At 50.6% G+C, this 59,268-nt stretch overlaps 1 protein-coding gene across 2 annotated transcripts; it reads right to left on the reverse strand.

The window, feature by feature from the left end:
• Positions 1 to 11,180: 11,180 nt before the first annotated feature.
• NKAIN1 (sodium/potassium transporting ATPase interacting 1) lies at positions 11,181 to 53,229 on the reverse strand. 2 transcript variants are annotated; one of them, XM_059896452.1, is made up of 7 exons: positions 52,776 to 53,229; positions 15,777 to 15,914; positions 14,277 to 14,357; positions 13,052 to 13,249; positions 12,634 to 12,694; positions 11,514 to 11,595; positions 11,269 to 11,357 (listed from the first exon to the last, which is right to left on the reverse strand). In XM_059896452.1, exons 1-7 carry the CDS (start codon positions 52,827 to 52,829, stop codon positions 11,348 to 11,350), a joined length of 624 nt encoding a protein of 207 aa, XP_059752435.1. In that variant the 5' UTR covers positions 52,830 to 53,229; the 3' UTR covers positions 11,269 to 11,347. The 2 variants fall into 2 exon arrangements, with proteins under 2 accessions (XP_059752425.1, XP_059752435.1); XM_059896442.1 differs by lacking the exon at positions 12,634 to 12,694 and having other exon boundaries at positions 11,181 to 11,357.
• Between the last annotated feature and the right edge of the window lie 6,039 nt (positions 53,230 to 59,268).

Genomic DNA, 59,268 nt, shown 5'->3' on the forward strand with positions numbered 1-59,268 from the left:
AACGATATCATTTATGAAGAGTGCCCAGCCAGGCGCTCAACAAACAGGCGTCTTCCCCCTTCACCACCTGTGAAATCTTAATTTCTCTATGCCTCAGTTTCCTCATCCATAAAATGGGAATTACGGCAGCTGCTTCACAGGGTCTCTGTGAGGATTAAGGGAGTTAATGTAAGTCTGGAACGTTGAAAGGACTCTGTGAGTATTTAATATCGATTATTTTCCTCCTGTCAGTAGCATCCTACCCTGTTGGGCCCCAGGCCTTTAGTTCCCACCACCCTCACAAACCCCACCAGTCACACTGAGGACCCTCCCTAGACACAAAAGCAGGAGGCCAAGGATGTGGACAGAAATGCATATAGGGTGTGTTCACCTGGAGGGTGAGAAAGTTTGGAAGTCAGTGTCCTTGGCAGGTGACATGACATGATACTATATATAGAAAACCCTAAAGACTCCACACAAAAACTACTAGAACTGATAAATGAGTTCAGCAAGGTAGCAGGATAATTGTTGCATTTCTTTACAATAAAAATGAAATATCAAAAAGGGAAAGTAAAAAAAAAATCCCTTTTAAAATCACATTAAAAAACAAAAAAACTTCAGAATAAACCTGACCAAGGAGATGAAAGACTTATATGCTGAGAACTATGGGACATTGATAAAGGAAACTGACAATGATTCAAAGAAAAGGAAAGATATCCCATGTTCTTAAACTGGTAGAATTAATGTTGTTAAAATGGCCATAGTACCCAAAGCAATCTACCAGTTTAATGCAATTCTTATCAGTGTCCTTATCTATGAAATGGCCACGATATCACTGAATGAGGCAGCGGCGCAAGTGAAACCCCAAGCCCCGTGCCTGGCACAGTAGCTGCAGGACTTGGTGTTGGTGCTGGGGGCTTGGGAGCCCCTGCTCTCATATAATCATCAACCGATCTGTGATTCTTAATCTGCTATTCGGGAGTCTCTGGTGACGGAATGGGGTCCTTGTGCTCTCGTGGTATTTCTGAATCCAGAGAACCATCCCATATTGATGTGGGAAGAGGTTGTCAAGCCAACAGGGGAATCTGTTCTGGGCTGGGATCACCGACTCTCCAGGAAGTCATGTGGTGAGTCCTGCCTCACAGAGCTGGGACAGCTGCCTTGGGCAATTGGGAAATAATTATTAATCAATGCTCTCTTTTTAAAAATGGGACCAGGATGAGGATGGTAATTTAAAAAGTTGGGAGCCATTGATCTAGCTTCATTCCTCTCTTCACCCCAGTGCCATTGTGTGGGCAGAGACACCGAGGCCCCAGTTTGGAGCCTAAGGATCGCAGTCTCAGATGCAGCCCGTGGTTTGATGAGACTGGGGTCAGGGGTTGTCATTTTTGTCTTACAATGGAAAGGAACTAACATTTTTGGGGGGCCGTCTATGTGTCAAGTGCTTTACAGGTATTCTCATTAGTTATCACAATAACCCTTTCAAATATTGTCCCATTTTACAGATGAGAAAAAGGAGGCTCAAGTTAAGTGTTTTACCCAAAGTCTCACTCACCCCTCCTTGATGACTTAACTCACTTTATTTCCTCTGTAGAGAGGTAATTCTCCACCAGGGGCAATATTGCCCCTCAGAGATATTTGGCAGTGTCCGGAGACACTTTTGGTTGTCACTGCTGAGGGTGGGGTTACATCTTGTGGGCAGGGCACAGGGGTGCTGCTCACCATCCTCCAGCGTGCGGGACAGCTTCCCGCAGCAAGGAATCATATGGCCCCAGATGGGAATAACGCTGAGCTGGAGAAACTCTGATCTAGAGAAATCCATGCGCTTCCCTCTGGGTCCCTCCAGGAGGCCCGCCCTGAGTCCCCCGGGAGAGGTTGCCCCTCCTTGTAGCCCCTGCAGCCATCATCTCCCCTAATAGGTGCTGATCATGCTGCCTCGAACCAGAGCTCTTTGGGTAAATGGAATTGGATTGATAATCAGTAAATGCTTGCTGCCTTGACACACAAGGTACTGCCTGTCTTTCTTTTTTTTTTTTTTAATTAATTTATTTAATTTATTTATTTTTGGCTGCGTTGGGTCTTTGCTGCTGCACGTGGGCTTTCTCTAGTTGTGGTGAGCGGGGGCTCCTCTTCGTTGTGGTGTGTGGGCTTCTCATTGAGGTGGCTTCTCTTGTTGCAGAGCACGGGCTCTAGGTGCGCAGGCTTCAGTAGTTGTGGCATGCGGGCTCAGTAGTTGTGGCTCGCGGGCTCTAGAGCGCAGGCTCAGTTGTTGTGGCGCACGGGCTTAGTTGCTCCGCAGCATGTGGGATCTTCCTGGACGAGGGCTCGAACCCGTGTCCCCTGAGTTGTCAGGTGGATTCTTAACCACTGCGCCACCGGGGAAGCCGGTGCCTGTCTTTCTATTAAGCCCTTGCTTCAATTAGGCTGGTGATTCCTAGCATTTCAGGACTGGAATGAAAGACCTCCACGGCCTCTTTGTCCTGGCCGGAGAGATGGTGAGCTTCCCGTCACTCCAAGTGTGCAAGTTGAGGCTACGAGACCACTTAACAATGCAGACGTAGTGCAATGCAGAGATTAAAAACACAGGCTTGTATGTCAGAAAGATCCTGATTCAAGTCCCAGCTCTGCAACTTACTCACTGTGCAGCCCTGGCCATGGTACTTAACCTCTCTGAGTCTCGGTTTCCTCATTTATGAACTGGAGATAATCATAATAGGCACCTTATAGGGTTGTTGTGAGGTTCAAATCAGACAATCCGTCCACAGTGCTTAGCACAGTGCCTGGCAGGTGGCAGTCATCTGAGAATGCTGGCTATTACTATTATGAGGAGAGGCAAGCAGCACCGGGGTTTCCGCTAAATAATACCAAGATTCCTTCTAACTCTGAAACTCCCCAAACATGCTAGGTTCTCTCACACCTCTACGTCTTTGAAGAAGCTGTTCTTTTGGCCTGAAATGCCATTTCTCTCCACACAAGTCTTCCAAACTCACTCTGCCTCATTCTTCAAGTCTCGGTTCAAAGTGCCACCTCTTCTATGAAGCCTCCCTCGATTGCCCTCTTCTGTGCTTCCACCATGATTCTCCACTGCATCCCCGGATCATACTGCCACTTATAGCATCTATTTTGTTTTTTGTTTTTTGTATTAAATTTTCCCCCTCTCCAGTCTGAGGGCTCCCTCTGGGGACAGGGACTAGGTCAGATCTATCTTTGCACCTTAGCACCAGAACAGACATGTGGAGGCAGTTTATGAACCTGTGGATTCGTATACCCATGGAATGAACCCATATGTCTGATTATAGGAGGTCCTCCAGCAGGTGTCTTCCATAAATATTTATCAAGTGTCTACCATGTCCCAGGCACCATGCACTCTCCACCAATGAATAGATCAGATCCCCTTTTCCCTACTGCTCAAAGTTTTGAGTTTTTGAATCCAGAAGGTCACAGGGAAGAGTGGAGGAAAGGAGACTGACAGCCCATTTCTTCTATGCACCTGTTTGGTTTCTTAAAAATATTGGGTTGGCCAAAAATTCGTTTGGGTTTTCCCATAAGATGTGACGGAAAAACCCAAATGAACTTTTTGGCCAACCCAATAATGTAAGTGTATTATAACAACAATCAGAGTCGCTCTAGGGCTTTTAAAGTATGTCTACAAACTCTTTGACAATCTTTCCCTCAAAAGGTGAAGACTAATTGCTTACTCATTCATGTGGATTGGACTTAGTGAGTCACTTCCAACCAACAGAATGTGGTGGCAGTGATGGTGTGCGACTTCTGAGACTAGGTCTTCCTAGCCTCCTTGCTCTCTCTTTCTCTCAGATCACTTGTTCTGGATCCACTTTTTATGTGGCTCACTTCCTCCATGTGAAAGGGAACTGAAGCCTTCTATCAACAGCCACGTGATTATGCAATCTTGGAGGTGGACCCTCCAGCCCAGCCAAGCCTTCACACATCTGCAGCCCTGACCTAACTCTAAACTGCAAGTTCATGAGAGACCCTGGTCAGCACCACCCAGCTAAGCTGCTCCCAAATTTCTGACCCATAAACTTTAAGACAGTGTTTGTTGACTTAATCTGCTAAGTTCTGGGGTAATTTTCTATACAGCAGTAGAAAGCTAAGAGTATCCTAGAGCAGTGGTTCTCAGCCCTGCCTGGGCACTGGAATTCCCCATGAGGCAGTGTGTGTTCAGTGGTTAGATAATGAGTCAGGGGTCAGAGTGGCTGGATTTAAATGCTGATTCTGCCACTTACTAGCTGTGTAACTTTGAATAGGTGACAATCTCTCCCAGCTTTAGTGACTCCATCTATAAGATGGTGGTAATGGAACTTCTTAGGATTGTTAGGAAGACTAAACAAGAAAATATATGTCAATTCTGCCTAGAAGCTAAGTTGTAAGAGAGAAAGCTAAAGCGTTGTCTGCCTTGTTCATTGCTGTAGCCTCGGTGTCTCGAACAGTGCCTGGAATATAAGAGGTGCTCAGTAAATATTTCTTGACAGAGAGTGAAATCAGTAAACTGAGTGAACTCAAAATGCTAGTTCGTATCAGCTCCCTGGTTTGCCTACCTCAGCCTTCTCTGCTGGTTCCTCCTAATGTTCTCCAGCTCCCAGGACTGTCTTCAACCCTCTTCCCTGTCTACATTCACTCTCTTGGTGATTTTATCTATTGTCATGACTTGAAACACCATCTCAACATCAATGATTCCAAACTTCCTATCTTCAGCCCAGAACTCTCCTCTTTTATACCCAACTGCCTCCTTGACATCTCCACTTGAATGTCCAACAGGCATCTCAAACTTTAGGTGTCCAAAACCAGAACACGGGAGTCTGTCCCCAAACTTTCTCCTCCTGATGTCATCCCATCGCAAGGGCAACTCACTCAGGCTGAAAACCTTGGGGTCCTGTGTGACTCTGCTCTTTCATTCACATCCCACAGCCAACCCCCCAGCAAATCTTCTTGGTCCTACACTCAAAATATATTGGTATCCAGCCATGTCTCACCTCCTCCACTGCTGCCACTCTGACCGAGCACCACCATCCCACACCTGGATTATCTTGATAGTATCTGACCTGGTCTCTGTGTTTCAGCCCTTGACCCCTTACAGTGTGTTCTCCACACAGTATCCAAAGGGATTCTTCCCAGCTCTGTGGTTTCCCATCTCAGATTAAAAACTGAAGCCCTTATGGTGTTCTTCAAGCCAATACAGCATCTGACACTCCCCCCACCCCTTTATCTCTCTGACTTCATCTCTTACCACTCTCCCATTTCCTTGCTTTGAACCACCCTGGCCTCCTTGCTTCCCTCCAGTATTCAGGCTCCGACTCAGACCCTTTGCACTTGCTGTTCCCTTTGTCTTCTTCTTCAGGTATTTTATCAAAACTTTTTCTCAGTGAGACCTTCCTGACTAACTTGATGTCCAATTTAAAACCAGAATCAATCCCTATCCTGTGTTCCCTTCCCTGCCCTCTTTTGCTCCATGACACTTATCTGACACATCATATATTTTACTGGTTTACCTATGTATGTCTCCTCCCATAGATATCCCCCACTAGAGCGGGCATTACGTTCTGTTTTGTTCACTGCTGTATCCTCAGTGCCTGGCACATAGTAAGTTCTTAATAAATATTTGAAGGATGAATTCAGATGCTCTGGGTCCAATGAATTAGAATCTGGTACAGGAGTGGAGCCCAGAAATCTGTATTTTAAAAAGACATCCCAAGTACAGTTAGGATGGAGAAGCCCTGTTCCAGAATGTCAGCAGTAAAGAAGCCCAGGAATATTCTGCAAAGTCCAGCCCTCTCATTTCACTGATGAAGTCACCAAGACCGGAGGTGGGAGGAGTGGCCCCAGGTCCCAGGATGAGAAGGGGGCAGAGGAAGAACTCAAACTTCAGTTCTGGAGTATTTCAGTATTGGATGCCCAGCCCAGGGCTCTCTCTGCAGCCCCAGTCGGCCTGGGCCTGATCAGTCTGGTTGAATCGCTGAATCCCTGGAAGCAAGGCTCAGGGTGGGGGTGTGGTCCCCAGCACAGGTGGTGGCAGGCAAACTCAGACCTGCCTTTGCTCAAACTAACCGAGTGGTAAAGTTGTCAATGTTTAAGTTCAAGAGTTGATCCTAGACTTTGAAATTATTAACCCATTTTTTAAAAATTTAAGACTGTAACAATCATTAACAAATGCAATTAAACTTGGGGGAGAGAGTCTTAGAGTCGAGTTCTGATATAAGGGAGCTGGCAGGCATAATTTGGTAGGCCGTCCATGACACTGGGGGAGGGGAAGTTTCAAAAATGTTTGAATGCCTCTTTACCTGGGTCTAGGATTTCCCAAACCTGGATCACCTGGGGCACTAGTGAAAAACACAAGTTCCTTCCACTGCCCAGATGTTGGGTTCAGTGTGGCTCAGATCAGGCTCAGGAATTTGGATTTTTAAGGGCTGCTTATGCTCTGCAAGTTTGAGAAACCCTGTCCAGGGCCATGCCTGTGGAGTACTGAATCTTATAAGGCAATAAGGTCTTGGTGTCAGGCCCTCCCTCATGCCTAGTCTGTGTAGAAACAGCAAGACCCAATTCCAACGCATTCAAGCAAACACTAGTCTGTCTACAAATCCCAGGTGACTCTTATGCTTGTCAAATGCACCTTGGGGAATTTGTATTCTAGTGCTTCAAAGAATGGCTTGGGGGGACTTCCCTGGTGGTCCAGTGGTTAAGACTTTGCCTTCCAAAGCAGGGGGTGTGGGTTCGATCCCTAGTCAGGAGCTAAGATCCCCACATGCCTCGGGGCCAAAAAAACAAAAACATATAACAGACCAATATTGTAACAAATTCAATAAAGACTTTAAAAATGGTCCACATCAAAAAAAAAAAGAATGGCTTGGGCACCGTTATGACCCAGCAGTTATTGGAAGGTATGTCCTACCTGGATTATTCGAATGTGCAGAGGTTGCCGGAGATGGGCCCAGGATGGCAGGAGCTGCACGGGGCTTTGTGGGAAGGCCAGCTTGACTGGTTCCAGAGTGATGAACGGGGACCCAGGGATGTCTGACTCCTGAAGTTCATGCTGATCTTTACCTCCCAAGTTTACACACATACCCCCAAGAACACACATTTACACAGGGAAGTAAGAAACCCTAGGCCTCTTCCAGACAAAACACTGCTTCCTGCTTCCTTCCTCCAACCCACCCTTCCAGCCCTGCCAGTTCTCTCTACAGGACAGTTGTAATTGAGTAGCTTCTGCTCAAAATCCTTCAATAGTTCCCCCTGCCATCACACCAGGCCGATGCACTCTGGTTTGACATTCAGGGCTTCTGGATACGACTCCTTCCCTGGGAAGGCAGAATAATGGCCCCACAAAGAGGTTCACATTCTAATTCCTGGAACCTGTGAATGCGTTACATGGCAAAAGGGACTTTGCAGATGGAATTAAGGACTTTGAGAGGAAGAAATTATCCTGGAGTATTCGAGTGGGCCCAATCCAATGACACGAATCCTTATAAGTGGAGAACCTTTCCTGGCTGTGGTTAGAGAGATGTGATGATGCAAAAAGGGTCAGAGATTGGGACTTCCCTAGTGGTCCAATGGTTAAGACTCCACGCTTCCACTGCAAGGGGGCGCGGGTTCGATCCCTGGTCAGGGAACTAGGATCCCACATGCTGCGCGGCCAGGGGCAAAAAAAAAGTCAGAGGGCTGTGATGTTGCTGACTTCCAAGATGGAGGAAGGGGGCCACGAGCCAAGAAATGCACGTAGCCTCTAGAAGCTAGAAAAGGAAATGGATTCTCCCCTAGAGACTCCAGAAAGAAATGCAACCCTCCAGACATCTTGATTTTACCCCAGTGAGACCCATGTTGGACTTCTACTGAACTGTAAGATAACAAATGTATACTGCTTTAAGATACTGAAGTTGTGATAACTTATGACAGCGATAGAAAACTAATACATTCCCCACCGAGGCTCCCTCCAGCTAGTTCGTCTCTGGGCATTTTTACCCCAGACACTACGGGTTTTCCTCCCTCCACACCTCTGCTCAGGCTGTTGGTCCATCCAGGATGTTCAGATCACCTCTCTCCCGAGCTCCTATGAACAACCACCTTTCACGCTAAACTGTCCTCAGCATCGACCACCTGCTATTAGCATCAACTTCTGCCTGCTCACCCTGTGGGCTCCCCACTAGACCATAAACTCCTTATTTCCCTCTGACTCCACGACCAGGAGTGGTCCACAGAGGTTTGAATAGTGGACCTGGGCATCCTTATGTAGAACCTCTGGTTCTTGGCCCCTAACTGCATCAAGGTCACCTGGGGATCTTAAAAACCTCAATTCTACCAAATCATTGTGGAAGAACGGGAGGCAGCTCCACATGTGTTACTGAGAGAAGATTTCCAAGATTCAGAGTTAGGTGAAAGAAGCAGGGAGTTGAAGAGTGAGTAAAATATGTTACCATTTGTGTGAAAAAGGAAAAAAAAAATTTATATAATTAAAAAATTTTTGACTATCTTCGGAAAGATATGAAAAATAAGTAAGAGTACATAGCCCCCTGGAACTTTCTGAATCCTGTACCACATATACTTATTACCTATTCACACACAAAAGTAAAATTTTAAAATTCAAAATACTGATTCTTCTTGTACGGTCAGAAAAGGAGCCAGGATGTCCCAGTTGGGATGCAGGAATCTGTGTCTAAAGCACTGTCTGCCAGCTTATTCCAAGTCAGGAACTGAATTTTTAGGAAGAGGGCAGAGCCAGGATGCAAAGGATATTTGAAAGCATAACCTTAAAATGCACTTAATCAGAAAAATAGAAAGCTCTCCAAGGGATTGCAAAGCCAGGTTTGGGAACCCACTGATTTAATCCCCTCTCTGCATTTTATGGATGAGGAAAGAGAGGGAGTGTGACTTGCCCAAAGCTACACAGCCAGCCAGACGGACAGGCCAGTGCCCCAGGAATGTCTGATAATGACAATGACATAGATTCCCAACCTCTGCCCACCCTCCATGCAAAGACTTCTCCCTTAGAAGACCCTGCCGACTCACAGGGCAGGAGGACAGGAAGATACAGAAGAAAACACCATCTTTTTTTTTTTAAATTAATTAATTAATTTTTTTGGCTGTGTTGGGTCTTCGTTGCTGCGTGCAGGCTTTCTCCAGTTGCGGCAAGCGAGGGCTACTCTTTGTTGCAGTGCATGGGCTTCTCATTGTGGTGGCTTCTCTTTGTTGCAGAGCACAGGCTCTAGGCACGAGGGCTGCAGTAGTTGTGGCACGCGGGCTCCGTAGTTGTGGCTCACGGGCTCTAGAGTGCAGGCTCAGTAGTTGCAGCACACGGGCTTAGTTGCTCCGTGGCACGTGGGATCTTCCCGGACCAGGGCTTGAACCCGTGTCCCCTGCACTGGCAGGTGGATTCTTAACCACTGCGCCACCAGGGAAGTCAGAAAACACCATCTTTAATCAACCCACCTGCACAGAAACCAGGGCAACACTCCCTGCCTTGCAAGGTCCCAGTGAGAAGAAAACTCAGTCTCCTTGAAAAAACCATCTTATAAAAACAAAAGGCTTCAAAGCACCAGTGGCTCAAGTCGTTGAGTAGAAAGGGGGTTGGGGGTCGGGGGTGAGATGACAGCTGGCTGGGGTGGCTCTGAGAAGAGAGGGCTGGAGGCAGGACTTGGTCCAGGAGCAGAGCAGCAGCCAGGCCTGAAGGGAACTGTTGCCCTCCTGAGCTGTACCCATAGCTAACCAGGCTCACCATTTGGGACCTTGGGCCCTGTAGTGACCAGAAGAACTCCTGGGTTTGGCTCTTTGGCACAGACCTGCAGATGGGATGGTGGGGTGGGGTCCAAGTTCAGGATATTTTGGCCTTAGATGAGAGGGAATGCTAGATCAGAGAGTGGAGAGCAAGGAATGGTCACCATGGATGGGCTCAGGTGTGCAACCGTCTGTATTTCCATCTGGTTCCCCCATGCCTCCCACCCTCCTTCCTAAGCCAGGACCACTCCTATGTCACAAACTGGAAGCTGAGGCCTGATCCTCCTGCCCTCAGATTTACCAGCCAGCGCACAGGACGCAGGGTTCTCAGAGGGGTCTGTGGAGGGAGGTGAGGAGAATGAGCCCTCATCTCTACTTGCTCTTAAGGAAAGGTGCTGGCCCTCCAGACCCCCCACTATGACCCACACCCCCATTCTGCCTCTTCAGAACAACTTCTGGATTTGTTAGAGGTTGCTTCTGGACACCGGCGTGATCATGAACACTGTTGATCTTTGAACACTGTTGACCAGGCAGCACAGATGAGCCCTTTTCCACTCTGGAACCACACGTCTTCCAACTGGTGAGGTGGATGGAGCCATCAGGGGTTGGCAGAGTTGCTGAAGGGGTGCGGGATCATGGGTGCAGCAGGCTCAGGGACATGGAAGGGGGTGGGGCGACTGAGTCGTGTCCCCCTTCTGCTAGAGAGAGATTGAAAGCTTTGCCAAGGGTGGACAGAGGCCGAGTCTAAGAAGGCTTCCCTGTGGGTCAGGCTGAATTCAGGGCTCTGGGATCCGTCCATCCTGTTCCCAACAAGAGAACGAATATATTGCTTTAAGAGAGGAGTTGGCAAGTGGTGGCGGTGGTATGTGAGTGTGGTGTATATCACGTGGGTTCTAGAGTGTCCAAGCTGGAAGGGGGCTTGGAAATGGGTTTTGGAGTCTGAAACTACAGATCATATACTGTGTTCAAGGCCTGCCGCCACCAAAAGCCCAGCTGTGTGGCCTCAAGCAAATTGCTTTACATCTCTGGGCCTCAGTTTCCATATCTGCAAAATGGGGATTACGTAAAATCCCAGTATAGTCCAGGGAATTGAGAGTCAAATGAAAAGGCTAGAAAGAGCTCCATTTACAGAGGGATTATTTTAATTATTTGAGGTGGGAAACTGAGGCCCAGAGAGGGCAAGGGCTTTGCCAGATGTCACACAGAGAGCTAGTGATGGAGCTGTGATTAGAACCCAGAACTCCTGCTTCTAGTTCAGGGTAACTTTCCCCAGGGCTGGTGAATGAGTGTGGTGAGATGGGGGTGAGTCTGTCTGTCCTGTCCTTTCTCTCTGGACAGGGGACAGGATGCTGGGTGAAGAAGGGTGAAAGGGAGAGGCTGGAGAAGGGCGGGAGGTTCCAGCACACGCCAAGGTGGAGATAAAAAAATACAAACCCCGAGAACCCCCTCCCCCGCCCCTCCCCCGCCCCACCCCTTAAGTCCAGGCTGCTAAGCGCCAAGTCCAAGTCCGCTTCGGACCCATATCAAGCCGACCCAGGCTGCAGTCCGGTCAGCGAGCCGCCAGGGGGCACGCCTGCCATCTTGGCCGGAGCTCGTGGCTGCGGCGGTCAGTCTAGCCGCGGGGGTGGTCGTGGGGCAGAAGCTACTACCCCGCCCTGCAGGAAACAAAGGCAGGTTAGGGAAGTGGACCCCTAAGTAGGGTGGCGGAGAGATCCGGCTGCCCTCTCCGCTCCTCCCTCCTCTTCTTTCTCCTACACTAACGGCCCGCGCCTGGGTCCCTCTACCCCACCCTGCTCCACGCCATGACCCACGTGTACAGAGGCTGCAGTTGTAAATGCGACGTCTTCTGGGGCGCCTGGTATCCATAGGAGTCAAAACCGCCGATGAAATCAACTGTGGAAGGGCAGATGGCACGTGGTTAGAGATGGGCCTGTGACAGGGATAAGTTATGGGAGGCTGGGTCCTGAAAGGGAGGAATCTGAGGCCAGACCCTGTACAGGGCCTTAGGGGTTGGGCTTTGCTGCAGTGTCCTGATGGATAGGCCAAGGCCCAAGAGGATAGAGAGCTGGGGGGTGGATGGGGAGGGCGGCCCTTTAAGGGAGAAGGCTGGGGGAAGGCAAGACCTGTTGGGGGTGGGAGTGGGAAGAACTGGGAATGGGCGGTGCTTGACAGGAATGGGGCTGTGGAGCCCCTCAGAGCGACAGGAAGGGGCCTAAGAGGGGCAGGTAGGGGGGCAGTGCTGGAGCCTTGGATTGGGCACCTGGACGTCTGGGCCTCAGCCCAGAATGGGCTGGCTATGCAGATCCCCACTCACCCTGCTGCCTCTTCTTCCCCAGCCCCCAGAAGGGCCCCTTAAATCAGGGGTCCCCAACCCCCAGGCCACAGACCGGTACTGGTGTTAGGAACTGGGCCGCACAGCAGGTAAGCGGCAGGCAAGCGAGCGAAGCTTCATCTGTATTTACAGCCGCTCCCCATTGCTCACATTACCGCCTGAGCTCCACCTCCTGTCAGATCAGCAACGGCATTAGATTCTCATAGGAGCAAGAACCCTACTGTGAACTGCACATGTGAGGGATCTAGGTTGCACGCTCCTTATGAGAATCTAATGCCTGATGATCTGAGGTGAAGCTGAGGCCATGATGCTAGTGCTGGGGAGCGGCTGCAAATACAGATTATCATTAGCAGAGAGGTCTGACTGCACAGAGACCATAATAAATCAGTGCACTTGAATCATCCCGAAAGCACCCCTCCATCCCCCCATCCATGGAAAACTTGTCTTCCACGAAACCGGTCCCTGGTGCCAAAAAGGTTGGGGACCGCTGCCTTAAACGACCCAGGGCTCCCTCCTGCTCTGGCCCCTGTCCAGGGTGCTGACTGCGTGGGGTGGCACGCGGCCAGGTTTCCCCAATTCCCTAGGGGCTCCACACTCACAGCTGTCCTCCTCCTCCAGGAATACTTTGCTCACGTAGCAGGCGAACACGAAGCCGAACAGCTGGGGGAGGACACAGCACGTCAGGGAGGGAGGGAGGGAGGAGAGGGAAGCTCTTCCTTCACCCCCTGCCTGGCCCTGCCCACCCCTGCTGGGGGGGGGGCCATGTGTGCTAAGAGGAAGGCAAACCCATAACAACTTCAAGTCAAATGACTGCGCCTTAAACTTAATATACCTGGTTCTATTCTCCGTTCTGGGAGTGTGATTTTGGACAATTATCTTACCTCTTTGAGCCTCAGTTTCCCCAGTTGGACCTGGGCAATACCTTACTGGCTTGTTAAGAGGAAAGAGGATTATGTAACTGTGTGTGTAAAGTGCCTAGGGCAGGGCTGGGACAGGCAGGGAGACAGGAGAACTCACAGCCAGGAAGATCTGCAGGGCACTGCTGAGTGCTTCAATGTAGGGATAGTCAAGCAGGCAGCCGGTGACCGAGATGACGTGATGGTCCTCCAGGGCTAGGCGGGAGTTCAGGACAGGTGTCACCAGGCAGCCTGGCCCGTTCTCCATCCACCAGGAGCGGTGCAGGGATGTGTTGAAGGTCATGATGAAGTCCCGGTCCTAGGGGCAGAGGGGCCTAGGATACTGAGCTTGGGCCGGAGGCGGGGTGGGGGTGGGGGGCGGAAATCCTCCCCAGGCTCCAGGAGACTTTTTTTTTTTGGCAGCACCGCACTTCTTGTGGGATCCTAGTTCCCTGACCAGGGATTGAACCCGGGCCCCGGCAGTGAAAGTGCCGAGTCCTAACCACTGGACCGCCAGAGAATTCCCTCCAGAAGACTTTATATAAGGTCTGCTTCACACCTGGGTTGTTGTAACAGCTTCCTTTCCTGGCTTGATTTGTGAAAGGTATGGAGGAAGTCTGTATCTGCAAGTCTACATTTGGCCAGTAGGTGGCGCTTGATGACCATGCAGGCCTCACTGTATCACAGATGGAAGGGGCTGGTTCAAACCCACAGGAGTCTCAGAATTTCAGGGCTGGAAGGGACATTAATGGTGACCGGGTCCAATTATCCAGCTGTTGGTGAAATCCTCAATACAGACCCCTTCACAGCCCATTCAGCCTCTCCACTGCTCCCTGTGTGTGACCCTGGGCAAACCTCTCCTCTTTAGACCTTGGTCTCCCCTTTTGAAATGGAGAAGCGGCTGGCCTACATCAGAAGTTCTTACCCATGTGTGCATCTATGTTTTCCTCAATCCATTCATTCAGGCAGTCCATTAACAAATATTCACTGCATGCTGACTTGGTGCCAAGCACTGAGATGTTCGATCTCCTTTCATCCCCTCAGCAACCACATGAAATTTGGGTTTCTATTAACTATACTTACTAGATGAGGAAACTGAAGCTCAGAGAGGGTAAGCCACCCTCTGGACTGCGAGGGAATTCCCCATCATTTGTTTTCAAGAAGTACGGAGGATGCCAGAAATGAAAACGTAGGGATGGGGGATGGGGAGCACAGATTACTCGAATGTGTAGAGGGCGGTCTCTTCAAGAGATGATGCCCCTGAGACCCACACCACAGGGGCCCTTGGGGCAGGGGATGGGAAAGGTCAGGCTCTGCCCTCTGGCACTGCCAGGCCTGAGGCTTACCTGGGACAGCTGTCCAACCTCCAAGTAGAAGCAGATGATAAACGCATTCCAGCCAACCCAAAGCACCAGCCAAGCTGCATACTGGGGAAAGCAGAGGTGGGATCAGGGTGGGGCCTGGAGGAGTGGGGATGGGGCGGGTCAATGGACTGAGGAGACCTTTGCAGGGGAAACTATGACAATGCCTCACTCAGAGAGCAATATAGTTTACAGATCATTTTACATCCATCCAGTCCTTACGAGAGCCTTGCAGGGAAGGCACTGTCTTTCTCTTTAAAGATAACCAAGTTAAGGCTCAGAGAGGTTTACAGTTTCCAAGATCACACAGCTAGGAAGAGGTAGGGCTGGCATGCAAACCTAAGTCCTCTGGTAGCTAATCCTATCCACTCTGCAGAGAACCACAGACACCAGAGGGCATCCTACCCATGGCAAAGAACTAGAGAGGAGCTGGATATTTCCACCCAAATCCTATGCCTAAGCCAGTGGCAGCCGTCTGGCAGACAGTGCCGTTTACAGTGGTGCCTGGGGCTTTCCTGAGAACTGGAGAGAAGGGTCCTCTTATCTCAGGTGAGGGAGAGCTTTGGAAGGGCCCTGTTCACCTGGCTTCTGGAACTGAGCCTGTGGGAGGTGTGGAGAAGCCCTAGAATGAGCGCGAGTGGGCTCTGGGGGGTGCCTGACATTACATGGCATTGTTACTTTGGGTGTCAAGCATTTATGTAGTAAATCTACCGAAAAGCCTTTTCCCTCAAGAGAGGTGTATAAATGAGTCACTGAGGAAGAGCAAGGGACAAGGGATGAGACTAGGTGAAAACAGGAGTTTGATAATCAAGGACCAGAGCTTGGAAAGAGGAGGTAGGAGGGGGGAGCCAGGGACATAATGCACTCCTGGGATTGGGGCACAGGAGGCATTGGCCTCAAGGCCACACTAGCCACTCTAGATCACATTCTTGATGAACATCAAGGGACAGAGCCAAGCCTTCCTGAAGCAACTTGAGAAACCAAACAAGACAAAGTCCATCCCTCGCACGGGTTTACTAGGGCAGCGTGGTGATGCGGCAGGAGCCTTCGCTCTGGAAAGGATGCTCTAACCCCGCCACTTATTAGCTGTGTGACTTTAGGAAGCCTTGCCACCTTTCTGAGCCTCATTTCCTCATCTGGAAAATGGAGATAAGAGATAACTTCGCAGGGCTGTCGTAAAGATAAGTAAAGCAGGTGAAACTCTTAGCACGTGCCTGGCATATGGTAGGCACTCACTAAGTGATATACCTTGTTAATATTTGGAATTTTCTGTAGAAAATTCTTTAGGAAAAATACTAATTTTGTCTCCACTGAGCAAAGAAGCATTGGGATTTGGACATCCACATCACCAGCTGGGCTGGAGCCAAGACAGAGGCAGGGGTCTAGGTGCCCAGGGTGGAGAGCAGCTTTGGCTGGAGAACGAGGTGGGGACGGATGGGGATGAGAAGAGGGGGTTGGCTTGGGGAGAGGCTAAGTGAGCCATACCAGAATGAGGTACCGGGAGCGGTACTGCACGGTACCAAAGATGCCCAGGATAACTGCCATGATGTGCAGGAAGTTGGCTAGGATAGGAGCCCACTGGTAGCCCAGGAAGTCAAAGATCTGCCGCTCCAACGCAGCCACCTGTGGGAAAGAGCAGGCTGAGGCCACAGTCACCACCTAAAAAAGGAGGACAGGTACTCCTTTTCAACCCTGTGGAGCAGGTGACACCAGTTACCATGGTGATGAGGAACCATGACCTGATTATACACAAGTCTCAGAGCCATCCCAGCCCCACAGTACCAAAGGGATGCTGGGAGGTGAGGACAGGTTTGTGAGGATGAGCAGGACAGAGCCCTGTTCATCACTTTGGGGTGGGCTAAAGGGAGATGGGAGCCAGGGTTCAGAACGCCTTCCTCCCTGCCAAGAAGCCTCCCCATTCGCACCTATACTTTCCCTGGGGGGCGGGTCTCTGCCCGTGTAGTCAGGATCCAGACTGCCTCCCCCTAGCCCTGGCCTAGGGCTGAGCCAGGGCAGGGCCCTGGAGACCCCAGGGAAGCCCGGGGGCTCGGTCACGTTCTTCCAAGGACCCCTATCTGGAGGTTGCCCTGGCCCATGGGATCCATGGGCTACAGAGAAAAGGGATTTTTTTCACTCCCTGTCCCTGAGGGAGCTGTAGTAGGTTGCACAATTGGCCTCAAATTCTTTCTCTTCCTACTTCCATGCTCTTTAGCAGTGCCCTCCCACACTAATTTTGTGCTTGGTCATGTGACTTGCTTTGTTCAAGGGGACTTTAGCAAAGAGGAAGCAAGTGAAGGCTTGAAAAACGCCGGTGCATTGGAGCTTGCCCACTTGTTATACTTGTAACACAGAGAACACCTTGTGAAAGAGCTCAAGCCGACCTGCTGGAGGAAGAGAGGCCACAGGGAAAAGAACCAAGGCACCCCAGGTGACAGCCAGTCAACCATCAACACACAGGTGTGAGGCCATCCTAGATCATTCAGATGCTAGCCAACCCACCAACTGACCAAAGACAGGTCGCCAGACCAAAAAGTCTCCCAGCTGAGCCACAGAATCGTTAGCTAAATAAAATGGTTGTTTTATTTTTTATTATTATTTTTCTTCAATTTTTGGCTGTGCCATGCGGCTTTCAGGATCTTAGTTCCCTGACCAGGGATCGAACCCAGGCCCATGGCAGTGAAAGTGCTGAGTCCTAACCACTGGACCACCGGGGAATTACCTAAAATGGCTGTTTTAAACCACTACATTTTGTAGGGATTTGTTACGCAGCAAAAGGTAACTGATATAGGACTCAATCAACACTCCCTTTCCAGAAGCCCCTGGTTCAAACTTTCAGCTGATACATTTAGGAACAAAGGTACCAAGGATACCAATTGTTACTGACTGTCCCATATTCTTTCTTCTGTTGACAGAACTTATCTCTTCGTTTTGGAAACTGCCTCCCAGACCCTCAGTCCATGTGGCTTGGGTGGGGCTGAGCCCACTTCTAATTTCTGCGGTGGGCTAGTGACCCAAGTCTAACCAAATAAGCAACACACAGTGATCTGTTCAGGGATGGGCACTCAGCCTGCGCTCTGCTCCTGAGAGTTACCCTGGATATTTGCTGGGGCATCAGGACAGAGATGCCATCTGCCAAGATACCTGGATGGGTGTAGTGTCAGCTGAGAGCTGTTGGTGGCTGTCTTTGCCACCACTTGGGGACAGCCTGCTTGAGGAGGAAGCCAAAGCTAAAGGAAAGAGAGTGAGGGAGGAAGAGTGAACAAGCAAGGGGAGTGTCTGGGAGACATCGTTTTAGGTCTGAGGATCTAGCCATGCCTAAACAAATTCTCCCTCCTTGTACTTTTGATTCTGTCACTTGCACCCAAGAGTCCTGACTACACAGAAGGAGAGAAAAGAGGGTCTGCCTAGGGAGGGAGAAAGAAGATCCTGATAAAGTAAGACGATCCCAGAAGCCTTTTTCCTGGCAGGGAGGCAAGAGGAGATGGAGCTGATGGTACCACACAGATGGCAAAGCTTGGGCAGAGACCCAGGAAGCTGCAGGCCCAACCCTGGCACCCACCCACCTGGCACCAGCCTGCCTCTTGCTGGTGACTCCCCTCCCAGAGCTCTGCAGATTGTAAAGAGCTTTCCAAGTTCATCTCTCACTGGATACTCCTTGGCAGAAAGGCACTGCTGAGATCATTAACTCAGAAGAAAGAAACCATGAGGCTCAGAGAGGGGAAGTGACTTGCCCAAGGTCACACAGCAGGTTGGTGGCAGAGCCAGACAGCCATTCTGCCTTTCTCTGCCTCCTGTTCCACCTTGGCACCAACACACCACCTTTCCCAGGTGGCACTGGCTCGAGAGTTAAGACATGTGGTTTCTGGTTGAGAGTCTGACACTGATTCCTGGCTTACTTGGGCAGGCTACCTTCTCTGTGGGTCTTGAGATCCTCTTACACAGAGGCTGCCAGACTAAATGACCTCTAAGGGCCCTTCTGGTTTTGAATCCAGTGGCCTGCCAACCTTGGGGGAGAAACTCCCCAGGCTGCTTCCCCTCCCAAAAGCTCCTGCCCCACTTCTCTTCTCCTTTCTACCCTGACTCTGCTAGGCCTTAGGGAGTCCTGGTGGTTTGGGGTCCAGCTGGATGCTCTCGACTCAGCTGGCACAGGGTCCTGGCGAGGAGGGTGAGACAGAGTTGCCCAGGCTCATAGTGTAGTTGGGGGACACACTGCCTGGATACAACTACCTAAACCTGACATCACCCTCACCCCCACTCTGGCCCTAGCCCAAAACCCTTGTGTTCTCAGGGACCTCACTGATAGAATGAGCAGCACTGGAGTCACTAAAACTCAAGTTCAAACTGCAGTCCTGCTGTGTGACTTAGGGCAAATTACTTTCCCTCTCTGAGCCTATTTCTTTAACTATAAATGGGGAAGATAATCCCTCCCCTGAGAAGTTGTTGTGAGGATATGGAGACATCACATAAACTAATAATTAGACTTAACATATGGTGGTTAATTAGTAGGAGACCTAACAGTCAAAGCTTCTTAGTTGGGCTTTGAAGGCTGCTAGGATCTGGCTCAATTCTTTACTCCCAGCCAGTTCTTGCCCCCAAGCAGCTGAAATAACAGTTGAGGATCCACCATCATTTCCCTTTCCTTATATCCAAGTCCTCCTTGGTTTTCAAAACATAGCACAGTTTTCTCCGTTCCTAGGAAGACCTCCTGACTGGCCCAAAGGGATCTCTCTTTCCACTGAATATGGAACACTGGCTCTTCTTGTCACTCTGAGCCATCCTTCCAGCCTCCCTCCAGCCTCCCATCCAACAACTGCCCACTCATTCATCAAAACGCCATCCACATCCATTTACTCATCCATCTGACATCTGACATGCCCTCATCCATCCAGGGTACATCATTTATTTATTCACAGAACGTTCAATCTGTGTCAGGCCCTGTGCTGGCGCTGGGATGCTGAAATGAATACATTGCAGTCCCTGCCCTTTGGGAACTCAGAGCCTAGGAGGGGAGATGGATGGAAAACCACTGTGATCAGCGGGATAACCCAGGCCTGAACGATGCTGCCTCTCCCTCCAACGGTGAGTGCAGAAATCGATGTAAATAAATAAATAGTTTAATTGAGATTCAGTGTCTTATAAATAACCCCGATTCTAAAGCTGTTATCTTTTATTCAAAAACCAAGTCAAGGGCTTCCCTGGTGGCGCAGTGGTTGAGAATCTGCCTGCCAATGCAGGGGACACGGGTTCGAGCCCTGGTCTGGGAAGATCCCACATGCCGCGGAGCGACTAAGCCCGTGAGCCACAACTACTGAGCCTGCGCGTCTGGAGCCTGTGCTCCGCAACGGGAGAGGCCGCGACGGTGAGAGGCCCGCGCACCGCGATGAAGAGTGGCCCCTGCTCACCACAACTGGAGAAAGCCCTCGCACAGAAACGAAGACCCAACACAGCCATAAATAAATACATAAATAAATAAATTTATTAAAAAAAAAAAAAAAAAAAAAAAAAACCAAGTCAAATATTCCAGAACTCCTGCTTCTGCAGCAGTGACATGCAGGTAATTAACAAATAAAGATAAGAACAAAAAATAGGAGGAATATCTTCCCCATCTGGTTGCCATGGCTTAGAAACAATAATCTCAGGGCTGCAGTGGTTGTAAATCATAACTGGCCTTGGAGTGTCTCTTTTTCTCTTCTTCCTTTTGGCCGCACTGCTCTGCATGTGGGATCTTACTTCCCCAACCAGGGATCGAACCTGTGCCCCTTGCACTGGAAGTGCGGAGTCTTAACCACTGGACCATCAGGGAAGTGCCTGGAGTGTCTTTTTTACTTTGATGGGAGGACTTGTGTGGAGACAATAGCAACCTACTCCTTTGCAAAAAGTTCAAGTGCACATGCATTGAGAGGAAAAAAGTGACTTCGGGGGGCTTCCCTGGTGGTGCAGTGGTTGAGAATCCGCCTGCCAATGCAGGGGACACGGGTTCGAGCCCTGGTCCGGGAAGATTCCACACGCCGCAGAGCAACTAAGCCCGTGCACCACAACTACTGAGCCTGCGCTCTAGAGCCCGTGAGCCACAACTACTGAAGCCCGCGAGCCTAGAGCCCGTGCTCCCCAACAAGAGAAGCCACCGCAATGAGAAGCCCATGCACCACAACAAAGAGTAGCCCCTGCTCGCCGCAACTAGAGAAAGCCCGCACACAGCAACAAAGACCCAACGCAGCCAAATTAATTAATTATTTTTTTTTTTTAAGTGACTTCAGGGATATTTTTTCCTGGTCAGCCTACAAGTCAGGTGAGGCTGGCTTCTTGAGTCTCTCTCCTAAGTGGGCCAGCACAGAAGCTTCTGTGGGCAACTGCTGTAGCCTCCCGCCTGATCTCCTGGCAGAAGGAGGCTGCCTATCAACCTACCGAGTGCTTTTTCTAAAGCACAAATCTGGTCGAATCACTCTGTCATCAATGCAGCCCAGAGAGCCTGGGGTAATCCCTATGGCCTCTGGGCCAGCCAATCCCCCGGTCACAAGGACCCCAGATAAGCGGGATGAGTCCCCCTGACTGCAGTCCCAGAAAGACAGATGAGATCCAGTCCCCCCAGCCTCACAGCCCTGTCCGGATCTGTCAATGCCCACAGAGTAAGTCCCACTTTCCTGCCCATTGGTCCTCTCTGCCCTTGATCTCCACAACGCTCTGTGCCGCTTCCTCTGACCCAGCCCTCCCCTGGCCCCCGGCCCCCTTTTCATGAGCCCTTCCACACCAGCAAGTGTCTCTACGGCCTCGGCGCCTTCCCTAAGGGGTCCCCCCACCCCTTAAACGTTGCACCCAAGGACACTGTTTTCCCTGTAGTCTTCTCAGTGACTCTGTTTCTCTTCTCTCATCCCATGCTCCTCAGGCCCAAAGGTGGGGTCGGTATCCTCTGGGGTCCCCAAACTGCCTGCAGAACTGTGCAACCCAGTGGCTATACCACCCTCATCACTGCTGGACTCATCGTCCACTGGCCTCCGGGTCTTGTCCCTTCCTTGAAAACGATCCCATGACCTCTGCATCATCCTGGTCGACTCTGACATCTGGGGGCCACCCCCTCCAGCACCCTAACCTCTCAAGTCCTCTCCCATGACCTTTGCTTCCATTCTTCCTTGTCCACGGCCACTTCTTGGAATGTGTCATCACTCATAACTGCCCTGCCTCCAAAGTCGCCAATTTGAGAGCCCCTCTCAGACACCCCAGCTTCTTCCCAACACCCTTCACGATGACGGGCCCATCAGCCTGCTGGGATCACATGACCCCTCACTTCACCACCAGCTTTGCCTGTAACCCAAACTGTCATACTCCTCTGCCTTTTCATCACGTCTGTGAGGAAAAGCCCACACCTGGATAAACCCAATTAATAGTTTTCTCAGTTCTCGCAAAGCAGCCAAGCACTTCTGGAGAAAGTCACTCCACGGGGCAGACTGGGGCCACCGGAGATCCGGAATCATCGACTCCGAGAAGCTCCCCGACGCTGTCCCACAACCCAACTAGGCTTCTCTGAGGAACTCACTCCTCCTAATATTTCAGATCTTCTTGCTGTCCTCAACCCTCCTGGGTCCCCTTGGCCCCTACCCTGGGTAAAGACCTGGTCTCCCCCCACCCCCTATACTTGAGGCTCTGTCCCTCCCTGCACTAAAGGACAATGCCTCCTCCTGCATTCTGAACCCTATCTTCTACCTACTCGGGAGCCCACATCATCCACGATCTCTTCTCTTGTAAACCCAACCTCTTCCCCTGCCCAGAATCCTTCCCACTGGCTCCTAAACATGCTTAAGCCTCTTCTACTTAAAAAAAAAAAAAAAAATAGAAAGTCCCCTTTTCCCCCTCCAACTAATGCCTTATCTAGCCCAATGCTCTCACATCCAAAACTGTTTAAAGGTCTCCACGCCCTCCCTGCTACTCACCCCTCCACCCACTTGCTACAATTTGGTCCAGGGATTAGGAGCAGAGCTGGGTTAGAATCCTGGTGCCGCTGGTTTTTCTACAACTCTGGGCAAGTCACTTAACCTCTCTGTGCCTCAGTTTTCTCACCAACAAAATGGGTATGACTCATAGTACTTCCTTCATCTGGTCGTGAGGAGAGTCAGCATTATTTAAAATTATATTCCGCTGCAGAGCTCCCTGCCTCCCCCCTTGCTTTATTTTCTCCACGGCACTTATCATTGACTAACATACTATTCACTCCTTATTTACTGTCTCCTGCATTAGAAGGCAAACTCCACGATAGTGGGGATGTTCACTGCTGCATTTCCAGCGGTGAGAGCCGTGCCTGGCACACGCATTCTCCACCTCCTTGGCCTGATTCCGGTGCAGCCCATCCTCCTGCGCAGTCAGGCCCCTAAGTATCAGAGCACCTCAGGGCCACAGCCCAGCCCCTCTTCACACTCCACGTGTCCTAGCAAATGCACGTCCCCCCCAGCTTCAGTTCCTTCAGCCTCCAGCCCCTTTATAACCAAGTACCCATTGGATGGTTCATCATGAACTTAATACATCCAAACCTGGTCCAATTGCAGTGATGGGGGCCCCAGGATGTGTCCAGCTGCATGAGCTAGAAAGGTAAGCTTTAGGCCCTGGTCTTCCTCCTGCTCACCTGCGTTCCCAGTCTGTCATCAACTGGCTCTCTCATCTTCTGAATCTCTCTCACATCTGGCCACCTTCCTCCCTCTACCTTCTCTCACCTGGCCAACTGCAATACCAGCCCCCAGTCTACTTCAAGCCTAACACACCCCTCTTTCCGGAGTGAAGCTTCCTCGAGGCTTCCCTCCTGCCCCTCCCCCTGCCCTTAGCTCCCCACACCCATCCCTGATTATTTATTTATTGGGTAGCTGCCAGCTGAGGGGGATGCAGTTGCCATGGGAACTTTCAACTCCGAGTCAGGGCTGCCTCTGCTCTCAGTAGGATGCTCTTGTCTGTCTAGACGCCAACCCCAGGAGCCCAACACCAGGCGGGGGGTTGGGGGTGGGGAGTGAGAAATGAATAATGCAGATGGGCCCACTCCGGCCCCAGGAAGCTGGCTGGGGGAGAGGGCGGGCAGAGGGCTGGGCTTGGGGCCACAGAACCCATCAGAAGCCTCTTGTGTCCAAGTCCTTGCCAGCCAGTTCTGCAAGTCAACTACTTTCCTGTCCAAAATTGCAGCCATATCGCCAGGGGACTTAGATACAGAAGTCAGGCTGTCTGGGGAATGATGAGGAGGGGGCTGCTGAAGTTTCTGGAGAATAGTTTGGTCGCAACTGGTCTCCTTTACTGACTTTAGTTCACAGAGATGCTGAGGTGGGAAGAACCCGCCATTGGGGGTCAGGCACACCTGAGTTCCATTCCCAGCTCAGTCCCTGACTCACTGTGTGACCTCGGGCAAGTTACTCCCCCTTTCTGAGCCAGCCTGTTTCCTCACTGGGAAAACGTCCTGAGGATTTAGACAGCACATGTAAAGCTCTCATCCCGGTACTTGGTACACAGTTGGTGCTCAGGATATGACTACAGCCTTTGCTGCATCCCCAAACTCAAGCCCCCCTTTTCCCAATGGATTTCTGAGGCAGCTGACAAAATTAAACTCGACTCAGCCCCTCATCCGTGAAATGAGGTAGTGGGATTGAAGCTGCAGATGGCAGAACTGGAAGGACCCCTGGAGATCTGTTGGTCCAACCCCCTCATTAGAGAGGTGAGCAAACTGACAGCAGAGAGGGGCAGTGACTCGTCTAAGGAGAGGGTCTTCTCTCTTTCTCTGAGCTCTGTCCCCATCTCCAGGGTCCATCTGGCGTCCATGCCATTTGAGTATGAGTTGAAATAAACACCCAGCAAGAGATTAAAAGGAGTACAGTCATGGAGACCAGGTAGTCTCTGGCAAGGTCAGGGAAGATGGGCCTAAAAGGGACTCAATTCATCGAACAAATATTTCTTGAGCACCTACTATGTGCCAGGCCAGGGTATACAGCAATGAGCAAGCTGGCGTGGTCTCGGCTCCATAGAGTTCTAGTCTAAAGACAGACACCACAGTCCTCCGGGAGCTGGTGATGGGGGCTTCTCTGCCTGGTTTCCCACCCACTGTGCATAGTGACCTGTGGGGAGTTCTTTCTACCCCCAACACATGCACACATTCTCTCTCTCTCTCTCTTTCTTTTCCAGGGCTCCCACAGCCCTTCTGCCTCTCTCTGTCCCAGCCTGGATCCTGCTGGAAAATGGCCAAGGCTATCACTGTTAAGTGAAAAAAAAAAAAAAAACCAAGCTGCAGAACAATATGATTCCATTTATGTAAAAAAAAAAAAAAGACACATGAAATGTGTGTGATTGTAAATGCAGAATCAAGAGCCTGGGAAACACACAACAAATGGTTATGAGAACTTCTCTCTAGGGAGCGGGAAGGGGGAAACTTTTACTTTTAAATACATACACTTTGGTATTTCTGAGATGTTTTAAAACAAAGCTATAATTTTTAAAAAGTTAAGAGAAAATGTTGTTAAGATGTTGTTGACTCTGTTAGACTGTGTGAAAGAGCACTTGGGTGGCTCAGAGGATCTGAGGTCTCCTTCTGTGATGTGAATGTGCTTTGGGACCCAGGGCAAGACTCCTCTGGGCCTCAGTGTTCTCATCTGTACAATGGGGGCCTCTGCCGCTCCAAGTCGCTATCTAGGACTGGTGTTGCTGCAGCCCACCTGCCTTCAGGGGGACTGCCCTTGGGGTCCTGTGACCTCTGCTGAGAGCCTAATGGCCCGTCTTCACCAGAAGGTGGTTCTGCCAGTCTCTGGTACAGCCTGTCTCTAGGTTCTGCCTGGGTCATCAGAGCCTTGCCTCTCCCTGACTACACACAGATCCACCATCACCCCTCCTTCAGGTGCCATCAGCCCTCTCCCCACAGCCCTAGTGTGGCCACCTTGATATGAGGAGGCTCAGCGTGGTCACTTGAGTCTCCTGAAGTCACTCAGACAGGATGTGGCAGAGCTAAGATCTGAGCCCTGTCTCTACACCCACTGCTCTTCCCACTCACCAGACATCTCTCCAGAGACAGTCACGGGCATATGAAGGGGCACAGTGGAGGCGAGGGCAGAACCTGCTCTGCATCAAAGGGCCTCTCATGAGCCACGCAGCCCAGCCTCCCATGGGCAGTGAAGTAACAGCTAATGTTTATTAACCTGTTAGTGCCAGGCACGGTTCTGAGTACTTCACACCTGTTCATTCATTCATTCTACCAACAGTTCTTGAGCGTCTTTTGTAGGCTTAGTGCTGAGAACTCAGTGGTGAATACAGAGGGCCCAGTTCCTGTCCTCACGGGAGGACATGACACGGGATGTCCTCCTCCTGCCCATAGCCTCCTCAGTGCAGACATCAGAACACCTGCCCTGGGCCAGAGAGCAGGGGAAGTGGGAGAGGGGCAAGAAGAGAGGACGCTCTTTCCCACTAGAAAACTAGGGAATTCCCTGGCAGTCCAGTAGTTAGGACTCCGTGCTTTCACTGCCGAGGGCCTGGGTTCAATCCCTGGTTGAACTAAGATCCTGCAAGCCGTGCAATGCGGCCAAACGACAACAACAACAAAACTAAGCTAACCTCTCCCAATGGGTCTTAGAATTGTAGGGTCATTTATTGAGTACCTACTGTATACTACCCCTCATACTCGGGTCACATTTCTCTTTTTTTTTTCGGCCCGTGCCGAGGGGCTTGCAGGCCCAGTCCCCCGGCAGTGGAAGCACGGAGTCCTAACCACTGGACCACCAGGGAATTCCTGGGTCACATCTCTTAATCTTCCCCCTACTGATAGATGGGGAAACTGAGGCTCGGGGAAGTCAAGGGGCTCGCCCACGGGCACACGGAAGAGCTGAGTCTGCAGCCGGTCTGCTGGGGCAGAGCCCTTGCTTCCCCACCACGTGGTTCTCTGAGACTAGGCTACTCTCACCCCCACAGCCCCGCTCCATAGCACCTTCTGCTCTCAAGGGTGACCTTCCTCCCCTCAGTGCTGCGCCCTCCTCCTCAGGACAGCTCCCCAGCCCCCAAGTCCTCAGACTGCCATCTGTCTGTCCTCACACCCTCCCACTATGGCCCAGCCCCCTACCTCAGCTGGGCCTGGGGGAGCCAGGGAGCAGCTGGTCACTACCTTCCACGTAATTAGCCCTCGGAGACCATGCCTGGAGCTGTTAGAGAGGCCCAGGACTGTCTCAGTGGGCTGGTCTGGCCAGCCCTGAACCTGTCAGGAGGCAGTGGCTGGGGCTTGGCCTGTCTCCATGGCAACCCAATCCCCTCATCCCAGTGATTACTGACCCGTGCGCAGCTGGGGGGCTCCTCAGGCCCCCTTCTGGGCAGATCTATCCCACTATACCTCTGAGCTGGCAGCTCCATTAGAACAACAGGTCTGGTAGAGGTCTAATTAGCATACATCTACATTAATTTGCATAACCCCTGGGCCTAGCAGCCCAGGGAGATATCAAGGTCAGTGTAAAATCAAAGGGTCCCTCTAATCTCATGGGGTGCCTAGCTCCTCATCGACCATCTGGTCCAAACTCACAGGCGCCAGACTGGGAGGTGGTGTGGGCAGTGCAGAGAAGGGCCTTCAGGCCAGTGACTCTCTGTGACTCAGTCTCCTGCTCTGTAAAATGGGCACAAGGTGCCTACTTCACAGCGGTGTTGAGAAGATCAACACCGGGACTTCCCTGGTGGTCCGGTGGTTAAGACTCCGAGCTCCCAATACAGGGGGCCCGGGTTCCATCCCTGGTCAGGGAACTAGATCCTGCATGCCGCAACTAAAAGATCCTGCATGCCGCAACTAAGACCTGGCGCAGCCAAATAAATAAATAAATATTTTTTTAAAAAAAAAAGATCAAGAGGTCTTCTAGATTCATTCCCAAGTCCAGGCCTCACCCCACTCCTCCAACCCCCAATCTCCACTCCTGGAGCGCTCTGCTTCCTGCCTGTGGGGCAGGCCCTTCTTATAGGCCCATAAAAGCCTGTAGGAACCTGCTCTCCCCCAGGAGGGTCCTCCCACCAGGCCCTCCCTCAACCTTAATTTCTGGGTCCTGGCTGCAAGTGGATTAGAAGCTGCAGGCTACCAGCTTTGGCCTTTCATCAACACCTCTGGGCTTTGACCTGGTTGGTGCACAGCTGGGAAGCAGGGGAACAGAGGGCATCTGGCCTCGCCCTGGCCCCCAGCACCACCCACTCCAGTGCACCCTTTGGAAAACCATGCGAGGCAGTTTAGGGCACGCTCTGGAGTCACACTGCTTGGGTTTATCTTCCAAATGAGCCTCAGCGTCTCCATCTGTAAAATGGGGATAACAAGCCACACTTCTTGGAGTCATGAAAATTAAATGAGATGTCAAGTGCCTGACATAGTAAGCACTATGTCAAGTGCCTGACATAGTAAGCACTCCATAAATGTTAACTGTTATTACTAAAATAATGACAGTAATAAGAAAGAAACCTGAGACCACCTGGAGGGTCAAAGAAGGGTTTACAGAGGAGGTGATATTTAAATTTGGCCTTGAACTGACTATAAAAAAAAAAAACAACAACACTGCAAACACTCTGGATGTCCCTCAGAAGGACACACAGTAAATTATGGCATCTCCCTGTGATGAAACCAATACAGCCATTACAATGGTGTGGAAAGAGGACCAACCTGCGTGGTGTGAAAAGGCTGCAGGGCCACTTGAGATGTATGATCTTATTTTTGTGCAGAAGAAAGAAAAAGAATCATCAAACTGTTAACTCTGGAGAGTGGAATTGGAAGGGGTCTTTGAGAGTCAACTAGAGATATTTCTGTAAGGTTGTTACATTGATGAGTAATACTTTTATAAGAAAACAAACTAAAGAAGAAATTACTAGGGGATGAATGAGCATGGGCAAAACCCCTGAGGTGTGGGCGGGGTGAGCAACCATCCCGGTTGGCTTGGGGCTGTGGAGTTTCTTGAGGTGCAGCGCTTGAGCGGATAAACCCCAAAGTCCCAGGCAAACTGGGACAAGCTGGTCACCCCAGATGTGGAAGGGTATGGACCACTTATGGGCCTGGGGACAGCTCTGGATGGATGAAATGAGGGGTGGCAGGGTGGGAACACCTGCGGCTGGGCCTCAGACCTAGAGCTTTATCCCGCTGGCCCCAGGAGCCAGGGAAGGTTTGAGCAGAGGGACATGGAAGCTGGATGCTTCAAGCACGGGGCTCTCTGGCTGGGGAGGAGGCTGGAGGTGGGCGATCAGGTGGAGATGCAGAGGCCTTCCTTGGACGGCTGAGGGCGGGGCCCAGAATCCCTCTCCATGCTCACGGTCCCACTCTCCTAGGACTCCCACCTTCTTGGAGATGCCCTCTCTACCTCTGCCCCTGTCCCCGTGTCCAAACTGTTGGCACATCCCCAGTGCCAATCCTCCAACAGGCTCCGGAGTGGGCAGTGAAGGCCTGGGAGGAGGGCGCCCTCCAGAGAGAAGCACTTCAGACAGGGTGGAGGGGAAGACAACCCAGACGGAGAAAACCCACCCAAAACCAGGCTCTCCCAGGAGATGCCAGCTGCAGACAAACGGACATTTGGATAAATATAAAGGTGATTAACCAGATCTCCCCATTAAGTATAATGAATGACACCATATAATTAAGTCAAAACCTCATGGCAGAAAGCACCTTAATGGAGCAGGCACTTGGGCAGGGAGAATTCATTAAGGAGGTGTGGAGAATTTCAGGAGTGGCTATGAGGATGGAGGCAGGTGGCAAAGACCAGAAGGTTGACAAAAACAATCGGGAGTTAACATCTGTCCAGAATGGGACTGAGAACAGAGCCCAGGAGTTATCAGCCCAGGCTCTGGAGTCAGGCAGACCTGGGATGGAGTCCCAGCTCTCACTTACAAGCTGCGGGATCTGGGAAAGTCATTTCTTGGAGCCTCAGTTTCCTTATCTGCAAAATGGGAATACTACTACTACTAATACCCACTTCCTGGGGTTGTGAGGATTCAGTGAGGTAATGTGAGTAAAGGACTTTGCATATAGTAAGTGCTCAGTAAATTATGATTAATTGGACAAGTCACTTTCCCTCTTGGGATCTTAATTTCTCACTGACAAAAAGAGGATAATGTCCTATCTTCTTCCCAGAGAAACTGGAGGATGAAATAAGATCACAACCGTAAAAGCAATTGCTATACTATAATATGCTTTTTAAACTGTGAAGTGCTCTATCCACATCTGTCATTATTAGGATAATTATTAAGTCCTTGGTTTCATCCCAAGGCCAGATTCTTGCTGCTTCTTCCCAGAGAAGCTATACAGTGTAGTGGTTAAAAGGGTGGCCCAGAAGCCAGACTGTCTGGGTTTGAATTTGACCTTTAACACTTACTAGCTGTGTGACCATCAGCAAGTCACTTAACCTCTCTGTGCTTTAATGTCTCCATCTGTAAAATGAGGATGATGATAATAGTACCTACCTCATGGGGGTGTTGTGAGGCCTAAATGACGGAAGATGTGTAAAGCATTCAGAGCATTTCCTGGCCGACGGCTATAGGTAAAGCCAGGTTAACTGCGATGATTTTTACCCATCGTGTAGACTCCGGGCCTGAGTCCCCCACAGGTTCAGAGGACTCCTGTTCTGAAGGAGACGAGACCACAGTTGTCCTGGTATGCAGGCCCCTTTGGGGCCCGGTATTACTCTCCCCCCGCCCAAACCCCCACCTCACTCCATCCAGTCCAGCAGCTGCCTGGCCCAGCCTGGCCCCCTGCTCCACCCTTGTTCTTCTCACTCACCCACCGAGCATTCGTGGACACTGACTCTGCGCCAGGCCTGCACTGGCTGCACAGACGACCAGCTCCAAGTGTCTGCGTAGTGAGAGCCCAGAGAAGAGAGCCAGGCCTCCACTCTGGGCACCTGCCCTGTACACGTGGCTTCATGTCCATTTCACTGACTCCTTTCACTCTTGAGAAGTGTCATTTTACACATGTGGAAACTGGAGCAGGGAGTAAAGTCACAGACCCCAGGTCACAGAGCAGGATTCAGACACACAGCTGTGGGCTCCAGAGCCTGCACACCGCCCCACGTTTCCCTATTAGCTCCTCTGGTCCATGCACAGCATCGCCGCCACCGTGGCCTGACCACCTCCACCCCGCCGCCACTGCTGAAACCGGTGCCCTCTCAAAGGATCCGCGACAGCCATGGAGAATGCTGAGATGTGTTCTGTTCAAGCCCATCATTTGGGGACCTCCCTGGTGAGGCAGAGGTTAAGAATCCGCCTGCCAATGCAGGGGACACGGGTTCGAGCCCTGGTCCGCGAAGATCTCACATGCCACGGAGCAACTAAGCCCGTGTGCCACAACTTCTGAGCCCGCGCCTAGAGCCCGTGCTCCGCAACAAGAGAAGCCACCGCAGTGAGAAGCCCATGCACCGCAACCAGGAGTAGCCCCTGCTCGCCACAACTAGAGAAAGCCCGCATGTAGCAATGAAGACCCAACGCGGCCAAAAATAAGTAAATAAATAAATTTATAAAAAAACAAAAAGCCCATCATTTGCGAGCACTGTGATGATGTCCAGCAAGTCTAAACCTCCTAAGCCTCGGTTTCCTCGTCTATAAACAGGAAAAGAATTAAATCTACCTTTCGGAGTTGACATTAAAGGATGTAAAGCAGGGTACCTGGCACAGAAGGCGCACCCAACAGATTCCATTCTTTGGTCCCTCTGAGTCCAATCCTTCCGCCCACCCCCATCCTCACTTTTGTAGACGGTGTTTTGAAGTTTTCTCATTCCTTCAATGAAGGTTTCTTTCATTCCTTCTGGAGGCCTTTCTTCCTTGCTAATAAGACAAAGCAGAGCAAGGCCTTCCTGCAGCCATTCTGCTATCACCTCAAGCAGGGCGGCCTGCCTGCCTTCACAGCACCCCTGCAAACCTCCAGTGTTAAGTGTGCTATTCACTGGGCCCCAGGGCTCCCTCAGAAAGCTCCCTTGAAGCTGACCTGGTGCTCCCTCTGAGCCAGCCTGGCTGAGCCAGCCTTTGAGAGCAGTCAGCCCTTGCCTGTAGCAGAGGTGCTCCGACAAACACCGGAAAAGATGCCTCTGTACAAAAACCTCCCGACTTTCCCTGCCTCCTCCCGACTCTGCCTTTTCCTTCCTGGACTCTGGTGTGAGTCTATGACATCCTGTCTGACTCAGAAAATGATGATGCTGAGACCTTGGGCAAATCATTTGACCTTTCAGGGCCTCAGTTTTCTCATCTGTAAAATGGGACTTGTAACCCCTACCCTTCTTGCCTCCCAGGTTGAGGGGTGGATTCAATGGGATAACTGACACCTGGGAACCATCAAGCTCCCCCCCTTGCTGGGGAGACCTCCAGGGCTCGCACTTTCTGTTCCAACTGGGTCAAGAGAAGCAGAGCAGTAAAGCCCAGGCTCCTCCTCCTTCCCACCTGAGCATCCCCAACAGCAGAATTGACCTCCAAGGAGTCTGGGGCAAGAGAGGAATCTCCTGGAAGTCTATTTTATCTTAAAAGAATGTGCACCTAATATTCTGCCCTGACATAGAGCCTTCTCCTTCGATCATTTCCCGCCAGATCAGGATAGAATGGATGCTCTGCAAAGATGCAGATCTTCATCCTGTGGCTCAGCCTCCTCCTGCCCCCAACCAGGCAGGTACAGGAACTGCAATCTAAGAAGCCAGCCAGACCGGGTGCAAATCCTGCCTCCACACTTACCCACAGGCCACACAGCTAGTAAGCCATTCAGCATGGTTGAGGCTGTTTCCTCATCTGAAATGGGGATAACTGATCCCAGAGCCCACATCTGTGGGTCAGGCCAGGGTAAGGCTGAGGGGAATGAGTGAAGAGAAAGGGTCCAAACCTGAGGTCAGGGACATGGAAGCTGAGTCATTGTAGGAAGGGTCTTGAGAAGATTGGGCTCTTTAGGCCATTATGAGACCTTTTCATTCTCCTTTCATTTGCTCAACCATTACATCTTTACTGAATGTCAGTCCCAATACCAGACATTGGAGATACAGTGGTGAACAAAAGCAAAAACAGACACAGCCCCTGACTCAACCAAACACTCAACTAAATGGGAACAGAAGGGAACTTCCTCAGCCTGGTAAAAGGCATCTATGAAAAACCCCACAGCTAATATCATACTTAATGGTGAGAAACTGAACGTGTTTCCCCAAAGATCAGGGACAAGACAAGGATGTCGACTCTCCTCACTTCTATTCAACATTGTATTGGAGGTTCTAGCCAGGACAATTAGGCAAGAAAAAGAAAGCAGAGGCATCTGGATTGCAAAGAAAGAAGTAAAACTATCTCTATTTCCAGATGGCATGATCTTTTTTTTTTTTAATTGAATGAAAGATTCTTTAAATTCTATAGTGCTTTACAATTTTCAAAAGTTTTACCATAATGGAAAAGAATATGAAGAAGAATATGTAAATATATGTATAACTGAATCACTTTGCTGTACACCAGAAACTAACACAACATTGTAAATCAATTATACTTCAATTTTTAAAAAAGCTTCACACAACTAATTTCATATAATAACCCTTTTTTCCCCATCCCTATATTGCCCCTCCCCCTTCCCTCTCCCTACTGTAACCACTAGTTTGTTCTCTATATCTGTGAGGCAGATGACATGATGTTGTATATAGAAAGCCCTAAAGAATCCACAAAAAACTTAGAGCTACTAAATCAGATCAGCAAAATTGCAAGATCCAAGATCAACATACAAAAATCAGTTGTTTTTCTTTCTTAAAAATTTTTAAAATTTAATTCAATTTATTATTTATTTACTTATTTATTTTTGGCCGTGCCGTGCGGCATGTGGGAGCTTAGTTCCCCAACCAGGGATGGGACCCACGACCCCTGCAGTGGAAGCACAGAGTCTTAACCACTAGACTGCCAGGGAAGTCCCTCAGTTGTTTTTCTATACACTAGCAATGAACAACCCAAACCTAAATTAAGAAAATTCCATTTACAATAGTATTGAAAAGAATAAAGTAAATTTAACCAAGGAGGTGCAAGACTCATACACTGAAAACTACAAAATATTACTGAAAGAAATTAAAGAGCTAAATAAATGAGAAGACATCCAGTATTCATAGACTGGAAGACTTAATGTTGTTAAGACTGCAATACTTGCAAATTGATCTACAGATTCGATGCAATCTCTATCAAAATTCCAAGTACTATTTTTGCAGAAATGGATAAGCTGGTCCTAAAATTCATATGGAAATGCAAGGAACCCAGAATAGCCAAAATAATCTTGAGAAAGAACAAAGTTGGAGGACTTATACACTTGTTGATTTCAAAACTTACCAACACACTACAGTAATCAAGACAGCATGGTAGTGAGATAAGGTTAGACATATAGACCAATGGAATAGAATCGCGAGTCTGAAAATAAACCCATATATTTACGATAAACTGATTTCCAACAAGGGTGCCAAGACTATTGAATGGAGAAAGCATAGTGTTTTCAACAAACGGTGCTGGGACAAATAGATATCCATATGCAAAAGAATGAAGTTGGACTCCTACCTCACACCATATATAAAAACTAACTCAAAATGAATCACAGACCTAAATATAAGAGCTAAAACTATAAAACTCTTAGAAGAAACCACAGGTATCAATCTGAGTGACCTTAGAATAGGCAACAGTTCTTAGATATGACACCAAAAGCACAAGCAGCCATAGGAAAACTAGATAAATTGGGCATCATCAAAATAAAAAACTTTTGAACATCAAAGCACATTATCAAGAAAGTGAAAAGTCAACCCACAGAATAGGAGAAAATATTGGTAAATCATAGATGTGATAAGGATCTAGAATCCAGAATATACAGAGAACTCTTACCAATCAACAATAAAACGATAAATAACCCAATAAAAAATGGGCAAAGGATTTGAACAGAAATTTTCCCAAAGAAGATACACAACTGGCCAATAAGCACATGAAAAGAAGCTCAACATCATTAGCCATTAATGAAATGCAAATCAAAACCACGATGAGATGCTACTTTACACCCACAGGGACAGCTATAATAAAAAATACAGATAATAATAAGTGTTGGTGTGGTGAGGATGTAGAGAAACTGGAACCCTCATGCATTGCTAGTGGGAATGTAAAATGGTGCAGCCACTATGGAAAACAGTTTGACCGCTCCTCAAAAAATTATATAGTTATCACATGGCCCAGCAATTCCATGCCAAGGCACATACCTGAAAATTAAAACAAAGTTCACACAAAACTTGTATAGGAATCTTCACAGCAGCATTATTCATAGGAGCCAAAAAATGGAAACAACCCAAATATTCATCAACTGATTAATGGATAAACAAAATGTGATACGTCCATTCAATGGAATATTATTAAGCCATAGAAAGGAATGAAGTACTGACCCATGCCACAACATGTACGAACCTTAAAAATATTACGCTAAGTAAAAGAAGACAGTCACAAAGGACCACGTATTGTATGATCCTATTATACCAAATATCCAGAATAGGCAAATCCAGAGAGACAGAAAGTAGATTAGTGGTAGGTAGTGAGGGGCCAGAGGGAGGGGGGAATGAGTTTGAGGTTTCTTTTTGGGGCAATGAAAAATGTTCTGGAGTTAGATAGTGGCCATGGCTGCAGAACTCTGTGAACATATTAAAAACCACTGAATTGTGAAAATGGTGAATTTTATGGTATGTGAGTTTTATCTCAATAAAAAAAAGGAGAAAAAAGAACTCCAGACATCTTTGCCCTCCTTGTCCTTATGGAGGTTCCAGTCAGTGGCGGGTAGTGGGAGAGGGAACTCCCCCACCTCCCCGCACCACACACACACACGTGTGCACACAGACAGACTGAAATTACTATTGTGCTAAGTGCTCTCAAGAATGACACCTATGGGCTTCCCTGGTGGCGCAGTGGTTAAGAATCTGCCTGCCAAAGAATCCGCCTGCCAATGCAGGGGACACAGGTTTGAGCCCTGGTCCGGGAAGATCCCACATGCTGCAGAGCAACTAAGCCCGTGCGCCACAACTACTGAGCCTGCGCTCTAGAGACCACGAGCCACAGCTACTGAGCCCACACGCCTAGAGCCCGTGCTCCACAACAAGAGAAGCCACTGCAATGAGAAGCCCGCGCACTGCAACGAAGAGTAGACCCCGCTCACCGCAACTAGAGAAAGCCCCTGTGCAGCAACAAAGACCCAACGCGCCAAAAATAAATAAATTGTTTTAAAAAAGAATGACAGCTATGATGGAAGTGGTTGAGGAAGACTTCCGGGAAGAAGTGATCTGAAGGAAGAGGGATTAGCAACGAGAAGAAGGGAGGGAAGAAGTTTCAGGCAGAGGGAAGTGCAAGGATCCTGTATGGGAGGGAGCTCGGCAAGTAGAAGGGTCCAGAAGAGACCCCTGTGTCTAGAGTAGGGGGAATGAGAGGGAGCAGGGCACCAGTGGAAGGGCTGGGAGGCCCACTGTGGCTGGGGAGGGGCCCCAAGCCCCCTGAGTACTCTTTGGGTCAAGATTCATGGGGCGGGGGAGGAATATGCACCTACTGCAGGGGTCAAGTGCTCCCAATCAACATCTGGAATGAGTTGGAAGGTCATTTCTCCCGACTGAGTCACTCTTCATGTGACCTGATGGAAGGAGGAAAAAATCCAATTCCCTGACTAATTTAGTGGCACCTCCTGTACTGATGCTCCCAGGGAGGAAATAGTGATGAAAACGAGCCTCACTGCTATGGCAACAGCAACCACTTCTCACTTTCCATCCTGATGAAAGGCCAGGTGGGAAGTCTGCCTAGCAGCAGTGGTGGGCGACAGAAGCCCCTCCCAGGGGCTTCAGGATCCCCTCCCATCACCGTCCAGGCCTTGCTCGGGTCCCAGCTTCTCCTTCCAATGGAGAATCACGGCAGCTGCCAACATCTGAGCAGCCATTCCCAGCTCAGAGTGTGATTTATGCCACCACCCTGTAATGTGGGATCGTTGGCCCCACCGGACAGATGCAGACACTGAGGCTCAGAGAGGTGAAGGGCGCTTCCAGCATCCTTCCCTCTGTGCTGCTTTTACTCCTCCATATGGTAAAGGTCTGTTTATCTGTGCAGGTCTCCTGCTCTGATTCATCTGTGGCATGAAGGAATAAGTGAATGGAGTGAGTGTCACCCCCCCACTCTCCTGTCACCCTCTTCCTTTCTTGGTGATCTACGAGTTCTGGGGGACCCCACCCCCCAGTGTTCTGTTCTGGCCAAGAGAGGGCCAGGGGAGAGGGTCACGTGGGGCCTATGAGAGCCAGGGCGGTAAGGAGGGATGGCAGGAGAGGGCCTGCATGGGAGGGGTTACCCCTCCACCCCCCGCCAGGGGACAGGGCTGAAGTGTTTCCCTTCAAAATGCCTGGATCTGAACTTTGACACGAGCATTAATATCGATGGCTAATATTTAGGGTGCACTTACTGTGCACCAGGCTTTGTGGCAAGTGCTTTGCACGCGCCCTCTCATTTGAGTGAGGGATGGGTTATCACCCCTGTTCCATGGAGGGGAGCGCAGCCTGAGATCTGAGCTGCAGAGGCGGCAGAGCCGTGGCAAACCAGGTGGTTCTGGAGCCAGAGCCTGGCTCTTAACCAGATACCTGCAGCCCCGAGGAGACCACCTCGTCCTCACCTCCCCATCCCCCATCCCAGGGGCTGGCTGGGAAGATGAAAAGGGAGGGCAAAGGAGCTGAGGAGTGAGAGTGGAGCAGCCCCCTGCAATCATCTCCTGGCCCCGGGCCAGAAGGCTGCTGGTGGGCCTGTTGCGGAAGAGGTGCGCTGTCTGTGTGGCAGCAAGAGTGGAGGGAGGGCCCCTCCCGAGGACCAGGCCCTGCCTGATCTTCAGGCCTGGTTTACAGGAGAAAGGAAAGGGAACGCATAGTTCTCAAGTGCCTACTGTGTGCATATGTTGAGCATCGCCCTTTACAGGTGGCATTTCACTTTACCCCCAGAATGACACTGAGAGACTAACAGCTAACGCTTATGATATGTCAAGCATCTCGGACGCTCACCATGCTTCGGTTCATTTAATCCTCACAGAAACATGCCAGGTACAGACACTCTGCACACGGAAAAACTGAACCATGAAGAAGAAAAGTATCTTGCCCAAGGTCACACGGCTGGTAAAGCTTTGGTCCAGGTTCTCTAGCCCTAGAGTCCATGAGTAACACACTTTGTATCCTGCTAGGGGAGTGTCGTCCCCATTGTCCGCAGTGGGAGAGTGAGGCCCTTTCTTGAGGTCACCAGGTGTCAGAGTGGGGTTTGAGCTCTGTCTCCTGGGAATGTCTGTGGCATTTTGACTTCGTGGCACCTTGCCCCTGCTCCCCACCAACTCCTGCCCAGAAACACTGAGACTACAGGAATGGTTCTAGCTGCAGCCGCTGGCCCACGGCTGCCCAGAACTGAGCAAAGAGCAGCCCCCCTCCACCCACTTGGAGAGCTTATTTTTGTTCAGGGTTTCTTTGTCTGGAATCACACATCCAACTGCCATCCTTCCCAGAAATGGCATCAGCTTGCTTCCTGGGACAGTCCACGAAGGGCCCCGATGCCAGGCTCCCTGACTTTCTTTGGGGCGGCAAGGGAAGGAGACAGGGATTAAACCCCTCGGGCCCTACCGCCTCCCCGGGCCTCTGTGGACCCATCCGTACAAAAGGTTGGCACGATGTCTCCGGGGACCTTCAGGCTCCTGCATTCCAGGATTCTCTGCCAGGAGCTTCCCACTCAGCAAACAGTCGTAACTGTGCGCCTTACAGACGCACCACCTCCCAGAGCCTCACTGCCATTCCCATTGGCTGTAATTACAGCAGCTCCCATTTCCTAAGTGTTGACTAAGTGCCAGGTGCTGTGCCGAGTGCCTTTCATGGATTCTCTCGCTGAATCTGCTGGACAGCCCTAAGAGGCAGGTCCAGTGATCTCCACTTTACAGATGAAGAAACGCGGCTCAGGGAGGCTGAGCACGTTGCCGGCGTGCGCGCTCCCAGGCAGCAGCAGAAGCAGGACATCTCACCGTTGCCTCACGCAGCCGGCACGGGGAGAGCCGATCGCGTATGTCAAGGATTTGGCCACAGGCCTGGATAAACCACGTCCCCACACCCTCCCTCCTGCCCCATCAGGCCTGGGCGCCCACCAGCCCAGCCTGTCACAGCTGACAAGCACGGTGTGATTCCCAGACGGGGTCCCAGACAGCCTCTCACTTCAGTGGAGGGTCCCTGTGTCCCTGGCAGCCTATCATGAGAATGACAGCTAGTGGCAGCTTGGGGACAGCAGCCCACTCAGATGGCTCATGGGGCTGCTGACCGGCAGACAGACAGCGACGGGCTGGAGCAGCTGGCATCGCCGGAGGCAGGTGAGGCACCTGGGAGCCTCTTATGGCACCCACCCCCGAGTCCAGACCCTTCGCTAACATTTGGGGGCCTTCAGGACCGAGGCAAGAGTACCAACAGAGCACCATGTGTCCAAATATTTAAGTTACAAATCAAGCTGAGAAACTCTTAAATAAAATATGTTATATCTTCCCACCCAGACATAATGGTCTGGAAGGCCAGGCTGTGCGCTGAAATTTCTCAGACTCCTCAGAGCTCCGTGCCAGAAGATAGCAGTGCCTTCTGGGTTCCTTCTGTGCAGGGGCCTCATACACAGGTCTGGACACCCTGGGACACACATGTAGGCAACATCCACACCTGTCCCTCCCCCAGGCAGCCAGCCTTTGTCTGTCCCGGGGGCTCGGGGGGCGCACATACCAGCTGCACAGGCTCCCTCTGGAGATGCCCTGGCAGGTCCTGAAAGTGGGCTTGGGGCTGACCTAACAGGGGACCCTGGGGTCTGTCGTGAGCAAACTGGTAAACCCTCACTTGGAGACACGTTCCGAAGAAAGAGTCTCAGACCACACAGGTGCCTGGACTCTGGGCGGTCCAGGGGGAGCTTAGGATTGAGCATCAGGAAATCCAGGCAGACACCAGCTCTGCCACATGCGTGCTGTGACTTGTGGCCGGTGAATCCCTCTCCTGGGTCCCATTTACTCATCTGTAAAACAGGGACGACAGTTCCTGCCTGGTGGGGCCATAGTCAGGAGTAAATGCAGTCCATGAAAAGGTTCCTGCCTTGCTTGCAGACTGTTCAACTCCACTGAAGACTGTCTCTAAGAAACCCTCCCGTTAACACTGGACTCCTTCACCGTCTGCTTTTCCGTATGTCCCTGGCCACACCGCAACATGATCACTGACAGCATCTGAGCCCACACTGGCCGGGTGCCTCCCACACCACAGAATCCCCGGCACCTAGCACAGGGCCAGACACAGTGTAAGCAGAAGCTTTGTGATTATTCACCTGGCCTTTCCACCTGCTTATGGGGTTCACCCAAGCGTCGCCATCACTGAGGGCCTTCTGAGGGCCAGACTCACCACCAGGCTCTGAGGACCAGATGGCTCAGGCACCGCTCCGGGCCCCACGGAGCTCGCAGTCTAGAGAGAGCGATTTGACGTGGAAATGAGAACAGGTGACAACAGAGGGATGCCTGCCGTGACGCAGGCAGTAGGGGCAAGGTGTCCCCAGAGGCCAGAGGAAGACGGGTGCAGGAGTACAGTGACGCTCCAAAGAGGAGATGATGGGTGAGCTGGCCTTAAGGAGATTAAGAGCGGAGGGGACTTCCAGAGACAGGAACAGCAGGTGCAAAGGCACAGAGGTGTGAGGTACAGCTGGTGTGCTTACCTCAACGTGGCCAGAGCTCAAGGACATGGACGTGGTGAGCGTCAGGGTTGGCGGGGCCGCCAGGGCCACCCAGTGTCCCACGAGCTAGCCCAGTAATTCTCAACGTGTGACTAGCAGCATTAGCAGCACCTTGGAACTTGTTAGAAATGCAAATTCTCAGGCCCCACCTCAGACCTACTAAATCGGACACTCGGGGCAGGATGCAGAAATCTGTATCTGAACAAGCTCTCTAGGTGTTTGTGATGCACGCTAAAGTTTGAGAACCATTGGACTTCCTCCTGAAGGCAACAAGGAGCCGTGTTATAAAGCTGCCCACATCTGAAAGTTGGCCTCACGTGAGCCCTCACCTCCAGCGGGACAGCTGTGTGTGGCAGAATAATCTATCTTCACCTGTGATGGAGGGGGCCACTGGGAAGTCAGAGACCCCCGGTGGGCACAGGGCCCGTTACCAGGATGACCACCTGTCACTCGGAGAAAGGGGGCAGCACCCTACAGAGGGTCAACGAAGGGGAGCTTGTTATCACGGCTGCCTCCCCTCAGGTGGGACAGGGTAAGGGAAGAAGGGAGCCTGTGGTCCCAGGTATCCACCCCCATCCCCAGGTGGGAGCATCACAGCCCTGTGCTCCTCCTCTGACTGAATCTAGCCCACCGTCCCCTTCTCTGTCCATTTGGGCCCCAGGTGGCAATTTCCTCCCCTCCCCATCATGAAGCCACACTCTCCTGTCACAGCCTAAGGGCTGTGGGGCTGTCTCCTTGGTTACAGCCTGGGCTCCTTTATCCATGGTGACCCTCTCTCAAGAGGCCCCACACCCTCATCTGCTAGGCCTTCACTTTCCTTTGCCAAGGCTGGTTCTGGGGGCCGTGACCCAGATCAGTAGCAGGGCTCTCCCACTCTCTCTTCAGCTGGCACATAGTGAGAAAAAGAGGAACAAGAGGATTTAACACGTTACCTTGGACAAGGAGACGGACACAGGGGGTGCATCAAATAGCTTTACAAGGTCCAACTTGAAGTTCAAGAGAGAGCAAACTGCACCCTCAAACCTAGTCAAGTGGGCTTCCCTGGTGGTGCAGTGGTTGAGAATCTGCCTGCCAATGCAGGGGACACGGGTTCGAGCCCTGGTCTGGGAAGATCCCACATGCCGCGGAGCAACTAGGCCCGAGAGCCTGCGCGTCTGGAGCCTGTGCTCCGCAACAAGAGAGGCCGCGACAGTGAGAGGCCCGCGCACCGCAATGAAGAGTGGCCCCCGCTTGACGCAACTAGAGAAAGCCCTCGCACAGAAACGAAGACCCAACACAGCCACAAATAAATAAATAAATAAATAAGTAAAATAAATTAAAAAAAAAAGAAAAATAATTAGGAAAAAAAACCCCAACAAACCTAGTCAAGTACAAAGCATGAGAAGGGTTCTAGAGTCCGAAAGGCCTGGGTTTCAGTCTACACCAACCCTGTGTTATCTTGGGCAGGCTTTGTTACTTCCTGAGCCTCAGTTTCCTCACCTGTACACTGGAGATAATATTAATATCTACCCCCTAGAGTCTCTGCAAGATTAAGTAAGAAAATGCATCTGAAGTGAGAAACATAGTGCCTGGCACCTCACTGCATCTTACCTTCCTGTTCCTCAGAGAGGGGGAGGAATGCCTGTTCCCGGGTGACCTCTCTCTGCTGGTGGGACACCTGGTGGGGAAGAGCAGTGGCTCTGGGGTTAGAAACAATCCATAAACATCCACTGCTGGTACTGTTATGATTACTATTAATCATGGGCAATGAATGGAGCCCAGCCTGGTAAATTGCTTCCTCCAGGTAATTTACATTTCCTATTGTCATTGTAGTCTTCATTCAATGCAATCTGATACAGGGATGTTTTCTAGAAAGCAGGGGCCATGTTGTGCTTCTTAGTTATCCTGCAGTGCCTGGCCCCCGGCCCTGGCAGGGAGCACCCAAGCAGCTCAGCGTGGAAGGGACTTGGAAATCACCTACTCTAACTTAGTATGCAAGGCAGAAAGCTCTCCTCCTTGGCTTTATCAAGTGCTTGGATGCCTCCAGGATGAGGTCCTTATTCTCTGCTGAAGATGGACTAGTGCCTGGGACTCCAGGGGGGCTGAGCTCTGCGGGGTGAGCAGGAGCTGAATGGGCAGCTGCAGGAGTTGGGGCGATGGGAACTCCTAGGGCCAACCCTACACCCTAGCAGCCCCCCTTCCTCTCCCGCTGAGAGTTGATAATAGGAATGGTTCTAATTATGCTCTAATTGTTTTCTTCCAGGCAGTTTCTCTGGAGCCAAGGAGTTCAGAGTTCATGAATAAATGAAGAGGGAGGAAGCGGGAGGGGATGTTTATTGATCCACAAATCTCCACGTGCCAATGTCTGCCCCACAAATGCTTGGGCATGCAGCTGTGTGCAGTTTTGCATGCATACATACATACAAACACACAAATATACACACCACAGCCCCCCAGACGCCTCTCTCCAAAGGACTGGTGGGGGGTAAAAGGAAGGTAACAAGAAGTGTCCTAAACTGGCTTTGGGTCCCAGTCTCAACTCTGCCACTGACTTGCATTGTGGTCTTGGGAAAATCCTAGTTTTCCCAGCTGTAGAGTACGGAGGCAGAGTGATGTCTGATACCCTCCTCTCAGAAAACCCAGCCTTTAGGATTTCAATGGGGTATCATCCAGTTAGACAGAACCCTGGGCAGTGCCAGGTGGGCACTGTCACCCTCAGATTGTCCTTTCATCTGGATGCTTCATTCCCTAAGAAGAACTGGCCAAGCAGCCAGGGGCTTCAGGGAAGTGGCAGGAGGAACACACACATCTTCATCCTGGTGGGACAGTTAGTAAAGATGAGTAGGGCCTCTGGACTCGGGGCTGTGGGGGCCCTGGGCAAGGCACTTGAACTTCTTGAACTTCAGTTGCTTTGTCTGTTAAACGGGAATGAGAGACTCTGTGTTAGGAAGGTTCATCCAGGGCATATAGTGGCCTCAGCCGAGTGCCTGGCATACAGTGAGCATCTGGTAAGTGGTAGTTGTTATTGCTAATATTGTCAACACCCTGCAAGGTATAGATTGGTGCCTCATAACAGATGAAGAAACTAAGGCACAGAATGTTCAAGCAACTTGCCCCAGATCATGCATTAAGTGGCAGGATTTTAACCCAAGCCCATCTGACCCTGAAACTTCTGTGTTCCAGTCTTGTTTCTCCACTGTGTCTGATCCATCTGGTCCCCAAGAACTGGCACACAGTAGGTATCCATAATATGCTGAATGACAGAGGAATGTAGAAAAGAAAAAAAAGAGCATAACAATACGCTCTGTTTCCAGTGACCAAGGTGGGGGTAGACAGATGAAAGAAGAACTAGACCAAGATTCCCTCCAAGATCAAATCGAAGTGCTGGGTCTGGGCGGACCCCAGGCCTCCCTGCCTCGTGGCTGGGGCCAGTCCAGGTGGGGATCAAGGGGGTCCTTGGTATGTGCTTGAGGAAGTAAATCTTTTCACTCTTTATGACTTCCACTAAGAAGCCAAAGTTAGCAATCCTGGCTTTTGGCATCAGCCAGAACCTGCTGTGTCACTGCCTTGCTGTGTGACACTGGGCAATCAACTGTAGCTCTCTGAGCCTCAGAGCCCTTATCTAGGAAATGGGGATAACAGTGGTCCAGCCCTGGGGCTGCTGGGAGGGTGATAAGGGACGACACATGTGAGGCCATACGCTAGAGGTTAAGAGTAGGGCCTGGAGTCCGGCTGCCTGGGTTGGTATCCCAGCTCCTCCACTGCCTGATGTAACGGCCTGCAGCCTCAGATTCTGCTTCTGCAAAACGGGGATCATAACTGTCTACCACAAAAGGGTGCAGTGAGGGTGAACGAGCTTCCACAGGTAGAGCGGTTGCGACAGTTGGCAGTGCTTCGAAATGCTCAGTAAATCTTCTTTATTGGACATTTCACATATGGGGAAACCGAGCCCCAGAGCGGGCAAGGACTTGTCCAAAGTCACAGAGCCAGTTCATAGCACAGCCAGTCCTATGTGGGAGCTGGCTGTTTGCAGGGCCCCTTGTCCAGACCACGGCTTGAATGGGTAACCACAGACCTTTCACAGTACCTGGGCCATCCTGCTCCAGCCTTGAGGACTCAGGGGGACTGAACCCACCCCCCTTCCTGTCCTCCCTGGTGCCTCTGAGGCTGGCTCAAACCAGTGGGGTATGTCAGAGGGCAGGGAGGGCTGACCTGCCTTCCTGGCCCACCTGGCCGGCCCCTCCACTCCAGGGCTGGCTGCCGAGGCCTCAGAAACAAGCCAGGGGTCCAGGACCAGAACACTATTTGTCAGCCCTGCATGATAGTGGCAGGCCCATCTCCATGGCAACAGTGCAGTGTGAAGGCATCCTAGCATCATTAGGGAGAGCGCTGAGTAGTATAAACAGAGGCTGCAGTAGATTACACGCCTATTATGAGCAGTCTCAGGCTCTGAGCACTGGTAATTATGCCTAATTGTGCATTTAATTCTGTAATTGCAAACCCACATCTCTGGTTCAGGCTGGGGTTGCAGAACCTACCCCCCAACCTCAAAAGAAAGAGGCGTAGGAGCCACCCCTACCCTAATAATCCCAGGGCTGCCTCTCCTTCTAGGGCACGGGGTAGCCAGAGTGGGCACGGAAATAAAGTATCTACAGACTCCCATTTCCCCCACTTCCTGTGCCAGGAGCTCTGCCACGCTCTGTGATTTGGGGTAGGGGGGAGCATGCTTAAGGCAAAGGGTCATGGTAAAAGCACAAAAATGCTCACAATTTTCATTATTCATAATATATACCATTTTGTACTATTGCCACTGTCCTCTCAGGACGCAGAATCAGCCTCTGGTGCTTCCAAGGGACTCGGATCGTCACTAGATCCATTACACATCCAAGTCATCCAACCTACATATAAATTCTTAATCACTGCCAGAGACAGGGAACTCACCACCTGATTGTCAGTCCACCACTGCAGAGCCTCTGTAGATAGTTTGAAAACCGCTGATGGAGTTCAACACTCTCTCCTCCATCCCCTGGTTTCACAGACTGGAGAAAATGAGACCCAGAGAGGGGCAGGGCCAGCTCAAAGTTGCACAGGAAGTGAGTACCAGAACCCTGGGATTCTGACTTGCAGCTCAGGGTATATTTTGTACCCTAAAGTGACTCAGCACCAAGAATTGTGCCCAGCACTTTGTAGGTGCTTCGTAAATATTTGCTGAATGCAACTCAGGGTACGGTTAGTTGATGGCAAAGCTTACTCTCTTACCCAACAATATTTTGTCTTTCTAGGGGTCAGGAAGTTCCCCTGTAGTGGGTCAGGGGTTAATGATGGGTTAGAACCTCCTGCTCTGAACCTCTGGGGTCTGAGACTTGATCTTACAACTAAATATGCCATGTGGGCATTTGGGATGGGGATAGTACCGACACTCATTCAAACAGACAGAGGAAAGAACAGGTCACCTGAGTCCCTGACAGCCTGGCACCCCAGGTGTCAAGCCTCAGGCATGCCACTGGAGGCAGGAGTCTCCTCCTCTCCCCAGAGCCTGATACTCCCATCAGTCATCGCTGCCTGCAGCAAGGTGGGCTGATGTGGCAGCAGCTCTGATCTCCTCCTGGGAAAGGATGGAACTCACTGATGAGTCAGAGCTGGAGGAGTCCTTTGAGATGATGAGTCCAACCTTCTCCTTTTACAGAGGACACAGAGAGCCAAGCTTCCTCTCTGATTTCCTCTGAATGAGCGCTGGACTCTGTGCCCAGAGCTCTCCCTGCCTTATCTCAGGTCACCCTTACTATAGTCCCATGAGGATGTGCGATTATTATTCCCATTTTACAGAAGAGAAGATAGAGGGACAGTAAGGCCAAGGCCACAAACGTTTAGCAGAACCTCTGCTTCAACTTGGGCCTTCAACTGGTTGAAAAAAAGGACATGTCCATTTCCCATCCCACGATATTCATGTTCATAAAACCTGCTGTCTCACTTACGGGGCATTCAAGAATGTGAACCCTCTGTGAGCTCCTACTCAGCATATCTTACCTCCGGGAAGGACACTTCTCTGAGGACGATTACTAGTATCCTGATTTAGAGAAATGCACGTGGAAGCTCAGAGAGGTTAAGTGTCTTGCCCAAGGTCACTCAGCTATAAAGAGGCAGAGATGGAACTCAAACCCCAGCCTGACTGCACAGCTCAAGCTCTTTCCAGTCGAACTCCCTGCCTCTGGATGTACCAGCTGCTCTGAAAGGCAGGGACCAGGAGGCCAGAGTAACCCATTAAAACCTGCAACCACAGTAACTGCTCTTCCAAAACCCTGGTACTTGCTGGCAGGAGCACATGTCCCAGAGAGGCGTGTTTTGCTGCCTGAGGCTCTCCCTCAGTCTCCGAATCACCATCCCTCTCCCTCTCCAGGACCAGCAGGGAGACCAAGAGCATTGGGACTGGGGTTCCCCAGACCAAAGCCAGCTCCATCTGCTGTGGCCAGGAGTTAGCATTCATTCATTCATTCATTCATTTATTTATTTATTTATGGCTGTGTTGGGTCTTCGTTTCTGTGCGAGGGCCTTCTCCAGTTGTGGCAAGCGGGGGCCACTCTTCATCGCGGTGCACGGGCCTCTCACTATCGCAGCCTCTCTTGTTGCGGAGCACAGGCTCCAGATGCGCAAGCTCAGTAATTGTGGCTCACAGGCCCAGCTGCTCCGCGGCATGTGGGATCTTCCCAGACCAGGGCTCGAACCCGTGTCCCCTGCATTGGCAGGCAGATTCTCAACCACTGCGCCACCAGGGAAGCCCAGGAGTTAGCTTTTAAAAGCACATCTCTGGTCTCATCTTGCTCTCCTATCACCTACTCCTCCCTGAAACTAGATGAGAAAAGAGACTTCAACCATTAGAGCTGACCATCTCCACTTGGTCTAGATTTTGCAATTGTTCTCAAATCCTTTCCCTGTGATCATTTATGTGAAGCCTAGACTGTATCTTTTGTTTCCTTGGTAACAAGTCACTTCATTCTTCTGACCTCAGTATGCCCATCAGTAAATGGGTATAAAGACCATCCCTATCTCATAGAGTTGTTATGAGGGCTGATAAGTCTTCAATACAGGTTAATTTCTTTCCCGCATAACTTGTTCTTAACCTGCGTCACAGTTCCCTTAAACCCAACACAGGTCTTGGGGTGAGGAGAAATGGGGACGGGGGATGGGGTTAGCATTTGAATAAGCAGCTCAGAAGGTCTGGCGTCTAGTAACAACCCTTTATGGATAAAGAAAGATTTAGATTTCTCCATCGGTTTCCACATCCAGCATCGCCACAATCCTACGGGGGAGCAATAGGGCATGCAAGGTAGAAGCAGTGGAGTCCTGATGCGTGAATGCTCATTCTGTCCCTACTATTTATGTGGCCATGGATAAGCCAGATAGTAACAAAGGATAAGGTATATAGAGCACTTAAGCACAGTGCCTGGTTCATAGCAGACACCAAATAAAAGGAAGTTGTTGTTATTATTTCCCACCGAACCATTCGTTTTCCATATAAAGAAACTAAGACTTGAAGAGTTTATGGGTATGAGTCTGGTCGCTAAAATCTCTAATCCAGGCAGAGATGGGGGCTGAAGTGACTTATCCAAACTGCAAGGCAAATAACAGCCAGCCGCAGGGAGCACTGCCTGGGCCAGTGCTGTCTGGGCACCATCTCAGGGAACCTTCCCAAACTACCATGGGGTAGGAGCTGTTGTCCTGACTACTTTACAGGAAAGAGGCAGAGGCTCAGAGAAGGTAAGGGACTTTCTGGAAGTCACAAAGCAAGGCAGCAATGTCTGCCTGATCCCAGAGGTCCTTCACCCCTCTGTGCCAGATGTCAGAGCAGCTGCCATTTATGGGGTACTTATGTCAAAATCCCCCAGCCACCACCCCTGCAAAGGAGCAGAACCAGGGCCATCCACTGCACCTCCCCCCCGTGTGGGGGGGGCCCTGCTCCATTCCACCTTGCCCACCTCATAAAGGTTTTGAGGGCAGTTTGGCCTCTGTCTGTCCATCTGCAAAAGGGACTTGATCACCCCAGCCCCTACCCTGTCAAAGGGGTATAAAGAACAAAGAGGGTCAGTGGCCTGGACGATTTCATGCTCTGACTCTGAAGCCCGGCCCAAGGACCTGAAGCACCCAGAGCAGAGCCAGCCCCTCCCCAGGAAGCCATGAGCTTGCAGATGCAGCTGCTTCTAAGCGCAGGCCCCTGCAGAGCCTAGCTCCCTCCGGTCTTCATGTCTTCACCATCCGCTGCTGCTAATAACAACATCAATCAGGTTGACCACGTTTCACACCATTACTCGCAGCTCAGCAGGAAGCAACATATTTCCCCCCTCACCCACCATCTTCCAGAAAGCAAAGAGCTTTCCAGAGGAGAAAAGAATGAAACCGATGTGTTTTCTGAGTACCTACTGTGTGCATGGCAGCTGCCTAAGCCCTTTTTCTAACTCTGAGAGGTAAGGATGACTCCTTTTCTTTGACAGGGAAAGACACTGGGGCCCAGAGGAGCGAATGCATGTGTCCAAGGTCACACAGAGCCGGGACAAGAACAATCATGGCAGTGATGTATTACTGACCACTCATTGGCTCATGGTGCCAGGCATGTGCGTGATCCTATTGAAACAGTATCATTTTCGTTTTCAGATAAGGAGACTGAGGCCTGAAGCAGTGAAGAGACCTGTCTGAGGTCAGGGGCTGCTTAAACGTGAGAAGCAGAGTGACATAGGGCGGAGAGGGTGGCTCTCTGCTCCGGCAAAAGAGCGCGTGAATCTTGGTGCTGTCACTGACTAGCTTAGAGACCTGAGCCTCAGTTTCCTCATCAGAAAAAGGGGCTAACTGCGTACCTAGAACCCAGGCTCCGCAACAAGAGAAACCACGACAATGAGAAGCCCGCGTACCGCAACGAAGAGCAGCCCCCTCTCGCCACAACTAGAGAAAGCCCATGCGCAGCAACGAAAGACTCAACACAGCCAAAAATAAAAAAACAAACAAATTAATTAATTAATTAAAAAAAAAGAAAAAGGGGCTAATAAAAACATCTATCCCATTTTGTAGGATAAAAATAAGAAGGATAAAAACCGTAAAATAGCTAACGTTTATCGATCACTGAACATGTACCAGGCAACTCTGCCAAGCACTTTACATATGTAAGCTCACTGGGTTAAATGAGGTTATACATATAAAGTGCTTAGCACAGAACTCCAGAAATGGGAGTGATCATGGTGATGATGAAGAAATTGATGATTCCCTTGGGCAAATCTCCCTGGTTCATCCTCTTACTGGAAGAATAGAGTAGCCTGTAAGCTTTCAGGAAGGAGGTGGACCAGGAAAGAAGGGCAGGGTTTGGACAGGGGAGGGAAAAGGGAAACACATAAAAATTAGAGTGTGAATAGCATTAGTAATGTTAAGATGATATACCAAGTAGGGAGAAAGCAAGGGACCCTAGACGTTCTACAGAGTCGAACTAGACTGAGACACACAGAAACCTCCAGGCCAGTCCAGACATCCTCCCAGGGTCCCAGATGGGCAGAACTGGCAGGACCCTAGAGACACAGATCAGTGGTTCTTCCCATTTTACAGATGGGGAAAAACCAAGGCTTGCAGTAGGGAAAAGACTTGTCCAAGTTCACAGGATGTCAGTGGCAGAAGCAGGCTTGAATCCAGGCCTCCTGACTCTTAGCTCCATGCCCAACTACCTGCTGCTTCCCACAAAGGAAGAGTGCAGGAGGGCACTTGGATATGTCTGGGTCACAATTCCAGGGAAGCATACCAGGGTAGACATATTAAGATAATAACAATAAAAAACTATAGTTTATTGAATGCTCACTCTGTGCCTGGCACAGTGCTAAGCTCATCTGCATTAAGCTATATGCATTTAATCCTAACAACAACCCTAAGACTTGGGAACTGTTTCTATCATCTCTATTAAACAGATGACAAAACTGACTCAGAGAGGCTAAGCAACTTGCTTAAGATCACACAGCTAGGAAGTGACAGAGCCAGGACTCAAACCCACGTCTGTCCTGTCAAACTCCAGAGGCTTGTCCCCTTTACTTGTCCACCTGAACGGTCCAGCCCCCACCTGCTTCTCCCACCCTCCAGTGCACCCTCACATCGTACTCCCTCACCCAAAGCAAGTCTACCCCAACTATAGAACAGTGTTTAGAACTGGGCTGTTTTCTTGTAATCATCAAGCCCCACACAAGAAAGAAAAACGACACAGTTCCTCTTCTAAAGTTTTCAGCTGAGAAACATTTAACAGTCTCTTCCTTCTCTGCCCCTGTCCACTGGATGAGAAAACAGGCTCCCTTCTCCCTGGGATGATGTCAGGCTGGTGAATTCCAGCAGCCGGGAGCACATTACCAAAGCTGTCAGGCAGCGAAGGCTCCTGGGGGTTAGCGACAGCTGAAGGGACCCACTCTGCAATCGGACCAGACAGAGCAACAGACCCAAGAGACCCATTTTCAAGTCCCTCCTCAGAGCACCTCCCCAAATTATGTCATGTAACCCTCACAAGCTGCCCAAAGGCACCCAGCCAAGATGTAGAAGGATCAGAATCCCACCCAGGTCTTGTCTAATTCCAGAGCCCCTTGTGCTGGTGAGCCCTCTAAGTGGAAGGGTGGGTTTTGCTGAGCTGGGGAGAGCTATGGAGGCAGGTAAGTGAGAGGCAGGGGTACTGCCTCGCCGCCTTCATCTCTCTATAGAGTAGGAAGCACCTCCCAAGGGACCCCTGACTCATCAGAGCCAGAACTACTTTTACAGTTAAGAAGGCAACAGAGGATGCTGGTCAGCTGTCTGGCCTCACAGCCTGGCCCCTAACTGTAGAACTCTGGGCAAGCTACTTCCTAGGGTTGTTAGGAGGATTAAATGAGTTAATACATGGAAAAGTGCTTACAGGGTACCTAGCACCTAGTAAGTGCTCCCCAAAGCTAACCACTGTTATTATCATCAACAGAGAATGACCGTGGGCCAAACTGTTAATAGTGCTTACCTTTGGGGTATGGGACTGGGCATAGAAGGAAACGTCTTTAACTTCTGCTCTGTTTGGTTATTTATTGATTTAATCATTTTATAATATGTGTGTTACTTTTCTAATTAAAAAAAAAGTCCTAGTTTAAAATTTTAAAATTAACACAGAAAAAATAATTCCTTGGAAAGTTTCAGCACTTCTTGGCATTTTATGTTCCTCAAAGGAGATCAAGAGGAACTGGGAGCCTGGAGTTGCCAAATAACTGATTCACTCATTTATTTTACAAATATTAATGGAGTGCCAGGCACTGTTCCAGCTGCTGGGGATTTAGGGGGAACGAGAAAGATAATCTCTGCCCTTCTGGAGTTTCCATTCTACCTGATCTTAATTAATCCCCTCTGCCACACTCAAGGATGAGGAATTTACCGAGAGGCCGACTAAGATGGCCCAGCCAGGGGAAGTCACTTGCCCTGCAGCCCACAGCTGGGAGCAGGGCTACAATCTTCAGGGCCCAGCTGTTTCGCCCGCTGCCCAAGAGGGCAGGTCTGTGGATGCAAGTTTGGGGTTGGGGTCCACAAGAGGAGAGAAAAAAGATGAACGAGGAGGTCTGTATAGCCACACTCAAAGCTTCATTCTGCGTTACTGTACACACCTGTGGTGGAGGAAGGGCAATGGATGCAGGCAAAAGTGGAGACCCGGATCACGGAGTCAGGCATCAGTGAGGCTCAGGTTACCCCAACTCAGACTCAGACCTGAGTTCCGTCCATGGAGGTCCCCATGCACCTCTGCCCCCAAAGCCCCCAGTTGTTGGGCCTCAGCTCTAGGGTAGGCAGGAGATCCTGGCCTCTCCTTAAACACCTTCCCAAATTCACCTGCCTGAGTCTGAACGGAAGGGCAGAGCTGGTCCCCTTCAGCCCTCAAATTCACTCCACTGGCCTCCCTGAGACAAGAACCTGAGTTCCCTGGGCTGGGATTAGGTATAGTGTCCCCAGATGCTCCCATCCTCCCCAGGGCACCCAAGTATCCCACCCCTATCAGTGCCAGCCCAGGCAGAGGAGCCTGCCTCCCCCCCGCCCCCCCCCAACTCTGGTGGAAATGGTGACTGACAGAATGCCTGTGGCCTCAGCCCAAGCAGGGAGGGCGATCCCGCACCTGGTTGGTCAGACTGGCCCAGGACCTGGTAGCTCCTTGTGACCCTCTCCAGGGAGGGGCTCTCCATTCCCAGGCCTGCCCAGTCAGGAGGATAGAGGGAGGCAGGAAGAGCACAAAGGAGTGAACGGTTCCTGGAGTCTATGATCCCGACACACACAGATGAACATGGACCAGAAATGGTCAGAGATCTAGAGACATACCAAGGAGAAACCAGGAGAGACACACACACAGGAGCAGAGACTTTGTGAGAAACACTGGGGCGGAGACCAGAGGCTGAGACCCACGCAAACGAGTGATCTAGAGGAAAACACACGGCAGTGACCTCAACGGATCCACACACCAGCCTCGGAAACACCCCCAAACCCCGGCGAGCCACAGTCCCACAGCGCATATCCCCAACAGAAGGCCGCTCGTATAGTGCGGGCGAGACGCGCCGAGCCCCAGGCGCGGAGCGGGCCGGGGACTCGCGCACAGGACGCACTCGGGGACCGGGGAGCGCCGGGCGAGAAGTGCACACAAAGAGACAGCCGGGCCAGCCCGAGCAGGCTCCGCCCGTCCGCTTCGTGACTCCAGACCACCCCCCAACCCGGGCGCTCGCCCCAGACCCACAGACAGAGACACACACCCCACCCGCACGCCCCGGGACCCCGCCCCGCCGCGCCCCACCCGGCCCGGCAGCCCGGGCGCGCGGCGCTCACCAGCTGCAGGCAGCAGAAGGCGACCAGCGTGCAGCGCCCGCTGCACTTGCCCATGGCTCCGGGGGCCGCGCGCGCCGTTCGCCGCGGCGCCCCTCTAGCTCGGCGGCCGCCGCCTCCTCCGCGCCGCGCGGGCTCCGCGTTCTCCCAGCTGGGCGCCCCGGGCGGCGGGGCCGGGCGCCTAGGGCCGGGCCCGGGAGCGCCGGGTCCTCAGGGCTGCGGCCGGCCGCTCGCGCTCGGAGTCCATGGTCCGTCCGCCCGCGCGCCGGCTCTGCCGCGCCTCCTTTGTCTGGCCGGCCGGCCGGCCGCCAGGCGCGCCTCCCGCCCCGGGGCGGCTGGCGGGGAGCGCGGAGTGGGGAGCGCAGGCACCGAGCGCGGCGCAGCGCAGAGCAGCACTGCCCAGCAGGGGCAGCCGCCCGGGCGCTCGGCGGCCGCGGCTTCCCGGCCCCACCACGTGGCTCCGCCGCCGCCGAGAGGTAGGGAAGGAGGGAAAGAGGGGAGGGAAGAGGAGGGGAGGAGAGGGGCGGGGCGGGGCGGGGCGGGGCGGGGCGGCCGAGGAAACGGAGGGAGTGGAGAAGGGGGAGGGAAGCGGAGAGCAGGGGCGAGAGGCAGGAGTGAAGTGGGAAGAGTGAAGGCTTGGGGACTGATGGCCCTGGGTCAAACCCAGACTTCACTGCTCACTCGCTGTGTGACCTTGGGCAAATCACGTCACCTCTCTGGGCCTCCGTTTTCCTAACAAAATAGGAATAATAATGACTGCTTCAGTGTTGCCACAAAGATGAAATGCAGTTAGGTGAATAAAGCACTTAGCTCTGTGCCTGGCCTCCCGAGGGTGCTGGAGCATTCCTCTGTCCACCTTGTCCCTAGGGCCCGGCGGCTCCAACCTTGGCCTTCTATTTCCACTCCACTCCCCAGATCTGCTCCCCATCCCAGCTTCCCTCCTGAGTTCTTCCTTCCCTCTTTTCTTCTACTGGCATTTATTGAGCCCCGACTGACTGCATACACACCCCTGGGAGCCCTATGACCCAGAGATGAGCCCAGCAACACTGTTCCAGAACCAACTGAGCTTCCCAGGCCAGGGAACAGGCAACCCCCAGGGGCATAAGCAGGAGATGCCTGATGGCAATGGTCTGCCCAGGGGGCTGTGGCCAGCCCCTCACCCAGGCTGCATTGGGGAGGGAGTCAGGAAAGGCTTGCCAGTAGAAGACTGCCTTCTTCAAGGCACCCCCTCCAAAAGCACTCAAGCTGTCAAACACATCCCCAGTCCACTGAATCATCCCAGCCCCACTCCTAACGTCTTATATAGGGATTAGCATCACTCAGGTGGGAATCCCTGCGGCAATCTCCGGGCTCCTCTATCCCATCTGACCTGTCAGTACATTCTGTGAACTTACCTTCCAGCTGTTATCTATGAAATACCTACTACCTACCAGGCTCTCCACTGGGGATAAGGGGATGAACCAGTCCTGCACTCACTGAGAGAATAGTCTAGTGAGGAATTGTCATTAAAACCAGAAAACATGCAAATAAATAATGACAAATTCTGATGAGTACCTTAAAGGATAACAAAAAGTGAAAGAATAAGGGGGCCATAACTCAGGTCCGGAGACCCCAAAAGGCCTCCTTGAGGACATGGCATTGATACTGAGAAGACAGTAGGAGGGAAGGAGAGGCCAAGGCATGGAGAATAGTGTTCTGGCAGAAGAAACAATGTTTCTTATTCTTATCCTTCTTCTCAGCTCTCACTGGCCCTCTGGACTCAGAAAACAGTATGACATAGATTAAGACCCATGGTTCTGGACCCAAGCAGCTTGGATTCCAGTTCCAGCACTGCCACTTACGCACTGTTTACAGAGTAAGCACTCGAATGCATGATTTCTCCTAGGACTGGCGACATAATTTGTGGGGGCCAGTGCAAAATGAAAATGCAAGACTCCTTAAGGCTCATTAGGAAGGAAGACACAGCAGACCATAAAACCAAGCACAGGGAGGGCCCTGTGTGACTGCAGAGGACACATGCCCCTGAAGCCAGTCGTGTTTTCTCCCTGGACTGTCAGAATGGTCTCTTCACTGGTCTCCATCCTCCACCTACTTGTCAGCCGCCACTTTTATTTTATTTATTTTATTTTTTGCCACTTAGTTGTGCTTTTTTTTTTTTTTTCTTTAACTGTGTCGTGTGGCATGTGGGATCCTAGTTCCCCGAGCAGGGATCAAACCCGTGCCCCCTGCATTTGAAGCTCTGAGTCTTAACCACTGGACCGCCAGGGAAGTCCCAACCACTTGGTATTTTAAAACACACAGAATATTCGTAGAGTTGAAATTATGGGGGGTGGGATGAATTGGGAGATTGGGATTGACATATATACACTACTATGTATAAAATAGATAACTAATGAGAACCTGCTGTATAGCACAGGGACCTCTACTCAGTGCTCTGTGGTAACCTAAGTGGGAAGGAAATCTAAAAAAGAGTGGAGATATATATACGTATAACTGATTCACTTTGCTGCACAGCAGAAACTAACACAACATTGTAAAGCAACTATACTCCAATAAAAATTAATTTAAAAATTTTAAAAAAAGAAATTATATGAGCTGAGGTTTTCACCTGGAATAATAAGCTGAGATAACAGTGGGAACTTTTCTCAGCCATGCTTGGCGAGTAACAGCTGTGTCCAACCAGGTTCTGTGACTAGACAGGCCTCCAGGAGTCTGTGAAGTCCCTGAAATAATATGCAAATCTTCATCTGAGCAGATGTGTCATTTTCTGCGGAAAGGGTCCACAGGTTTCATCAGATTCTCCAAAGAGTATATTTCCCACAAAAGAATAAGAACCAGCCCCGCAAAGTCTCAGCCCAGATGTAACAGTTCTCTAGGAGATCCTCTTTAGGGCCTCTTCCACACAGAGCGTCTGCCAGTTCCCTCTGTGACACTAACAATGCAATTCAATAATAATAACCATCATGGCTCCCATTTATTGAGTGCTTACTCTGAGCCAGGTACTTGGCATACACTATCTCTTTAATCCTAAAAACAGTGGATTCCACTGGGGCTGTGACCTGCCTTTGCCAGGCTCTTGGCTGTACCACATCATGCCTGTGACACCCTGTTCCAGGGCCAGGCTGACTCACTCTTAAGTTTGTCCTATGGGACCAGGGATGATGGCCTGACATCAGCAGAACTAGCCTCTGCCCCTGGGTCATTCCGTTTAGTCGAAGTCTTGCCCACACCACACACACACACAGCACGCCATCTCTCACTTCCATGATTTGCATGTGTTGTTCTGTCTAGAATGCATCTCCCATCCAAATTTTCAGCCTGGAGGCCTCCTATTCAAATTTCAAATCTCAGCTCACCTGTCACTTCCCCCACCCATCCCAGACCTTCCTTAACACTCTGTGACCTCAAGGAGGCACCCTCCTTTGGGATCACATGTGGTCTGTGTTATCTCCATGAGAGATTTTACTGGGATTTACTGTCCTTGGCTGATTTTGTTCCCCCATAGACTGAGCTCTATGAAGACAGTGACTGTGTCATAATTTATCTCTATATCCCACAGGACTTGGATCACATCAGGAGTCAACAAGTACGTGGTGAATGAATGATCTTCCTGCCTTGGGCCCTAGCATACCTTGTGCTCTCTTTACCACGGGGAAGTCCAGGATGCTAAGGGGGAAGGCAATCTAACTATAGGAAGAGATAGAAACATCTTCGGCAAGAATTTGGGGGTGTTAGGAGCTGAGGATGATATCAGGAGGGGCTTGTAGTAGTCGACACAAAAGATGACTAACCCTTGGACTAGGGAAAGAATGTGGGGGAAATGAAGCAGGATTTAGAAATAAAGGACAGAGATGATTCAGAACATTCCTACGCTTCCTGAGTAAGAAGGCAGGATCATGGTCAGCCCTAGAGAGAGGCACATTAGGAGCTGCTGAAGTGAGGAAATTTCTGAGGTGTTACGTCCTTCCCTTGCCCTAAACCAAGCCTAGTCACCATGTCTGAATCTTCCACCATTAGTCCCTCTCTGGGTTAAAACACTAAAAGCTTCTGAGAAAGTTCACTCATAAGATAGCAGAAACGTTAAACCTATTAATTTCTCCTTCCAAGTTAGAGGACTGAACGTGCTCCCTAATTACAGTTTGTGGGGTGTTTTCTGACACCAACCAACTCTCCAACACCAGCTGGTTGTCCAACAATTCAATTCAATTCAATGCGGACACTACCCAGAGTTGGCGCAGACCCACAGCTTAAAGGTTCAGTCCCACAAGACTGCCTCTCCTTCAGATGCTAGTTGCAGATCTCCAGCCAGCTCTACTTTTGATCAACCAGCTATAAATCGGGGGTCCCCATGACCTCCTCCTCAGGTTGGATAATTTGTTTGTGAACAGCTCACAGAACTCAGGAAGGTAGTCTACTTACATTTACTGGCTTATCATAAAGGATACAAATGAATAGCCAGACAAAGAGGTCTATAGGGTGAGGTCTGGAAGGGTCCTGGGCACTTCTGTCTCTGTGGAGTAGGGGTGCACAACCCTCCCAGCTGGTTCACCTACCTGGAAGCTGCTCTGGATCTCATTGTTCTAGAGCTGTTAAAGAGCTTGGTCACCAGCTACCACCCCTCCTTCCTGGAGCTCAGTAGGAGGGGCTAAAAGGTTCATCTCTAATCACTTGGTCTTTCTGGTGACCAGTCCCATCCTGAGTCTGTTGAGGGGTCTCGTCCTAAGTCATCTCATTAGAATAAACTCAGGTGTGATCAAAAGGGACTCATGAATAACAAGAGACACGCCTATCACTGAGGACACTCCCAGAGTTTTAGGAGCTCTGTGCCAAGACTAGGGACAAAGACCTCATTATATCACAGTAGCTAACACCTCTTAAGCATTCTGTGCCAGGCACTGTTCTGAGCAACTTGTACGCATTAACGCATTAAACCTCACAGGAGCCCTCTGAGGTGGGTACTATTATCACCACCGGCAGTTTCTAGGAGAGGGAACTGAGGCTCAGAGAGGTTAGATCACGTGCCTGGGGTCATACAACAAGGAAGTGGCAGAATCAGGATTTGAATTCAGGCAGAACTACCTATACCATTCCTACTGCATTCCTTATGGTTTTTGAACTTTAATTTTTTTAGCAGCAAATGCTTCTCTTCAAAAGAAATCATACATTTCTAAAACTGAAAAAATGTTGGACCACTCTGGTTTTGTGGAGGAAGAGGGCTGGGAACCTGCTGTCTCAGTCTGCCCCTGCATCCTGTGAAGTCCCCCAGATCAGCCCCTCAAGCCAAAGTCCCTCAGGAACAAAGTGAAAAAGCCACTGGCCTAGATGATCTGCAAAGTGCCTTTTCTGAAGAGGCGAGAGATCAAGAAAGGGAGAACCTGAATGGCAGAGAGGTTGAGTGAGTTCTGTAATGTCACACAGCACGTTAGGGCAGAGCTGGTTCTCAAGACCTCCGGGTAAGTTCCATTACTGTGTCAGGCACTGAGCTAGGAGCTTTGGAACCAAAGATGAAAAGGATAGGTGCCCCTGACAATCCTTGGGCTAAAAGCCTGAGGCTTAGCATACAGGCCAGCAGCGTGACATCGTCCACTGCTTGTTTCCCTAAACCCAGCAACTTCACCCATTTGCTTTTCCTCTCTGGGCCCTGATGGCATCTGAGTTTGTGACTCTTGGGCCTGTGGGAGAGGCAGACATATAAACAGACAGTTATGAGTGATACATAGAAGGGCATAGTGCCTGTGAGGTACAGAAATCAAATGGTGGAAAGAATGGCTAACTCTGCTTGGGAATAGGCAGTGATGGAAAACTTCAGAGAAAGGATGATGCCTGAAATATAGGCTGCCAGACAGAAAAAGAAGTGCAAGAAAAATTAAAAATAAATAAATAAAAGAAAAAAAAAGAAGTGCAGACACAGAAGTGTTTAACAGCAAGCTGTGTTCAGGAGCTATGACCCCTTCTCTTTAATTTCTGTGCATACTTTTTACTGCTTGTCACCTCCTTCCTGCCACCACCCCTGTCCAACCAACTTCCTTCAAATCTTAAAAGGAAAAAAATTTCTAAGAAAGAATGGTTGAGGGACTTCCCTGGTGGTCCAGTGGTAAAGAATCCTCCTTACAATGCAGGGGACACGGGTTCGATCCCTGGTCAGGGAACTAAGATCCCACATGCCGTGGGGCAACCAAGCCCACACGCCACAACTACCGAGCTCGCGCGCCTCAGCTAGAGAGCCTGAGTGCCGCAAACTACAGAGCCCATGCACCCTGGAGCCAGCGTGCCACAACTAGAGAGAAAACCCGCACGCCACAACTAGAGAGAAGCCCACACGCCGCAACAAAAGATCCTGTGTGCCTCAACAAAGATCCCTCAACAAAGATCCCATGTGCCGCAACTAAGACCCAATGCAGCCAAAATAAAATAAAATAAATAAATAAATAATAAATAAATCTTAAAAAAAAATGGTTGAGAAAAAAGGAATAGGAAGAACAGGGTGTATATGAAT

The sequence above is a fragment of the Balaenoptera ricei genome, chromosome 1, assembly GCF_028023285.1.
Source record: "Balaenoptera ricei isolate mBalRic1 chromosome 1, mBalRic1.hap2, whole genome shotgun sequence".
Classification (NCBI taxonomy): domain Eukaryota; kingdom Metazoa; phylum Chordata; class Mammalia; order Artiodactyla; family Balaenopteridae; genus Balaenoptera; species Balaenoptera ricei.

What these genes read in the sequence shown, in the direction of transcription:
- NKAIN1 (XM_059896442.1), bottom strand. Translation starts at nt 52,829, where the DNA reads ATGGGCAAGTGCAGCGGGCGCTGCACGCTGGTCGCCTTCTGCTGCCTG. An exon ending in AGGTTGGACAGCTGTCCCAG is followed by an intron (nt 13,250 to 14,276) that starts GTAAGCCTCAGG and finishes CTCTGCCCCTAG; the next exon opens with GACCGGGACTTCATCATGAC. An exon ending in CAACTGCAGCCTCTGTACAC is followed by an intron (nt 11,358 to 11,513) that starts GTGGGTCATGGC and finishes TGTTTCCTGCAG; the next exon opens with GGCGGGGTAGTAGCTTCTGC.